This window comes from Passer montanus, unplaced genomic scaffold, assembly GCF_014805655.1.
Source record: "Passer montanus isolate IOZ18808 unplaced genomic scaffold, ASM1480565v1 scaffold123, whole genome shotgun sequence".
Lineage (NCBI taxonomy): Eukaryota > Metazoa > Chordata > Aves > Passeriformes > Passeridae > Passer > Passer montanus.
In genome coordinates this window covers 862442-931969 of record NW_024359056.1, presented here as the reverse complement: position 1 = coordinate 931969, position 69528 = coordinate 862442, and the positions used below count along the sequence as shown (strand labels likewise).

The 69528-nt window shown below is 51.4% G+C and overlaps 3 protein-coding genes across 3 annotated transcripts; all 3 read right to left on the bottom strand.

The window, feature by feature from the left end:
- Nucleotides 1-12893: 12893 nt before the first annotated feature.
- NKX3-1 (NK3 homeobox 1) lies at nucleotides 12894-18811 on the bottom strand. The gene is made up of 2 exons (XM_039698365.1): nucleotides 18523-18811; nucleotides 12894-14612 (listed from the first exon to the last, which is right to left on the bottom strand). Exons 1-2 carry the CDS (start codon nucleotides 18809-18811, stop codon nucleotides 14221-14223), a joined length of 681 nt encoding a protein of 226 aa, XP_039554299.1. The 3' UTR covers nucleotides 12894-14220.
- A 2396-nt stretch (nucleotides 18812-21207) lies between these two features.
- On the bottom strand, nucleotides 21208-23379 carry NKX2-6 (NK2 homeobox 6). Its single transcript, XM_039698384.1, has 2 exons — nucleotides 23277-23379; nucleotides 21208-22018 (listed from the first exon to the last, which is right to left on the bottom strand). Exons 1-2 carry the CDS (start codon nucleotides 23377-23379, stop codon nucleotides 21315-21317), a joined length of 807 nt encoding a protein of 268 aa, XP_039554318.1. The 3' UTR covers nucleotides 21208-21314.
- A 9087-nt stretch (nucleotides 23380-32466) lies between these two features.
- STC1 (stanniocalcin 1) lies at nucleotides 32467-44379 on the bottom strand. The gene is made up of 4 exons (XM_039698398.1): nucleotides 43837-44379; nucleotides 41162-41304; nucleotides 39555-39766; nucleotides 32467-35893 (listed from the first exon to the last, which is right to left on the bottom strand). Exons 1-4 carry the CDS (start codon nucleotides 43952-43954, stop codon nucleotides 35623-35625), a joined length of 744 nt encoding a protein of 247 aa, XP_039554332.1. The 5' UTR covers nucleotides 43955-44379; the 3' UTR covers nucleotides 32467-35622.
- Between the last annotated feature and the right edge of the window lie 25149 nt (nucleotides 44380-69528).

Below are 69528 nucleotides of genomic sequence, written 5' to 3'. Positions count from 1 at the left end.
AAAAAAATTGGGAATCTTCACCAAAATATTGAAATTATTAATTATCCACCGTGGAATGAGTGTTTCAGCTCCAAGTGGGAAATTCCTGGTTTTCCCAGGGATCTCTGGAGCCCTGAGCAGCTCGTTCTGTGCCGTGGATGTTCCTACAGCTGGTATAGGGGCAGCAGGGATCCCTCACCTCCTTTGGGGTTTTTGGGGTGGTTTTGTCCAAATTTGGGATTTTTGGTCTGTGCAAGAGCTCCCTGGGAATGGGATCCAGTCCTGGGAAAGGGACAAAATCCTGAGAATGGGATCCAGTCCTGGGAAAGGGATCCTATCCTGGAATGGAATCCTCTCCTGGGAATGGGATCCTCTCCTGGGAAAGGGATCCTGTCCTGGGAATGGGATCCTTTACTGGAAAGGGGATCCAGGCCTGGGAAAGGAACCAAACCTTGGAAAATTGATCCAGTCCAAGGAAAGGGACCAAATCCTGGGAAAAGGAAACAGTCCTGGGAATGAGATCCAATCCAGGGAAAGAGATCCTTTCCTGGGAAAGGGATCCAGTCCAGATCCCGTGGAGCCGAAGGGCTGAATCGGGCATCCGGCCCCTCTGGAAATCCTCCCGGATCCTTTCCCAGAGTCCATCCCGTGGGCAACACCGGGACCTGGGCAGGCAGAGCCAGGCGGGAGCAGCCGCTCGCTCCGGGGGCTGCCCGGGACACTGGGAAAAAGGAAAAAGCTCTGGCTGAACCCTCCCGGGAGAGCATTCTCAGCGGGAGCGGCTTTCCCATGGGGATCGGCCACGCCCGTGGGGAATTTCCAGAGAAATGCGCGACTCCAGAAGAATTTCCCCTGCAGGAAATTTCCCAAACACCATCCCCATGGAATCACCGCTGGGATGAGGGCAAAATGGAGCTCAATCCCTGTGCTGGGAGCAAGGATGGGGTTCCAAAGGTGGCAGGAAACTCCAGATGTGCCCCTGGAATAGGGCAGATGTTTTCCCAGAGCAGGGAGAACGTGGGACCCTTTGGAGCAGCCAGACCAGGTCAATCCTTCTCCAGCTTCCCTGGAGCCGGCCTGGAGTGCTGCCGTAGGTTGGAAATGGGGCTGTGCTTTCTGTTCCTGTCTCTAGGGAGGGGGTTTGCATTTTCCATCCCAGGGGAGGCTCCTGCCTTCCTCAGCAGACACCTGTCCTTTCAAACCAGGACAAGCGCTGCTGGCATTCCTGGGAGCTGGTGGCTGTGGGGTGCAAGGCAGGGAGTTTCCCAGACAAGTTCCAGAAGTTTTTCCCCAAATATTCCTGGTTTAATATGGAAATCTGCATCATTCCCCAGCGAGCAGCCGCCCCCATCCAATTTTCCCCTCAAATGTTCCTTCATTGCAGGTTGTATCCCTTAAAAAGGAGGGAATGGGGATCACCTGCACCAATCCTGCTCTGCTCCTGCAGCAAGTTCCCAGGAAATCCCAAAGTTCCATTAAAAAAAAAAGGAGGGAATGGGGATAAATTGACACCAATCATTTCCTGCTCCTGCAGCAGGTTCCCAGGAATTCCCCAAATTCCCATAAAAAGCCACCCCGGGGGCTCAGTTCCCTGATATTCCCAAAATTGGGATATCTGGGGTGAAATGAGCACCAAGAGGCCCCATATCCAGGGGTGTTCCAACCATTCCCATCCCAGCTCAGGAATTCCATGGGGAGCTGGCCACGGTCACCACAAAATCCAGCAGCAAAACCTCCAGGGATTAATCAAAGCCGCAGCACGATGGAAATATTGGGGTTTTTCCATCAATTACTGAGAAAAGGTTAGGGCCAAAATCCTGGAGCAGGAATCTGGGAATTCTTGGAGATTCCTCTCCTCAAGCCCAGGCTCAGAAGATCCTTGCCCAGAGCCTGCAACTCCCAGGATTTGGAAGGAGAATTTCTTTGGACCACCAAAATCTGAATTCCCACCCATTTCCTCATTTCCTTTGCCCCATTTTTTCCCTGCTCCCACCCAACAAATTCTCCAGGAAATGCCCAATATTTCCTTCTCCCTCCAAGATTTTTCTGGAGTTTTTTCCTGGCTCTCCGTGGCACCTCACCCTCCTCAGCCCCTTTGGAGCTGCTGAAAGAGAGATTATTCCCTATTTATCCAACATTTATCCACTATTTATCCACGGTTTCTCCGCTCCTCTCCTGGAAGCATCAATCTGCACTTTCCTCTTGCCACCTGCTCCAAACCTTGCTGAAAGCAAATAAAACCATAATAAAAATTTAAATAAAGGTGATGGATGGGTTGGATGGATCCGCTGGGCTGGGGAGCTGCAGCTCCCAGGAGTTTTTGGAAGGTTCAGCTTCCTGCAGGCGATGAGAAATTGATTTTTGTTTGGCAAACCTCAGAGCAGGTGGAAAAGAAAACAAGAGGAAATCCTGGTTTTCCTCTTCCCAGCCAAAAATGGGATTATTGAGGTGGGAAACAAAGCAGGAGCTGAGTGGGGCAAAGATGGGGATGCTCTGAGGGGGTTGGAGCTGCTGAATTCTGGGACAAAAAAGCCCAAAATTGACAATATTAAGGCTGGAATTCCACCAGGATATTTTTATTTCCTGGAGATCCAGTGACACAACTGCAGCAGCATTTCCCACCCGGATCCCACATTGGTAAGCTGTGAAGAAAACACTTAAAAAAATTATTTTATTTGGCCAAGGCAAAAAGCAAACAAGAAGCAGATTAAGAACTGCAAAATTCCCTATTCCTCCTTGAATAACTCTGTGCATTTGTGGCAGATGAAGTGGCAGAATTGGGTCAGAGACTGGGCTAAAATCAAGGATTTGGGGGCACAGACTGGGGTAAAATCCAGGATTTTGCATCACAGACCAGGCTAAAATCAAGGATTTAGGGTCACAGACTGAGGTAAAATCAAGGATTTGGTGTCACCAACCAAGATAAAATCAAGGATTTGGTGTCACAAACCAGACTAAAATCAAGGATTTGAGCTCACAGACTGGGCTGAAATCAAAGATTTGGGGTCACAAACCAGGTTAAAACCAAGGATCTGGGGTCACAGACCAGGCTAAATCAAGAATTTGGGGTCACAGACCAGACTAAAATTAAGGATTTTCCATCCAGACCAGGATAAAATCAAGGATCTGAGGTCACAGACTGAGGAAAAATGAAGGATCTGGGGTCACAGGCTGGGCCAAAATCAGGAATTTCAGCTCAGAATTTCTGGCCCCGCTCCAGAGCCGTTTTACACCTGCAGAGCCCTGCGGAAAACACTTTCCCTGCTGCCAGAGCCGTTCAAAGGAATTAAATCCCGTGGCCAAACAGAAATGTTTTTATTCCCTTTGTGGCCGAGTGTGGCAGAATCGGCCGGGCAGGGAGGGGAAGGAGTGGCCGGAAAACTCTTCCCTCCTGGAGCCCTCCAAGACAAACAGGGAGAGGGAAGAGGGGAGTGGAAAAGGTGAGATGTTTGTGTTCGTGCTCATTAGCCCTGAAAGAGCAGCAATATTTGAGCAGAAGCCGAGATTAAGATCGGATGGGGCGAACAAAAACCGACACAAACCCAGCCCAGATCCTGGATTAACCCAAGGGCAGCGCCCGGGCCTGGGATCACCCGGGAATTCGGGGCTGCTCCGGCCCTGGAGTGTCCCAGGATGGAGCGGAGCAGCCTGGGGAGGGAAAAGGGACCCTGCAAATGGCCCTGGAAGGTTCCTGCCCTCCCTGGGAGCGGGATCCTGTCCTGGGAATGGGATCATGTCATCCCAAAGTTCCATTATCATGGGAATGGGATCCTGTCCTGGGAATGGGATCCTTTACTGGGAATGGGATTCTGTCCTGGGAATGGGATCATGTCCTGAGAATGGGATCCAGTCCTGGGAATGGGGTCCTGCCATGGGAATGGATTATGTCAATGGGATCCTGTCCTGTCATAGGAGTGGGATCCTGTCCTGGGAATGGGATCCAGCTGTGGGAATGGGATCCTGTCATGGGAATGGGATCCTGTCCTGGGAATGGGATCCTTTACTGGGAATGGGATCCAGCCATGGGAATTGAACCCTCTCTGGAGAAAGCAACCCTTTCTCGGGAATGGGATCCTATTCTGGGAATGGGATCCCTTACTGGGATCCTGCACTCATGGCGCTCTGCTCCTGCTGGAGGTGCCAGCCCGGCTGTGGCACTTGGTGGCTCTTGGTGACACCGCTGTCCCCTCGGGGCCGGGTCCTGGGAGCTAATGGGACATTTGAACCACGACAAATCCATGGGTAAATATCCTTGGAAGGGTTTTTATGGGATTTGTTCATCCCAGAGACCTCAGCAGCTCCTTGGAGCCGTGGGATTCCCTGAGGGAAGGTGTGAGTGGGACAGAATTCCCAAGGGCTGCTTCTCCTGCGGGTCTGGAGGGAAACAAGAGGGGGAGAGGAGGGAAAATGAAATAATGCCTGTAAGAGCTCCAGGCTTGAGGAGTGGAAGGAGAAATCTGGGAATCTGGGAATGGTTCTACCCCTTCAGCACCATGGGCTCTGCAGGAGCGGATGCAATTCCCTGGAGAGGATCCCATTCCCAGGAAAGGATCCCATTCTCCAGAGAGGATCCCTTTCTCTAGACAGGATCCCACTAGCAGGGCAGGATCCCGTTCCTAGGACTAGATCCCTTTCCCAAGAAAAGATCCCTTTCCCAGTAAAGGATCCTTTTATGCAGAGAGGGTCCTATTTCCAGACAGGATCCGATTCCCAGGACTGGATCTCATTCCCAGGACAGGATCCCATTCCCAGGACAGGATCCCATTCTCAGGACTGGATCCCATTCCCATGGCAGGATCCCATTCCCAGGACAGGATCCCATTCCCAGGACAGGATCCCATTCCCAGGACAGGATCCCATTCCCAGGACAGGATCCCATTCCCAGGACAGGATCCCATTCCCAGGACAGGATCCCATTCCCAGGACAGGATCCCATTCCCAGGACAGGATCCCATTCCCAGGACAGGATCCCATTCCCAGGACAGGATCCCATTCCCAGGACAGGATCCCATTCCCAGGACAGGATCCCACTCCCAGGACTGGATCCCACTCCCAGGACAGGACCCCATTCCCAGGACAGGACCCCATTCCCAGGACTGGATCCCATTCCCAGGACAGGATCCCATTCCCAGGACTGGATCCCATTCCCATGGCAGGATCTCATTCCCAGGACAGAATCCCATTCCCGGAACAGGATCCCTTTCCCTTTCTCCTCCTTTGAGATCCTGCTGCAGCCTCAGGAATTCTGGGATATTCAAACTCTTCCCTGGCAAACCAAACTGTGCTGGAAAATGTGGGAATATCCCTCTGGAATCTCTGTGTGGGAAGCCAGGGCTGGAGGGCATGTTTGGACCTTGCTCTGAAGTTTTATCACTTTTTTTTCTTTTTTGAAATCTGTCTGTCCCAAAAACCCGTGCCTGTGTGGGAAGCCAGGGCTGGAGGGCATGTTTGGACCTTGCTCTGAAGTTTTATCACTTTTTTTTTTTGGAAATCTGTCTGTCCCAAAAACCCCTGGATGAGGTTTTAGGGACACCCAAAACCCAAGTGCCCACCTGCACTTTGCTGTCTGGCAGCAAAATTTGGGATGCAGCCGGATTAGGGAGCAGAGGGATTCTCAGCGGGATTATCCTGGCAGGGCTAATCCAGCAGGAAATCCCGGCTGTGGGACCAAATTCCTGGGAATTCTGCGTTGCTGGTGCCTCTTGGAAATCCTGGAATGAGCGCTGGGAAAAGCCCTCGGTGGGAACAGAAGGGGGAGGATCCTCCCGCGCTGCAGCGGCATCCAGTGGGACAATCCCGGGAGTGTCCCCCGTGTCCTTGCTGTCCCTGGCAGCTCCCGGGGCCGAGGGAGCGCCCAGCTCCCCCGGGATCATCCCAGGGATTGGCTCTGCCTGGCAAAGGGGGCCCAGGGGGGGTCCAAAGGCAAAAAATGGGAATTTCTACCGCAATGCTTGGATGGTGAAATCCCCAGCACAGAGGGAGTGTTTGGGATCCAGCTGGAAAACACTCCTGGCTCCTCAGGGGGATTTTTGGTGGGAGGCAGAGCTGGGACCTGGGTCCCATCCTTGATTCCCACCCCTTTTCCTTTATTCCCACTCCTTTTCCATCATTTCCACCCTTTCTTGATTTCTGTCCCTTTTCCTTCATTTCCACCCCCTTTCCATCATTTTCACCCTTCTTCCTTGATTTCTATGCCTTTTCCTTGATTTCCACTCTTTGTCTTTGATTTCCACACCTTTCCTTTGATTTCTGTCCCTTTCCCTTGATTTCTGTCCCTTTCCCTTGATTTCCACCTCTTTTCCTTAATTTCCATTCCTTTCCTTGCTTTCCACATATTTTCCTTCATTTCCACCCTTTTCTTTGATTTCTGTCCCTTTTCCTTCATTTCCACCCTCCCTGTCCCCATTCCCAGAGGATTCCCGGGTCCCTGCAGGGAGGGGACCCCTTTTATCCCTCCCTTTCCCATTTTGGGATAAGGGATAACAAAAATCCCAAATCCATCCCCCAGATCCTTCCCTCTGCTCCTTTTGGCTCCAAGCTCCGAGCATTCCCACACAAACCCAGCCACGCTTTGCTCCAAACTCCTTTTCCCATAAAAATCCTTTTCTTATCTCCCAACTTTCCCTCTTGGGAGCAGCCACCACAAATTCCTGCTGGCTTTGGAAGCTCTCCCAGGGATTTTTCCTGGGATTTCTCCCTGCTTTTGACTGGTTTTTGGGGTTTTTTTTTTTTTTGGGAATTGAGGTGCCCAGGCTGTGTCAGAAGAGGAGGAATTCACTTTGGATCTTTTGCAGGAATTTCCCAAGGGAATGCCAATCCCCAAAGCTGCATTTTCCACCTCTCCAAGCCTTTTTTTTTTTTTTCTTTTTTCCCTTTTTTTGGTAGAAATCTGCCTGGATGGTTGCGCCACTTGGATTTTCCCCTTCTCCCCTGAATTCCTTTGGCACTGCTGCTTCCAAGGGTGGAGGAAGCAGCAGGTGGATCCATGAGGAGTTTCCATGGATAACAGGGATAACAGGAGCACCCACGATGGGAATATTCAACACTGAAAATCCTTGAGGGATTTGAAGAGCTCAAAATCCTTGTGGAATCATGGATTGGGTTGGGTTGGAGAGACCCTAAAGCTCATCCCATTCCCATGGGACACTTTCCCCTGTCCCTGGGGGCTCCTCCAGCCTTTGGACACCTCCAGGGCTGGGGTGTCCTCACGGCTCAGCTTCCCTTTCTCCTGGGAAACATCCCCACATCCCAGAATGGGATCCATTCCCATTCCCAAATGCTTTCCTGCTCTTTTCCTGGAGGATCCCCACATCCCAAAGGATCCATTCCCATTGCTGAGAGCTTTTCTGCTGTTCCATGGGACACTTTCCCCTGTCCCTGGGGGCTCCTCCAGCCTTTGGACACCTCCAGAGCTGGGGTGTCCTCACGGCTCAGCTTCCCTTTCTCTTGGGAAACATCCCCACATCCCAGAGGATCCATCCTCACCCCTGAGAGCTTTCCTGCTCTCCTGGGAAACATCTCCACATCCCAAAGGATCCATTCTCATTCCCAAAACCTTTCCTGCTCTCCTGGGAGAACATCCCCATGTCCCAAAGGATCCATTCCCAGGAGCTTTCCCCTCTCCCCTGGAGGATCCCCAAGGATCCATTCCCATTCCCAGGAGCTTTCCCCTCTCCCCTGCAGGATCCCCAAGGATCCATTCCCATTCCCATTCCCATTCCCATTCCCATTCCCATTCCCATTCCCATTCCCAGGAGCTCTCCCCTCTCCCCTGCAGGATCCCAAGGATCCATTTCCATTCCCAGGAGCTTTCCCCTCTCCCCTGCAGGATCCCCTTGTCCCAGAGGATCCATTCCCATTCCCAGGAGCTTTCCCCTCTCCCCTGCAGGATCCCAAGGATCCATTCCCATTCCCAGGATCTTTCCCCTCTCCCCTGGAGGATCCCCACATCCCAAAGGATCCATTCCCATTCCCAAGAGCTCTCCCCTCTCCCCTGCAGGATCCCCTGCTGCAGCCCCCGGGGTGTCCTTGCCCTCCCCTCTCCAGCTCCATCCCCAACCCCGTTCCCAGCGCTCTGCAAACCCTCGGCCGAGGCTTTCCTTGGCTGCAGTCCCTGGAATTCTGCCAGGAATGTGCTTGGGGCATGCAAATGTTGCTCAGCAGTTCCATTATCCACAGGCAGCCTCCTCCCTCCCTCTTGTGTTTTCTCGGGAGTTTTTTTATCCTTTAAAGAAATGATTTGGCCCCGAGCAGGGCAGCGTTGTGTCAGCACCAGCCCCGGGATAATCCTGATGGATCACGGGGGATTTAAAGGACATTTTCCCTTCCCACTTGGGCACAAACAGGAATTCTGCTTCCTCAGGGCTGGTGGAACCCCCTGCTCTGGAGTCAGGTGTGGGATTTTCCCAGTCCCCATTCATCAAGGGGATGTTTATCCCCTGGGAATGATTGATGCCCTCACACTCCCCAAGGATTTCCTTATCAAACAGCTCAGCCCCTTTTTTGTTTGTCCTGCTGCTTTGTGCTTGGAAAAGAAAGGGAAGAGGGGCTGGAAGTGTGATTTATGTCCATAAAACCCCCTTGGGGTGGGAGGGGAGGAGGGAGGGCAGGGCTGAGGCAGCCACGGGGTTTCTCCCGGCAGAGCTGGGATGGATTTGGGGCTGCGGCCTCACCCCTGCTCCAGCCAGGCTCATCCCAGAAGTTTTTTTGCAGGATCCCACCTGCACTTTGCTGTTTGGCAGCCAAATTTGGGGTGCAGCTGGATTAGGGAGCAGGGGATGCTCAGTAGGATTTTCCAGCAGGAAATCCCAAATCCAGCCTGGCTGTGGGGCCGAGGTGTCCTGGGACAAACCATCCCCCTGGAGAGGAGCGTTCCCACCCCAGTGGTGGGATCAGGGCCTGCAGAGCTGGGCTGGGCTCCATTCCCAGCTCCATTTCCCCATTTAATTCCTGTTTGGGGCTTTTTGGGTGATTTTTTTTTCATTAGAACCTAAACTGGGAATAAGGCAGGGACTGGGGCTAATTTTCCATCTGGGAAAAGCAGCAGGAGGGAGGGAAGGAGTGTGGGGACAGCTGGGACCAAGGCCAGTCCCTCCCCACCCTCCGAGGGGGAACACCCACAGTGAAAATTCCCAGGACCAATCCCTGTATTTATGGTCCTAAAAAAACCCCAAATCTGCCCCTGATTGGGATTCCAGGACTGTGGAAAGGAGAAGCAGAAATAAGCAGGATGAGGCTTCCAAAACTGTGGATGGTGCTGAAATTGTGGGGTTTGGGGGTGATAAGGGAAGAATTTCACTTAGAAATTCCAACTTTTGGGGAATAATCATCTGGAAATGGGATCAGGAGTGCTCAGGGATGATTTTTGCCTGTCCGGAGGAGGGATGGGGCAGGATTGGGTGCTGAGCACCTAAAAATAGAGATAGACGACAATTTTGGAGTGATTCCTCACTCAAACCTCACTCCAGGGGGTTGTGTCTCAGTTTTTTGTGCTGCTGGGACACTCGGGGTCACTCACAGCAGAAACAGGCATGGAAAGAACCCCAAAGCTGGGATAAAAACCCCAAACCCAGGATAAAACCACCAACCCTGGGACAAAAACCCCCAAACCCAAGATAAAACCACCAACCCCCTGATAAAAAACCCTAAAACCAGGATAAAACCCCCAAACCCATTATAAAAACCCCAAACCAGGGACAAAACCCCCAAACCCAGGGTAAAACCCCCAAAACTGGGATAAAACCCCCAAACCTGGGATAAAACCCCCAAACCCAAGATAAAACCCCAAACCCAAGATAAAAAACCTCAATCCTGGGATAAAACCCCCAAGCACAGGATAAAAACCCTAAAGGCAGGATAAAAGCCCCAAACCCATGATAAAAAACCACCAAACCTGCGACAAAAACCCCAAACCCATGACAAAACCCCCCCAACTCCAGTATAAAACACCCAAACCCAGGATAAAAACCCCAAACCCCACATAAAACCCCCAAACTTGGGATAAAACCCCCAAACGTGGGATAAAACCCCCGAACCCAGGACAAAAACCCCAAATCCAGGACAAAAGCCCCAAAGGCAGGACAAAAACCCCAAAGGCAGGACAAAAACCCTCGGGAGCCGCTCCTTCTTGGCACAGGTCCTGCAGTTTTATTCCAGAGGATCCCAGAGCAGAGGGAACGGGACCAAAACCAGGGATAAAACCAGAACTGGGGGGTTTGGGGAGAGCTCTTGGGATCGGGAGCACCACGAGGAGATTTGGGCTTGGAAACCCCGAGCAGGAAAAAACAATCAGCTGTGACAGCGACATTCCCCAAAGAAACTCCCAAGAAATTCAGTTCAGAGCTCAGCTTCAGTTCAGAGCTCAGCTTCAGTTCAGAGCTCAGTTTCGGTTTTGATCTAATTTTTAGTTTAGGTCTCATTTTGAATTTAGATTTCATTTTCTGTTTAGATTTCATTTTAGTTCAGATCTCAATTTCATTTTAGATCTCAAGTTCAGTTTAGATCTCATTTGCAATTTAGATCTCAATTTCAGTTTAGATTTTATTTTCAGCTTAGATTTTTTTCAGTTTAGATTTAATTTTTATTTTAGATCACATTTCCCACTTAGTTCTCATTTTCAGTTTAGTTCTAATTTTCAGTTCAGATCTCATTTCTAATTTAGATTTAATTTGCAGTTTAGATTTATTTACCATTTCCAGTTTAGATCTCAATTTCAGTTTAGATCTCAATTTCAGTTTAGATTTTATTTTCAGTTTAGATCTAATTTTTTTTTTTTCGGATCTCATTTCCAGTTTAGATCTCATTTCCAGTTCAGATCTCATATCTAGTTTAGATTTAATTTCTAGTTTCGATTTCATTTCCAGTTTAGATCTCAATTTCAGTTTAGATTTTATTTTCAGTTTAGATCTAATTTTTTTTTTTTCGGATCTCATTTCCAGTTTAGATCTCATTTCCAGTTCAGATCTCATATCTAGTTTAGATTTAATTTCTAGTTTCGATTTCATTTCCAGTTTAGATTTATATTCCAGTTTAGATTTACTTCCAACTGAGATCTCAATTCCAGCTGAGCTCTCATTTCCAGCTCAGATCTCATTTCCAGCTCAAATCTCCTTTCCAGTTTAGATCTCCTTCCCAGTTTAGATTTAATTTCCATTTCCAGTTTAGATCTCATTTCCAGCTCAGATCTCATTCCCAGTTTAATCCCCTTTTCCCAGCCCAGTCCTTCCCAGTGGAACATTCCCAGCCCGTGCAGTGTGGGATGCTCCGAGCTGGTTTTAGCTTAAGCTCAGTGTCTGAGCTGGTTTTAGTTTAAGCTCAGTGTCCATGCCTGTCTGAGCTGGTCTTAATTTAAACTCGGTGTCCAAACTGGTTTTAGTTTAAGCTCAGTGTCCGAGCTGGTTTTAGCTCAAACTCGGTGTCCATGCCCGGATTCCAGCAGCGCCCCGAGGCTCTGGGAGTGAAACCTGTGGGATTTGGGCAGGAGGTGCCCTCGGGGGGTCATAAAGGGATTTTTTTGGAGGTCAATAAAGGGATTTTTGTTGTTGCCAGTGGATAAGAGCAGGGATGGGAACATTTTGCAACAGCGAGAGGAGATGTCCTTCCCTCTGGAATCCGGGATCCTCGGGGGGTGTCGGAGAAGAATGGAGCAGGAGATAGGAAAAGTTACTTTTCTAAAAAGTTACTTTTCTAAAAAGTTACTTTCCTGAAAGAGACAATCCCAAAGGCACGGCTCGGCCTCCAAGGCACAGAGGTTCTGATAGCGAGAGAAAAATTCCCAACTCCTGAGCTTGGCTGTCCCCCCTCCCTGCCCTCCCTTCCCTGCAATTCTGCCCTGGAATTTTTGCCTCCTCTGCCTGGCAGCTCAGAGGATTCACCAGACAAAAGAGAAATCCCAAAAAATCCTGTGGAAACAGGGAAAATCCTGTGGAAAAGGGGAAAATCCAGTGGAAAAGGGGAAAATCCTGTGGAATTTCTTCAGTTCCTTCTGGTTCTTTGTTAGCTGCTTTTCCCTGCTCCAGGAGGGAAGTTCATGGGAATTTTCATTTTCACGGGAAGAGCAGGAATCACAGGAACATTCCTGGAGCTTCCCAGGGAAGAAACCTCAGTGGAATTTAATCCCAGGAGATTAAATCTGCTCCAGCAGAGCTTTGCTGAGTTACTCCAGCTGAGAAAATGCATTTCCAGCTGAGAAAAATCCATAAAAATTCATTTAAGGAAGTGTTCAGGAAATATTTAAGGAAATATTCCATCTAAAAAAGGAAATAATGAAGGAAATCTCCTTTATTCTCACACTTTTCTCATGGAATTGGAAACTCAAGGTGTAATTAGTTTTTAAAAACTGAAAATTTTGCTATTCTGTAAGTGCAAGTGGGAAATTTTCCCTTAAAAATGACTTGTCAGGATCATCCTGTTGCTGCTCTGCTGCCCCAGGGCTGGGAATTGTGCTGATCCATGGAATCCTGGGGTGGCCCAGGTTGGAAAAACACAAGTGCCAGCCCCGAATTCCGCCTGCCGTGGGGATTTGCTGCTCTGCCAGCCCGGGAACGCCGGCAGGGCCAACACCCGGATATGCAAAGCTCGTCTGTCACTGCCCCATTGTCCCTCCCGGGGTGGCACCCGGCCACCTCCGGCTGGGGACGGGACCGGGGCACCTCCAGGGATGGGGAGCCACGGATTCCCTGGCAATTCCCAGAGCGTTGCAATAAAAAACTGAATAAACTGATATTTAAATTTTGGGTTGGTTTCTCTTTGGTTATTTCAGTGTTAGTGGCCACAGGGATTTGTGCTGCCACTAAAAATCCCGCACCAATCTGCTCTAGGAAGAGCAACACAGAGTTAAACCACACCAAACTTAAGTGAAAAATTCTATTTTCCACCTAAAAATGCAGTTTCTACCCGGAGGGGCTCTAAGCCACATCCAAGCCAGCTTCTGGGCACAGCCACGGATTCCCTGGCAATCCCCAGAACGTTGCAATAAAAAAATGAATAAAGTGATATTTAAATTTTGGGTTGGTTTCTCTTTGGTTATTTCAGTGTTAGTGGCCACAGGGATTTGTGCTGCCACTGAAATCCCACCCCAATCTGCTCTAGGAAGAGCGACACAGAGTTAAACCACACCAAACTTAAGGAAAAAAAGATATTTTCCACCTAAAAATGCAGTTTCTACCCGGAGGGGCTCTAAGCCACATCCAAGCCAGCTTTGGGAACTTCCAGGGATGGGGCAGCCACGATTCCCTGGCAATTCCCAGAGCATTGCAATCAAACACTGAATTAATCGTTATTAAAAATTTGGACTGTTTCTTTGGTTATTTCAGTGTTAATGAGGAGCGAACTTTGAGCTGCCACTACTGCCAATGCCTCTGCTCCGAACTGAAGGAAAAAATGGATATTTTCCTCCCAAGAAACCAGGAGGGACTCCAGGAATTCCCCAGGGCAGGTGAGGCCAGGTGGGACATCCATGGATTCCCTGGCAATCCAGAGCATTGCAATCAAACACTGAATTAATTGTTATTTAAAATTTGGGCTGGTTTTGGTTATTTCAGTGTTAGTGGCCACAGGGATTTGTGCTGCCACTGAAATCCCACCCCAATCTGCTCTAGGAAGTGCAACACAGAGTTAAACCAAACTTTGGGAAAGACCAATATTTTCCTCCAAAAAAAGCAGTTTCTACCAAGAGGGGCTCCAGGAACTCCCCAGGGCAGGTAAGGCCAGGTGCCCTCAGCTCCAGCCTGGATTTGGGCACTTCCAGGGATGATCTGCCCTGGGAATTCCCAGAGCACTGCAATGAAAGTTTTGGGCTCTTTTCAGTTATTTCAGTGTTAGTGATGAGACAATTTCACGCCGCCACTATGAAACGCTGCTTTGCAATCCCTCCCCTCTGGATTTATGGAAAAACCACCTAAAATCATTCCTCCCTTCTGGATTTAAGGAAAAACCAGAACTTTTCCACCTAAAAAAGCCATTTCTACCAGAAGTGGCTCCAGGAATAGATGTAGTAGAGGCAGAGCAGGTAGGGCCAGGTGCCCCCAGCTCCAGCCTGGATTTGGGCACTTCCAGGGATGGGGCAGCCACGGATTCCCTGGCAATTCCCAGAGCACTGCAATTAAAGATTTGAGCTCTTTTTCAGTTATTTCAGTGTTAGTGATGAGATAATTTCATGCCGCCACTACGAAACGCTGCCACTGGATTTAAGGAAACGCCTCCCTTCTGGATTTATGAAAAACCACCTAAAAAAAGCCATTTCTACCAGGAGGGGCTCCAGGAATAGATGTAGTAGAGGCAGGGCAGGTAGGGCCAGGCGCCCCGGAGCGCCAGCAGCGACATTCCCGGGAATTCTGGCGCTTCCTGGCGCGAGTCCAAGCGGCTCATCCCGGCCACAACCTGTTTCCTCTTGGTCTTGTACCTCCTGTTCTGGAACCAGATCTTCACCTGGGTCTCGGTGAGCTGCAGGTGCCGCGCCAGGTGAGCTCTCTCGGGGGCCGACAGGTATTTCTGGTGGCTGAATTTCCGCTCCAGTTCGATCACCTGGCTGTGGGAAAAGGCGGCTCGGGAGCGTTTGCCCTGCCTGGGAGGCCGCGGGGCCATGGGGTGCACGGCGCGGCCGCAGTCGGGCAGCAACGGCTCCACCGGCGCCTCTGGGAAGGGAAAATCGGGAAAAACCGCTTGGAAAAGTCCCCACGTGGACAAAAAACCCCACTTGGACAAAAATGCCCACTTGGATAAAAACTCCCACTCAGAAAATGTTCCCTCTTGGATAAAAAATTCTCACTTGAATAAAAATCCCCACTTGGACAAAAATTCCCACTTGGACAAAAATCCCCACTCAGACAGAAATCCCCATTTGGAGAGAAATCCCCATTTGGACAGAAATTCCCATTTGGACAAAAATCCTCACTCAGAAAATGTTCCCTCTTGGATAAAAATTCCCACTTGGACTGAAAGTCCCACTCGGACAAAAGTTCCCACTCAGAAAATGTTCCCATTTGGATAAAAATTCCCACGTGGACAAAAATCCCCACTTGGATAAAAATTTCCACTGGGACAAAAATCCCCACTCGGACAGAAATTCCCACTCGGACAGAAATCCTCACTCGGACAGAAATCCTCACTTGGACAAAAATTCCCACTTGGACAAAAATTTCCACTCGGACAAAAATTCCCACTCAGAAAATGTTTCCTCTTGGATGAAAATTTCCACTCAAACAAAAATCCCCACTGGGATAAAAATTCCCACTTGGAAAAAAAAATCCCGCCAAAATCACTTGATTTTCCTCCTCAGAGAGAGGAAAAAAATTCCAATTTTCTATTCCTGTTTCCCATATTTCCTATGTTTTAATTGAATCGTGTGAGAGTCACACGGGGGAATTTTGTCTTCCTAAATCACAGGTTTTATTTCACATCCTCCTGAATTCCATGGGAACGGAGATCCAAGGGTTGGATGGAAATGGGATAGGGATAAAATAAGATAGAATAAAATTCCCAAAAAGGGAAATTTCTAGTGCTGGAATAGGAACAGGGATAGGAATAGTAAATAGGAATAAGAGTAGGAGTAGGAATAGGAATAGGAATAGGAATAGGAATAGGAATAGGAATAGGAATAGGAATAGGAATAGGAAAAGGAATAGGAATAGGAATAGGAATAATATCCCCAAATAAAATAGGATGGGACAGAATGGAATAACATCCCCAGATAAAATAGGACAGGATAGGATAGGATGGGATAGGATAGGATAGGATAAAATCCCCAAACTGGGATATTTTCCAGTGCTGGAATAGGGATAGGGATAGGGATAGGGATAGGGATAGGGATAGGGAATAGGGAATAGGGAATAGGGAATAGGAATAGTAAATAGGAATAGGGATTGGAATAAGAATAGGAAAAGGAATAGGAATAGGAATAGAAATAATATCCCCAAATAAAATAGGATAAAATGGAATAATCCTCAAATAAAATAGGATAGGGTGGAATAAAATCCTCAAATAAAATAGGATAGGACAGAATGGAATAACATACCCAGATAAAATAGGATGGGATGGGATAGGATAGGATGGGATAAGATAGGATAGGATAGGATGGGATAGGAGAGGACAGGATAAAATCCCCAAACTGAGATATTTTCCAGTGCTGGTGGAGGTCTCACTAAATCCCAGGGTTCTGTTGTTATGTCCAAAATGGCATCAAAGAATTTTTATTTTTTTTTTTTTCAGGATTCATATCAAACCCTGCTTTGGAATATCCTGTGCCTGTGGGAAAACCAGAATTCCCTGGGGAAATGAATCCTCCAGCTCCCCACTCCTCAGGAATGGCTCTGCAGTGGGAAACGGGAGCGGCTCAGGGCAGACTGCAGCGGGAGAGATTCGGGAACAAATTCCTGCCTTTCCCATCCCATCACTCCAGGGAAATGCCAAGAGATTTTAGGGCAGTTTTAACCCTTTACATCCCAAGCTTCAGACCTGGCCTTGGATCTCCAGCTAATTCCCAATGGATCACCAGAGTCAGGAGCCAGGAAGGTGCTGAGCTCCCGGGAAGTCTCACCCACAACAGCCAAAACCCCTCAGTTACATTTATTTCTGGAGTCAATCCCTTTTTGAGCATTATCTGCATGAAAATCAGCCAATTTTTTTTTTGGCTTTTGGTCATTTTTCCGTTTATTTTCTTAAGGTGTGAACACAAGCTCAAGAAAAAAACCAAGGGAATAAATTCCCAACTTTGTGAGTCCTGGTTGTCCCTGGAATCCCAGGACTTTTATGTAGGAATTTCCGTTAATAGAATTGGGCTGGAAAGCCAAAATTCCCCTGGCAGGAGGCACTGGAGAATTCCAAAGGGATCTGGGGATGTTTGAGCAGGGAAAGGCTGAGTCCCATCTCCAAAAATCTTATCCCAAAATCCTGTGTCCCACTGGGATTTTGGGATGCTGCTTCTCCCTCTCCGGGCAGCCCTTCCCAAGGTGCCTTTTCTGGGATCTGCATTAAAGGGAATTTTTTTCCCAAAGTTTTGGTAAGGTGTGAACACAAGCTCAAGAAAAAAACCAAGGGAATAAATTCCCAACTTTGTGAGTCCTGGTTGTCCCTGGAATCCCAGGGCTTTTATGTAGGAATTTCCGTTAATAGAATTGGGCTGGAAAGCCAAAATTCCCCTGGCAGGAGGCACTGGAGAATTCCAAAGGGATCTGGGGATGTTTGAGCAGGGAAAGGCTGAGTCCCATCTCCAAAAATCTTATCCCAAAATCCTGTGTCCCACTGGGATTTTGGGATGCTGCTTCTCCCTCTCCGGGCAGCCCTTCCCAAGGTGCCTTTTCTGGGATCTGCATTAAAGGGATTTTTTTTTTCCCCAAGGTTTTTTAAAAATGCATCAAATTGGGTTTTTAATCAACGTTTTAGACAGATTCAGAGCTTGGAGCCCTTTGGGGCACTGGGGAAAGGTTTTCTCCAGTCTCTGAATTCCTTACTCTCCCCTGCTCCAGCTCGGACACTCCTGGAGTTTAATCCGAGAGTGGCTCCGGGTCTGGATTCTGATCCATTCCCTGATCCATTTGTGATCCATTCCTGATCAATCTGTGATCAGTTCCTGACCCATTCTTGATCAATCTCTGATCCATCCCTGATCCATCACTGGTCCATTCCTGATGCCGAGAGTGGCTCCGGGTCTGGATCCTGATCCATTCCCTGACCCAAGCTCAGACACTCCTGATCCATCCCTGATCCACTCCTGATCAATCTCTGATCCATTCCTGATCGATCACTGGTCCACTCCTGATCCATTCCCTGACCCAAGCTCAGACATTCCCGATCCTTTCCCTGATGCAAACACAGACTTTCCTGATCCCTTCCCAATCCATTGCTGATCCATTTCTTATCCCAGACTGAGACATCCCTGATCCATTCCCTCCCTTTCCCAAGCACAGCCATTCCTGATCCATCCCTGATTCCATCCATCACTGATCCACTCCTGATCAATCCCTGATCCGTTTGTGATCCATTACTGATCAATCTGTGATCCGTTCCTGATCCATCCCTGATCCATCCCTGATCCATTCCCTGTCACAAGCACTGCCATTCCTGATCCATCCCCGATCAATTCCCGGTCCATCCCCGACCGAAGCACAGACTGTCTCCGCTCCATCCCCGCTCCATCCCCACTCCATCCCGGATCCATCCCGGCTCCATCCCCGCTCCATCCCGGATCCATCCCGGCTCCATCCCCGCTCCATCCCGGATCCATCCCCGCTCCATCCCAGATCCATCCCCGCTCCATCCCGGATCCATCCCCTCTCCATCCCGGCTCCATCCCCGCTCCATCCCCATCCCAGCTCCATCCCAGCTCCATCCCAGCTCCATGCCCAGCTCCATCCCCGCTCCCTCCCCGCTCCATCCCCGCTCCATCCCCGCTCCATTCCGGATCCATCCCCGCTCCATCCCCGCTCCATCCCCGCTCCATCCCCGCTCCGTTCCCACTCCATCCCCGCTCCATCCCGCTCCATCCCGCTCCATCCCGCTCCATCCCGCCCCAGGCGCAGCCGTTCCGCTCCCCCGGCTCCCCGTTACCTGTGTCGGGTCCCCGGGCTGTCCCCGCGGCTCCCGGGGGATCGGTTCCCCCGGGGGGCAGTCCCGGGGCTGGGCTGGCCCCGCTGCTCTCCTCGCTGCCCGCCCCCAGCCCCGCATCCCCGCCGCTCCCGGCGCGCTCGGGCTCGTCCCAGAGGATGTCCTGGATGAGGAAGGAGGCGCGGGGCCGGGAGGGGCCGGCCCGGGGCTGGGGGGCTGCCCCGGGGGTGCCGCTCATGGCCGGGCTGCGGCCCGAGCTCTGCCGCCGTCCCGGCCGCTCCCCGCCGCTCATCCCCCGCCGCTCCCGCCGCCCGCCCGGCCCGGCCCGGCCCGGCCCCGCATTTATCCGGCCCGAGCCGGCCCTCCCGGGCTGATTGGAGAGCCTGGCACGGTGTACGCCCTTGGCCGTGCCCCGGCTCCGCGTCCCGCCTGCATCTGCGGGGTCACGGCCGCCCTCTGCGCCTCCCTCCCTGCTCCAAACCCCCCGGATCTGAAGGCGAGAACGTGAATTTGGGATCAAATGGGTCCCGACCGGGTGTTTTTGGGAGAGCATCCTTGGCGGATGTTCTGCATCCATCGCTCCAGTCCCAGCTCGGCTTCCCCTCGCTTATGGGAATGATTTGCACCCCTGAGCGCTTCGGGAAATCGCTGTTTTCAGGGGGAAAAGCGGAGAAATTAAAGGGTTGTGTGGTTTTTAAATTTATTTTGAGGGTTTTCCTCAGACGCCTCCGCTCTGATGCACTCCGAGCGTGTCGGAAAACGGGGAAATGTCAAAGACGTTTTTGTCAGCTTTGTAAACTGCTCAAACGAGAGCCTGGGGTGATTTAAAAGCCAGGAAGAGCAGCTCCAGAGGCAAACCTTGGCATGGAAAAGGCTGAAAGTTTAAGCCTGAATCTCAGAATAATCCCTCAATTCATTTAAGAATCCCGAACACCTTTTACAACAAAGTCTTGGTCACCCTAAAGGAGCAAAACCTTCCCAAATCCAAGAAAAACCTCGAGGGGAGTCACCTGCTAGAGCAGATTCTTTCCTGAGGTTCTGATTGATTTGTGGTTGTTCTTCCAGAGTTTCTGTTTGGAAAACAGCCCCAACAGCCTGGGGACCCCCCAGATGTGGGGAACACGGGATTAAAATTCACCTTGTGCCATCCCAAGGCAAACCCATCTCCTGGGGAAGGTCCCTGGGAGCTCTGGTGATGCTCATGAGCAGAATCCCTGGGAATTGCGGGCAATTTGTATTTAAATAAATCTCTAAATATGAATTTATCAGTGACCTCCTCCAGCTCTGCTGTCTCAAACCCCTTTTCCTGCCGAAATATCAGCACTGATCCCTTCTTTAATTCCCAAACCCAGCCCCTTCAGCCGGGCCTGTTTTCTTTTTTACCCTTAAAAAGGGAAACAAAAGATTTCCCTCAAAAAAAAGTTCCCGCGGACTTTGTTGATTTTATAGGAGGTGTTTGGTTACAGCCGGTTGTGCAAACGTGCCCCAAACCCGGCTTTTCCAGCCCTTTTTCCTTCTGCAGCCTCTGGTCTGGGAATTAACACCCCGATCTCACGGAACGCTCGGGAAAGCTCAGGAGCTCCAAAGTTTTCAGGCAGAGAAAGGGAATTTGGGCAGAGTTATGAAGGAATTGGGAATATCCTGGACTCGGAGGGATCAGCGAGTCCAAATCCCGGCCCTGCCCTGGGTGATCCCAACAATCCCACCCGCCCCTGAGGGCTTTGCCAGAGCTCCTCCAGCTCTCACGATTCCCTTTTCCAGGTTTTTTTCCTGAGGGAAGCCATTTCCTTCCTTGGTTTCTGCCTTTATTTGGGGGAGTTTCCTGGGATTTGCCTCAGTTTGTGGCTGGAAAACTCCAAGGAAAACTCGCAGCGTTGTTGGGGATTTCAGGTGAGCCCGGGCACTGCGATCCCAGGGCTGCTCCCAGCGCCAGCAGCGATTCCCAGCGCAGGAAAAAGGGAATTCCCTGGGGAACTGCAGGGAAAGGGAATTCCCCGTGGAATTGCAGGGGAAAGGGAATTCCCTGTGGAACTGCAGGGAAAGGGAATTCCTGTGGAATTGCAGGGGAAATGAATTCCCTGGGGAACTGCAGGGAAAGGGAATTCCCCGTGGAATTGCAGGGGAAAGGGAATTCCTTATGGAACTGCAGGGAAAGGGAATTCCCTGTAGAATTGAAGTGGAAAGGGAATTCCTTGTGGAACTGCAGGGAAAAGGAATTCCCTGTAGAATTGAAGTGGAAAGGGAATTCCTTGTGGAACTGCAGGGAAAAGGAATTCCCTGTGGAAATGAGGGGGAAAGGGAATTCCTTATGGAACTGCAGGGAAAAGGAGCCTGTGGAATTCCCAAACTTGGGCTACAAGGTGATTTTTGCCTGGATTATTAGGATTTGATTTGATTTTTGCTTTTCTTTGGCTTAGGTTTGGATGCTCAGGTGCAAATTGCGGATGGTAAAATTCAAAATACAAACTGAGAAATGACGCAAGAGGTCGAAAACACAATTTCACCAATTTGTTTTTACTTGCAAATAATAATAATAGCAACAATAATATTAATAATAAAGGCAGAAATCGATACCTGTGCAGGGAATTATTAAGAAAAACAAATCAGAAATAAATCTAGAAATTATAGGAACACAAAACATTAAATATTTTCCGTTAATAAAAAAGCAGAGGGATGTGCACGACCCCTGTTTTCCTTATCTTGAGGAAGGAAAAGTCCTGGTGGCATCCTGGGGGAGCAAATATCTTGAGAGCTGGAGGGTCCAGACTCCAAATTATTGTTTAATAATAAATAATTTATAATTGTTGCGTGCTAAAATTCACCGTGGGGCTGTGAGGCAGCGTCCCCTCTCTCTTTCCAGGGATTGTTCCGCTGTCCGGGCTGCCAGAAATCCTTTGGATTGTCGCGCTCGGGGCTCGGCTCTGGAGCAGCGGGAGCTTTCCCGGTGCCTCATCCCCCTCAGCTGCGGCTCCGGGCGCTGATGGCCGCGGGCAGAGCCGCGGGCAGAGCCGCGGGCAGAGCCGCGGGCAGGCGCTGGGCACCGCCGCGGTGGCACCGGGCGGCACCGCGGGGTACCCGCAGCCCGCCCCGGCAGCGCCGCCGCAGCAGGAGCGGGAGGAAAAGGGGCCTGGAGCCCCCCAGGGAGCCGGGAAGGGCCCGCAGCCCCGCGGGCAGGCTCTGCCGTCCCGCACCAGCAGCGGCACCGGCGCCGTGCGCGGCGGCAGCGCCGGGCCGCGCTCCTGCCGCTGCCGCTTGCTCTTGTAGCGCCGGTTCTGGAACCAGATCTTCACCTGCGTGGGGCTGAGCTGCAGCAGCCGCGCCAGCTGCTCCCTCTCGGGCCCCGACAGGTATTTCTGCCGCTGGAAGCGCCGCTCCAGCTCCAGCACCTGAGCCTGCGAGAACAGAACGCGCGGCTTGCGCGGCTGCCGGCGCGCCCGGCCGGGCTCCCCGCGCCGCTCCTCGGCCTCAAGGCTCGGGCCGAGCGGAGATTTCCCTGCGGCAGGGAGGAAAAGAAAGCGAAGTCAGACCCAAATCCAGCTCCGTCCCCAGCGAGAGGGAGGGATCAAACCGGGAGTGGCACCCTTGGGAATAGGATGGGGTAGGGCTGACAGTTCAGAAGGTAAAGGCTGGCACTTGACAAATTTAATACGAATTTTCCCGTGACATTTATTAAGAACTCAATAAAATTTCCCCCCTCCCTCTCTTTTTTCTCTTTTATTTTTTTTCTTTTTTTTCTTTTTTCTTTTTAATTAAGCTGTTACACGAATTCTGGATAAAATCTCCTTTCCCCCTTCCTCTGATGCTTTGGGGCTGCCACCGTTGTCTGAAGGACACAAAGAAAGGCGGACGCACAGCAGGTTTGAGTTTTCCAGACCCCAAATCCCCTTTTCCCACCATCCTGCTGTGGAACCCACACCTCCGGCAGGATCTGCCTCCAGCTCCGGGAAAGGAGAATCCCACCTTCCTCTGAATTTCGGCAAAACAAAAATCCCCGAAGGGGCTGGGAGTGGAGGAGGGAAAATCATTAAATCTGAGAGGAGTTGCGGGTTTGGGGGATTTGTGATTTGCTGGGAATTTGCGGCAGAGGAGCAGCCGGAATCAGGTCCAGCTCGGGCTGGGATACCTCGGCTGGGAATTCGGGAATTCCAGGGGGTTTTGGAAGGCTCTGGATGACGGGACAGAATCCCCCCGGGCTCCCCTCTCTCTCTCTCTCCCCCTCCCAGTCTGCCCAGCTCTGCCCCCGCTGCTTTCCCCGCTCCGCAGCCGCTGCGCGTGAGGGGAGCAGGAGCAGAGGAAATTTTGGGATTTTAGCTGCGGGGAGAAGCGGGACAGCTCCGATCCCGCCGGATCCTCCGCGCTCCCGGGCGTGTCCCGGCTCACGGAGCGCCACACGGGGGGACATCGAAGGCGGAGGGGATGGGTGACTTCGGGCAGGAAAAACCCCTCAAAATCCCAAACCCACCCCCAGCTCCATCCACCCGCGGACGGTCTCGTTCCCCGAGGGCAGCCGGAGCTGCGGGGATGCGCGGGGGATGCGCGGCGGCTCCGGGATGTCCGAAAAATGCCCCCCCAAAAAACCCCAAAACCAAATCGGGGGTAAAAAAAGAGGGAGATAAAGGGGAAAAGGGAGGAAAAAGGGGAACCACGGGGACTGGCGGGTGCGAGGAAGCAGCGCCGGGGAACGAGAGCGGCTCCGCGGGGTCCCCCCGGCGCTTCCTCCGCCCGTCTCCGCGGGTCCCGCGGGCACTTACGCGGCCGCGGCTCGTCCTGCCCGGCGGGGCTGCGGGCGGGGGCGGCGCGGAGCCCCCCGGGCCCCTCCAGGCTGAGGATGTCCCTCACCGAGAAGGGCGTGGGCAGCATCTCCGGGCGCTGCCGGCCCCGCTCCCGGCTCCGGCCCTGCACGAAGCGCCCCCGGCCCGGGGGGCCCCCGGGGGTCGGGGGGAGCGGGGGAAGGAGGGGAAGGAGAGGAAGGAGGGACAGGGCCGGGAGGGCTCTCCCTGCCGCCCGGGGGGCTCCGGCTCCCCATGCGCTGCCCCCGAGCCGCGGGGAAGGAGCAGCCCCTTCCCTGCGTGTTTCCAAAACAAGGGAAGCGGCAAGGAGCGGAGGGAGGGGGGCAGGGGGTGCCGGCTTTGGGCTGAGCCGCAATAAAACAAATCCAGTCCATTTGAGCTCCATTAAGGTCACATTAGCGAGCGGCTCCGCCAGATAAGCGCTGATAAGGAGGCAGACCACCAAGCTCCTGCGGGAGGGGAGGGGACGCTGGACGGGGACGTGGGACAGCTTCGGGCCCCAGTTCCCTCCCAGTTTGTCCCAGTTTGTCCCAGTTTGTCCTCAGCTGAGCGGGCAGAGCCTTCCCAGGGCATGGAGAGGGGTCAGGGTACCCCCATGAATTTGGGCAGCGGGGTGGGGTCCTGGTACCCCGCGGGACAGCGGGGGGGTCCTGGGGAGCCCCTCGGGCTGTGGGGTGATGTTCAGCCTTATCGGAGCCCAGGGAGCGGCGATTTCAATTAAAATTCCTGGCCGGGCTCGGGGCGGGTGTGCGCTGACAGCCCTGACAGGGCCGGGCTGGCCGGGGCCGGGCCGCTGCTCCGCCCGGCCACGGCGGCCCGGGAGGGCAGCTGCAAAAATAAACGGCCCCGAGCCGGCAAGGAAGCGAGGGGGGAAAATAAATACAGTGGCTCGGGGAGAAAAGCGCTCGGAGCCCCCACGGGTGGCTCCGAATTCCTGGGGAACCCCCGGGCTCCTTCCCAGCCCCTGGGGTTGGCTCCGGGCGCTTTCACAGCCACGGGACATCCCTGCTCGTGAGGTCTAATCTGAGCATTTCCCAGCCTTCCTGTGATGCCATGATTCCCATTTTTCAGTGTAAAGTGGGAGTTTTGGCTGGACACATCACGGGAATCACCGAGCTCACCTCCCCAGGCTTTCAGGCTCGGGGCTCAGCATCCCCTCAGCATCTCCTGAATCCCTTTGGTGGGGGCCCTGCTCGGTGATTTGTCTCTTACACTCTTCTCTGAGATGTCCTTTTAAAATCTTTTTCCTTGTTTTTTTTTTCCCTCAGTTTTTGAATATTTTTTTGCTTCTTTTTGCCTGTTTTTGCCGGTTTTTTTGCCTTTTTTAAAAACCATTTTTATGTTATTGCACTCGCATCCCACCCCTCAAATTTCCCAGTCCCACAGAAGAGCGAGGCTGCAGCTCCTTGGCCCAGCCCCGGCTCCTCAGGCTGCATCCTCGTCCCGTGCCAGCCCTCCCCGCAGTTTCCCTGCTCCAAAGGCTCCCCACAAAGCCGGGCCCGCGCCCCCAGCCCGTTCCCGGTGCCCGGGGGATCCCCGGCCCCGTCTGGCCGCCTCGTTTGGGGCTGCGAGCAAACAGGGTCATTTTACACCTCGGCCCGCGGCCGGCGCCAAGGTGAAATGCTTGGCTGGGATCGAGACGAGCAGGAAGGAATTGGGGGAAGTGGCTTTATCCGCCCCCGATGACTCCGGGATTAATGGGCGGGCGGGGTTTGGCGCTCGGGAGCCGCGGACAGACGAGGCACGGGCTGGGCTGAGGGATGGGAAATGGATTTTCACCCAGGATCGGTGTCCCGGGATGGCTTTGGGGCCCTGGGGCCGCCCCCATCCCTCGCTGTGTGCATCCCACAGGTCACATCCAGCCCTCCCTGGCTGGCAGGCGGCCTCTGCAGCTTCCAGAGGCTCGGGTGAGGCTCCTAAATCACCTCACAGGTGCTCCCCGGCCAAAACCTGCTGCTGAGCCTTCCCGGAGCCTTTTGGGGTTTTCCCAGCAGCACCCAGGAGGGATCAGACCCTTCTTAGGGGGCTCAGGCCCTTCCCAAGGGGCTCAGACCATTCCCAAGAACCATCCTGGAGGGATCAGACCCTTCCCAAGGAGCTCAGGCCCTTTCCAGGGGTCTCAGACCCTTCCCAAGTGCCATCCAGGAGGGATCAGAACATTCTCAGGGGTCTCAGGCCCTTCCCAAGTGCCATCCAGAAGGGATCAGACCCTTCTCAGGGGTCTCAGACCCTTCCCAAGTGCCATCCTGGGGGGACCAGACCCTTCTCAGGGGGACCAGACCCTTCCCAGTGGTCTCAGGCTCTTCCCAAGTGCTATTCTGGGCGGATCACACCCTTCTTAAGGAGTTCAGGCCATTCAGGGACCCTTCCCAAGGAGCTCAGACCCTTTCCAGACGGATCACACCCTTCTTAAGGAGTTCAGGCCATTCAGGGACCCTTCCCAAGGAGCTCAGGCCCTTTCCAGGGGTCTCAGGCCCTTCCCAAGTGCCATCCAGGAGGGATCAGAACATTCCCAAGGGGCTCAGGCCCTTCCCAAGTGCCATTTAGGTGGGATCAGACCCTTCTCAGGGGGACCAGACCCTTCCCAGTGGTCTCAGGCCCTTCCCAAGTGCTATTCTGGGGGGATCACAGCCTTCTTAAGGGGTTCAGGCCATTCAGGGACCCTTCCCAAGGGTACCAGACCCTTCCCAAGGGGGCCAGACCCCTCCCAAGTGCCATCCAGGAGGGCTCTGACCCTTCCCAAGGAGCTCAGGCCCTTCCCAGGGGGACCAGACCCTTCCCAAGTGCCATCCAGGAGGGATCAGAACATTCCCAGGGGTCTCAGGCCCTTCCCAGGTGCCATCCTGGGGGGACCAGACCCTTCCCAGGGGGACCAGACTCTTCCCAAGTGCCATCCAGGAGGGAACAGAACATTCCCAGGGGTCTCAGGCCCTTCCCAGGTGCCATCCTGGGGGGACCAGTCCCTTCCCAGGGGGACCAGACCCTTCCCAAGTGCTTCCCAAAGCTCTGGGCAGGGATGCTCCCGGGCATTCCTGGGCAGCAGCCTGGCGGATCCGTCCCCATCGCCGCCCATCCGCTCCCCCGGCGCGGGGTCGGTGCGGTCGCGGCTCCCCAGGGCCATCACCGCTCCTAACCAGGTTAGGTGGGACGGGCAGGAAGCGCTCCGGGGCGGGACGGGAGCGTTGCCATGGCAGCGGCACCATCCCGGTGTCGGATTTCGGGAGATATCGCCGGGATGCATCAGGAGCTGCGGCGGTGGAGGAGCATCCGAAGCCCTGGAAACTCGAACCCGCCTCTCAGGAGAGCCAACACCCCCCCAGCGCTTCGGTGCTGCCGGATTTGGGGTTTTAAGCGGTCAGGAGTGAGGGAATAATAGGAATATTGGCACTGGGAATATTAGGAATTAATGAATAAAGGGAGTAATGAGGTGGTGCACGGGGGATGTGAGCACAGAGCTGTGCATGGGCACCTCCGAGGGGTTTGGAGGTGCTCTGGAACAGCTGAAATCCAACTTGAAAGGGTTTTCTACATCCTCTGCTCCCTCCCAGCTGCTTTCTGTCCTTTTCCATCAGCAAAATGAAAGAAAAAGTGGAGAGGATGGGAGCGAGAAGGAACTGCAGGGGGACGAGGGGAGGAGATTCCCTCCCCAGGGCTTTCTAATAAACATCGCGTGGGAAAAGAAGAAAAACCCCAACATTTCAGAATCCATGGGATAAAAATATTAAACTTTAGTGCATTTTCGTGGAGAACCCTCTCTGTGCCTCTGGGGTGAAGCCACTCCCCTGCCCTGCTGGGTGTCAGGACATGAACCTGACATCTCCTGGGTCCATTTAATCTCTTTTTCCCCCAATTTTTCCATGTTCAGCTCTTCCCCAGTGCTCTCTATCACTGATCTGTTCGACTGGCTGTGATTCCCACTTTTTAACCTATTATCCCTGGATTTTTTAGGACTTGTTGGAATTGGGGGCATGAAGGGGACACAGGGGTTCTCAGCTGCTGCTCCTGCGATTTCTGCTCCCCGCAGAGATTTTTTTGGGATGGACTCAGAGCAGAGCCCTGGCTGGAATCGTGAGCCAGCAGTGCCCTCTGCTTGGCCAGCCGGGATCTGCAGCTTTGCTTCTCCTCCAAGCCCCCAGAACTGAGGGTTGGAAAGGTGGGAAAATCCCCGCTGTGCTCCTCCAGCCCCACATCGGGGCAGTGAGGGCAGCGGCGGCTGCGAGCGGGAATCGCTGATTTTTGGGGCTCTGCTGGGTCACGGGAGATAAAAACCAGCGGGGTTCAAAGCGCTCGGAGTGGGCTCGGAGTTATTTTTGAACGGGTTTTTTTCCGTGAAGCCTCGTGAACAATTCGGGTCGGGGCTGGTGGTGGGAGCGGGGTGAGGGAAGGAAGGGACGAGAGCTGCCGGAGGGGGAGCGGGGATGCTCCGGGGATGCTCCGAGGATGCTCCGGGGATGCTCCGGGGATGCTCCGGGGATACTCCGGGGATGCTCCGGGGATGCTCCGGGAATGCTCCGGGGATACTCCGGGGCTGCTCCGGGGATGCGGGGACACGGAGCCGTCGGTCAGCAGGTGGCACAAGAGGCGTGGGGAAAAAAAAACACCCAAAAACCAAAAAAACCTATCCCCAAAATGAAACAAAACAAAACAAAATAAACACCCCAAAACCCAAACAACAACAAAAAAAAACAAACCCAAAAAAACCCGGGATAAAACCCCTGCAGTGCTCCACCCCGCGGGTGGCAGGCGCGGGTCCCTTCCAGCCTCGCCCGCATCTCCTGGAAATTCCCGGTGGGATAGAAATTTGGAGCATCCCAAAGTCACTGAGGGAAAAGCACAGTTCTCCTCTTCCGAGGGTGGGGTGGGCCTGGGATGGAATGCCCAGTAAATTTCCCCATCCCTGGAAATGTCCCAGGCCAGGCTGGACAGGGCTTGGAGCCACTGGAACATTGGGGGGTGCCCCTGCCCATGGCAGGATGGCACAGGATGGACTCTCGGGTCCCTCCCAAGCCCAACCATTCCAGAATTCCACAATTCTGGGATTTCAAAGCCATGGCAAAAGTTCTGGGATTTGCATCCCGCTCTGGAACTCTGGCCACATCTGTTGGGTTTGGGTTTTGTTTTGCTTTTGGGTTTGGTTTTTTTTTTCTTTTTTTAATGGGAGATTTATTTAGATTGAGGAAAGAGCCCCTGGATTCCGGCCCGAAAATGTAACTGAAAATATCTGGATTAAATAAACTCCTAAACCCAGAATTGCTTCATTTCTGTCTCTCTGATGTCATCCCACGCTGAAATATCAGGCATGGCCCAGCTTAAATCCAACCCCAGAATTCCCAGGGCAGGGGAAATGCCTCAGGAATTGTGGGCTCTTTGAGCCTCTCCCACACTTCAAATCCATCACTGGGCTGGGAGCAACTTCCTGAGTAGGGATGAGAGACCTCGGAGAGTGCAGGAGGTCAGAAAAAAAAGGCAATTAGTGGAATTTAAATAAAAAATATGCAAGAATCCTGGTGAAAGCCACAGCTCCAAGGAAAAGCTGAGATTGGCCAAAGGCTGCCAAGAGGAAGATGCTCTTTAAAACCACAAGGTGGGGACTAGCGCATTTCTAGGGCTGGAAACTGCTTCATGAGGGCCAGAAATGAATCCCAAGGTTACGGATGCACAGAAATTTATGCCAAGATCAGGGATGGCTGGGAGAGCTGGAGCATCTCAAGACTTCCAAACCAGGACTGGGCCTACTGTCATAGGTGGAGGTGGATGACCCAAAAATTGACACTAAACTTAACCCTAACCCTAACCCTAACCCTAACCCTAACCCTAACCCTAACCCTAACCTTAACCCTAACCCTAAAACTTACCCCAACCCTAACCCTAACCCTGAACTTAACCCTAACACTAACCATAAAGCATGACCTTAAACCTAAACCTAACACTAAACCATGAACTTAACACTGACCTTAACCCTGATCCTAAACCCTAATCCTAAACCAAGAACTTAACCTGAAACTGCCCCTAAGCCTAAACCTAACCCTAGTGCATGACCTTAACTGTAAACCTAACCCTCACCCTAGACCATTACCTTAACCCTAACCCTAACCCTGACCCTAACCCTAAACCCTGACCCTAAACCATGACCCTAAGCCTAAGCCTAAACCTGAACCTAATCCATGACCCTAACCCGAACCCTTTTCCCTTTAAATACCCGTGACCACTTTGGTTTTTTAGGACATGAAGATTCCACCTGGAGCAGGAGAGGCTGGAGAGGGAAACAGGGATGCGCAGGAACCAGGGATCATCCTTTGGGGCCACAGTCCAGCTTATCCTGGACTTTCACTCAGCTTAAAAATCAAAATCAAAGAGGGAAAGTAGAAAAAAACTCCATCTGTGTGGAAATAATGCCATCCCCCCGTGAGCTCATACCGGTTTGACTGGTTTTTCCAACTGCTCCGGGAATAAAACTCCTGGGTCTCTCCCAGGTATTTTGTGCCTGAGGTTCTCCAGCCTCTCTGGCTGGATCGGGGGGGTCACAGAAAACCTCTCTGAAGTTCTTTCCAACACCGATTTTGGCTTTTTTGGGGAGGAAAAGCCTTTGGAAATCCAGCTTTGTGCACTGAGGAAGGGCTGGCTCCTTGGAAAAGGTGGAAATTTATTGGGAAAAGTGACTTTTTGGGAGTCTGGAAGCAGGGAATCCTCCCTCCGACCCACCCAGCAACACAGCAGGGATGGAGCTGGAGGATCTGGTCCTGTCCAACCCAACCCATTCCATGGCTCCGTGGTTTTCTGGGATTTCCAGCCCCATCATCCCATAGGCTGGAGGATCTGGAGGATCTGGTCCCGTCCAACCCAACCCAACCCAACCAAACCCAACCCAACCCAACCCATTCCATGGCTCTGTGGTTTTCAGGGATTCCCAACTCCATCATCCCATGGGTTGGAGGATCTGGAGGATCTGGTCCCGTCCAACCCAATCTATTCCATGGCTCCGTGGTTTTCAGAGATTCCCAACCCCATCATCCCATGGGTTGGAAGATCTGGTCCCATCCAACCCAACCCAACCCAACCCAGCCCAACCCAACCCAACCCAATCCATTCCATGGCTCCCTGGTTTTCAGGGATATCCAGCCCCACCATCCTATGGGTTGGAGCTGGAGGATCTGGTCCTTTCCATCCCAGCCCATTCCATGGCTCTGTGGTTTTCTGGGATTCCCAACTCCATCATCCCATGGGTTGAAGGATCTGAAGGATCTGGTCCTTTCCATCCCAACCCATTCCATGGCTCTGTGGTCTTCAGGGATTTCCAGCCCCATCATCCCCTCAGTCCCTCAGACTAATTTTTGGCTGCTGCTTTCTACTGAAATTGATAAAAATACGTCAAAATCTCGGGGACCCGAGAATTCCCTGACCAAATCTCCATCCCTCTGCATTTCTCCTGCCTTTTCCTCTGCTCCTCACCCATCCGAGCTCTCCTAGTGGGAATCACCTCTGGATCTGGGTGATTTGAGCTTTGATTTCTATTTTTAGCAACTCCATTTCTTTTATTTGTTTAACTCCTTCCGTATTCCCGCTCGGAATGGCTGAATCATGGCAGCAAAGACAATATCCTTCATTATTTCTGTGGGAGTTTTTGTTGTCCTTCATTATTTCTGTGGGAGTTTTTGTTGTCTTTCATTTCTGTGGGAGTGTTTTTCCCCTGCTTTTTCTTTTTCTCAGTTCCTGGGAGGCAGGAAGGGAAATCTGGTCCTGAATTTCATTCCCAGCCCTTTGGAAGTGTAGGGGATCCCACTCCTCCTTCCCTCCCCTCCCTCCCAAAGCTGGCAGGAAGGGTGAGGACTGGGAAAATCTCAGTTCGTTTTCCCTTTGTTTCGTCACAAAACTGCAAAAACCCTCACGGACAAGAAAAGAACATCCAGTCAATCCTTTGGATCCTGGCCAAATCAAATTCCCGGGGTTTTTTCCAGGGGAAAATCAAACAGGATTTTAATGCTTCCCGAGCTCTCCGTCACCACCGAGCCCAGATTTCCTTTTCCAGGACTCTTTTCTTCGTCATCAAGGTGAAATTTCCTTTTCCAGGACTTTTGTCTTAGTTAGCAAGCACAAATTTCATTTTCCAAGATGTTTTTCTTTGTCACCAAGCCAAAATGCCCTTTTCCAGGACTCTTCTTCATTATCAAGCAGAGATTTCCTTTTCTAGCACAATTTTCTTCATCACTGAGCCAGAATTTCCTTTCCCAGGATGATTTTCCTCCAGTTTTCCCACCACAGAGCCGAGGTCGATCCAACCCCTCTGCTCCTGCTCTTTTTTTGGGAATTCAGCTCCCTCCATTACCAGCACTGACCTAAATGTGTCCATTTTATTCCCAAGTATTAAAAATTTGTCAAAATTCTGGAATATTGTCAAGATTGGGAGCTCCAGGTAGAAGTGCCCAAGGGAATTTCCAGTGGTGCCAATAATGTCAATAATTATAATAATGGTATATTAGTATTCATTATCATTAATTATTTTATTGTAATACTTATTTTAGTCATCTTAATAATTTGATTAATTAATTTTATTAATAATGATGTAATGATAATAATAATAATAATTATAATGATAATAATGATAATGATTATTATAATGAAAATGTAAATGATTTTACACTACACTAATAGTGCAGAGGGTGGGGTGAGTTCAGCTTTAAGATCGTTCCAATCCAAACCTTTCCATGATTTCAGGGCAAGAAATCTTTTATTAATCCTCTTCTATTTCCAGTATTTATTCTTATACTGTCTTGTGATGAGAAAATGATTTTTTAAACTTCACATCAGCTTTTGGAGCAGAGTCGGAATTAAGATCCCACTTTGCTGATTATTAAATGTATTTTGATGTTGCAGTGGAAATCTGAGATTTCCTGACTGGATAAGATGTACATGGAAATCCAGAATCCAGGTGTTTTATTTCCCTGCAGGGTGTTGCAGCTGCGCTCATTAAAAAGTGCTTCTGCCTTAATTAGTAGGGTGAATAAAATGCAATTACCAAGCCAGGCCATAAAGAGCCAGAGAAGACAACAGGGCTCTGATGCTCAATCCAAGGAAAAAAATTATAAAATTTTATTTTATAAAAATAAAAGAAATTTATCCTGCTGCCATCAACAGCCCAGTAAAGAGTCGGACACCGAAATCCTTTAAATTTGACTTTTTTATTTCATTGCAGAAGAAAATCCAACGTAGGCCTCATTATGTTATGCATCTTTAATTATAAAAATAAGCAAAGAAAATAACTTGCCTCTCTCTCCTCGCTATGATATGTTTCAAATAACCTTTATATGAACACACGGAGCTTTACAAATGTCATGGAAACAATAAATAAGGACATATACCAGATATGCTCACTGTTTATTCCAGTACTCAGCAAAAAACCAAAACCCGAAACCCCCCCAAAACCCCCAAACTCTCTCCCTTTTCCCTTTTCTAGGTCTCTTTAAATTATAAATACAAATAATGCAAATTTATAATGGCACAAAAACGTCTAAAGTGCAAACAAACCACGAGACTCATGCAAACCTTCCCAGAGAAGCCCCTCCCCGCCCCAAGAGAAGAAAATCCTTTTGTGAGACCAAAAAAACGAAGCAGAGATGGACTCCAGGGTGAAATTGCTGGACTTGATCATGGGGGTCATTCCCCACCCTGAGGGATCTCTCACACCCAAATCCAAACATTTCCACCATCCCCAAGGGATGGGAAGAGCCCCCAAATCCCCTCTGCTGAGCAGGGAGAGCTGGGAGTGCCCAGCTGGGGTGAGGGGAGGGATGAGAGATCCCAAATTCCTCCCTGCTCCAGCACAGGGACAAAAGTGGCCTCAAAGCAGCTCAGAAATGGGGAATTGGCTCTTTGGGACACGCATGGCACGGGGAGAGTTCCCTGGGGTACCAGGGGATGATTCCCTGGGCACCACAGCAAACCCCACCAGGGGGAATCACCTCCCCGCTCCTCTTCCCACCCATATTCCGAGACAAAGTTGGAATCATTGCTGCAAAGGGAAATTTCATTACGGCACCCCAAAAAAGATGGGAATTGGGAGGCCCCAAATCTGCTTCAGGCGCCTTTTTGGGGTTGCAGAGAAGTGGGTGGGTGGAGAAGCCACTTTCCATGAGGAATGTCCCTGCCCAGGTGTCCTTGGAAAGCTCCTGGGAGCTTTGGGATCCCACAGTGGGAGCTCTGGAGCACCAGCAGAGCCTCCCAGGTGGGGTTGGACACTGCCCCGAGGCAGGGAAAGACTTTTTGTGACCAATTCCCAAATAAAAGCACGGACTGGATGCACAAACCCTGGTGGAATTCCCTGGCTCCCAACAACCGCGGGCTGGGAAGTCAGGGATGCGCTCCTGGGATCGATTCCTAAATATAATCCCAATTTTAGGGTTGGGATATTCCAGAAGCTGTTGGTTTTCACCTCTCAGAACTTCTTTGTGTCGGCCTCTCAAGCCCTGCCTGATTCAGGAAGCAGCAGCTTTGCATGTCCCTTGCCCTGCACGGCTCCATTTGGAGTATCCCAAAAAAATTACAACTTCCGACCCTCTGATGTCAGCAATAATTTTTTGCTGCTTCCAATTCTCTGCCAGCACTTCTGGGCTACATTTCATGCCACTGCATCTGGTTTCGATATTTTAGCAGCAAGTTCTGGTTTAAAGGCTTTGTGGTTTCCCAAACAACACAAAAAACCCAAAATTATATTGCTTCAGGTTTCCCTAAGAAAAAGAGATCCCTCCTTTAACAGCTCTCCAACACTCTGAGGCAGAGTCCCCCACTCTGCAGGGACTCCAAGGCATGGATTTGGGATTGGCCTGGTGGATCCCACACCACAAAGGGCATTTTTGGGCTCACCGGGGCCTGGCCGTGGTGGGGAGCAGCTTTGGGGTCTCCAGCTCTGCTCCTCTTCCCAGAGCCCGCTGAGGTGGAGGAGGAGGATGGAGGAAAGGCAGCTCCCAGAGCATTCATTGCGCCCTCAGCTTTCCTGCTGGAGCTTGAGGGAATGATGGATTTTCCCTGCCTCTCCCCAGAAATCCTGCCGGGAGTTTTGCCCTGTGAGATTCCCAAAGGATCTGACAATTCCGGAATTCCCAGCAGCTCTGCCCTGGGTCTAAGTGCTTTTCCTGGCAGCCCTGCGGGGACAGCACTGACCAGCCTGAACTTGGGTTTTTATGGATTTTGCCTCCATTTTAGCTGTTCCTGGTCCTGCGATTCCCACCCTAAACCTTTCCCCTCTGCCTTTCTGAAAAGGCCACAGAGTGGAATGCGAACTCCTGACAGAGGTGCTGCTTCCAGGGAAAAGAAAGCAATAATAATAATAATAATAATAATAATAATAATAATAATGAAAGAGCTGACTTACAAAACTCAGTTTAGGCAATAAAGTTATTGTGTTCTGCTCCTTTGAAGCAGACTCTGGTGGAGTTTATGTACAGTACAGACAGATTTTAGCACTATTTATACCACAGTTAGAGCAAGGCCTTTAATACTCTAATCTTAAGACAGGCTTTGTTTCTGTTAGGCTTGGTTTAAAGCTTCAGGCAGTTAAATACAGTACAGAGATGTGAGCTTTGAAACACAACGCACGATTATGGGACCTCCTGACCAGCTCCAGCCGCATGGTAGAACACGTCCCTCTCCTGCTTTTGGGGTTTGTGGGGTGGTTTGAACTCATTTTGCACCGTGGTGCCAGGTCCTGGTGACTAAACCATGCAGGGAGTTTTGTAAATCCCGACTTAAACGTGTTCACAGCGCTCTGCTGGAAGGAAGGATTGGGACCGAGGGTGACACTACAGGACCAGGAAGGTGACATCCATGCTCGTCCATGGCCAGCACAGATTCATGACATGAATTCCACGGATGTTTTTAGGATGTGAGAGAGTTTTTAGTGCATCTTTTGTCACCTGCAGGAGAGGACGGGCTCCTCCCCTCGGTGCCGAATCTCCAGGCCTGGGTGGTGTCAGCACAACAGTTTGGGACAAAACTCAGCCTCCAAACGTTGGGAGTTTGGTGCCTGAAGGCCTGGCCACTGTAGGGATCTACTTGTGACTAAGATTTTTAGGGATAACAGATTTTTTGTGGGGAAGAGAAGAGACAGAGCGGTCTGGCTGGCGGGAAAGCCGCGACACCGAACACAGACCCATGCAGAAGTGCCGTTGGAGAGGAACAGAAAAGATGAACTAACTAAACGAGCCCTAAGGAACTAAACCCAGCTCCTGGGGGTTGAAACACCTACAGTCCACTGGCTTTGGGTGCAGCACTCCTAGAGCAGAGCCCTCAGCTTTGGTCGTGCTCGGCCTGCCCGCCGCGGTCAGGCGCGCTCGGCGGAGCCGCGCTTGGCGTGGGCGGGCGTGGAGCCCTCACCTCGCAGGTTCCTGAGGAGCAGCTTCAGCTTCTGGGGCTCCGAGAGGCGCCGGCGCAGGAGCTCGGCGCGGGGGTGGCCCTGGGCGCAGTGGTCGCTCTGCAGCAGGTGGAACAGGCTGGCCATGTTGGGCCCCAGCTTCTCCATCAGGCTCTCCTTGATGGTGCTCACCGTGTCCTCGTCGCACTCCAGCAGGCTCCTCACCAGCTTGTTGTAATACCTGCAGCAGAGGGAGCTCGTTAGGCCATGGTGTCACTCCGCCAGGTGACAACACCGCGGGAATCAGGATTTTTAACTCAGCCAGAGCGTGTTGGGAATTGATTTCTGATGGTGTTGTGGCTGAATTTTTAAGGTTGGGAAAGGCCTCCCAAGGCCAAGTCCAACCTTGTTGTCACTGCACCCAAACCCCCTGTGTGCTGTGCGCCTGGCACAGGGAAGGAACACCATGGCCAAAATTCTGATTTAATTGCCCTAAAGCAGCAGCTGCCCCAGCTCTGGGAGGTGAGGGGTGAGCACAGGGGGTTTGGAGTGATCCTGGTGGATTGGGAAGGTAAAAACGAGGAGCTGAGAGATTAGGGATGGGTTAAAGGGTGTGATTTACTCTCTGTTAAACAACCGAGTTCCTGGAGCTTTGGGAAGGAAAATAATTGGTGTTGGCAACAACAGATCCTGCCAGGATCCCAGCCTGGCCTGGCAGAGCCATGACTGATCCATCGCTGTGGCACCATTCCCTCTTGTCCCTCTTGTCCCTCTTGTCCCTCTTTCCCTGCACAGTCCTTACAAGGCCCAGAAGGGGGAGAAGCCCAGTCCAAGCCTGGCAGATCCCTGATTCCCTGGGGACAGATCCTTAGGACACACAATCTGTGGTCACTTCCAGCCCACACAGAACCCCAAGCTTCCCCTGCCTCCTCTCCAGCTGCATCTTCCCCTCCCAGCAGCCCTGGGCACAAATTCCTTGTCCAAGGAGCAGCCAGGAGTGGTGGCAGCTCCCTGAGAGAGAGAGAAGCCAGATAAGTTTTCCCAGAGTTGGCCTGGGAAGCTCTGGGGAGCTGGAGATAAACAATGATAGCCAATTATTAAAAACAACCTGCAGGTGTTTTTCTAATATCTGTTTTCTTGTTATTCTCATAAGATTGTTTATAAATTGGTGCTTGTTAATTAGCTGATGGTGTTTTAATTAAAGGACCAATCAGGTCCACCTGCAGTGAACTGGGGTATAAAAAGCAATGGATTCTCAATAAATTGAATTAGCTTTCTGTGGATGCCTGGGAGTCCAGGTCACTTTTTGCATGCTGACAGCCAGGAAGGGGCGCTGCTCTGCATTCCCAGCCCTGCTGAGAATTCCTCCAAGGAATGCTCCTCCTCAGCCCCAGGAGCAGGGCTGGGAGAGCACCTGGCACCTCCCTGTGCCAGGGAACATCTTCCCAGGGAGACAAAGTTGGGAAAAAGGGCAGCAGTCCCACACTGGCTGGGATTTCTGCCTGAAAGGACGTCGGGGAGCTTATTTTAAGCACTTTAAGGTCACGGTGACATTTTTCCACAGGAGCAGAGAGGAGAACAACCTGCAGGTGGAGGAGGGGAAGGAAGAGGGAAATGAGAGTTCCCATTCAAAACCCTTTCCCAACTCTCAGCCGCGGCCTTTGGAGCAGCCAGGGGAGGTCAGGTGAGGTCAGAGTCTGAGCTGCACAAAAGGACCAGGCTCGCTCTGAGCCCGGCTCAGCAGGGCTGGGAGCGAGCTCTGAAGTGGAGACAAGCAAAGCCGAGCCAGCCACACACCCAGCTTAAATCAGGGCCAGACCAGCCCTGAGGATTCCACGCTGGGACACCTTCCCAGAGCTGGGCTGTGAGCAGAGATTTTCCTCCCCTGCTGCTCCTGCCTGAGATGAAATGCAGGAAGATGCAATGACCTTTAAGGACTTCCCAAGTGGCACATTCTGATCCTGTGGGCCAGGGGCTGGGAAAGCAGGATGCTCGGGGAGCCCTCGAGCTGGGAAATCCTGCTGCTTTTGTTCCTCAACGTGTCACAATATCCTCTGCCTCGGGCTGGGGGAGGACATCCCTGTGCCTCGGGAGAGGCTCCGGGGCTTGGTCCTCTCAGAGGAGCACGGCCAGCGCTGTCCAATGTCCCCATGTCCCCCTCCGAGGGCTGCTGAGCTCCACAATCCACCAGTTTCACCTGAGCCTCCACAGAGCTGCCTGCTCCTCTCCCAGGCCTCCAGAAAACCCCTTTCGAAGGCTCCAATTTCCCCCACAAATTTGCCTGGGGGAAAGACACGCAGGTTCCATTTTTACTCCACCCCAGTATCATTTTGCCTTCCCGATTTTGCCTTTTTCTGGCTAGACAAGAAAGAATATCTCCATCTACAAGAGAGTTTTCCGTAATAGGAAATGGATCTCCACGATCCTTGTGGATCCCTTGTGGGTCCCTTCCAGCTCTAGATATTCTGGGATTCTCTGAATCAATTTATGCTGGTTGATGAAACATAAAATGTATTTATCACCTGCACACCTGTCCTGGGACAGGTCTGGAGGTTTGGGATGCTCCTGGATCCAGCCAAGGCCACCCCAGAGGAGCTGAAGCCTTGGCCATGGCCAGGCCCAGACCCAGTCCTCTGGTTGCACTCCAGTCCCAGAGTTATTTACTCCAACCGCTCCAGAAGGTCCCTTTTATCCCAGTCACAAGACTCAGCACTGATTGTTCCAGGACTGGGAGCAAGAAATCCCTGCCCCTGCAGCGTGACTGCGCAGACTGCAGCAGCCCTGAAGCCTCCCTGTGTCCCCTGTCCTTGGAGGACGGGGACAGGGCAGCCCTGGCAGGGAAGGTGCCAGGAGCAGCGTGACCACCCCGTCCCTGCAGGGGCAGGAGACCAGGAGACAGCCCCGGGCTGTGCCCAGGGATGAGGAACACAGGGCTGGCACAGGGGGGTTGTGCAGGGTCAGGTGTGCTGGCTCCTTTCCTTTGTCCTGGGCTTTGCAGCAGTGTGTGACCCGGAGGACAAGGATTCATTTCCCAGGTGCCATGAGCCCCAGGAAGGGCATGGCTGCAGTCTGGAGAAGGGAATGGTGGCAATGCATGGAGAAGGCCAGGCTGGACAGGGCTTGGAGCAATCCGGGACAGGGGAAAGCGTTCCTGTCCTTGGGATGAGAGGGGGTGTAAGGTCCCTCCCCACCCAAACCATCCCACAAGTCTCTGAGCAGCTCTGAAATGCTCAATGTGCCAGACATGCCAAATTAATCAACCTGTTTGGGATCCTTGACCATTACAGTGCACTGAAACAACAAAAATTAACATTTAAACAAACTCCAGGCTTTGGAGTAAGGATAATTTTATGACTCTCCTCTGGAAATGCTTTTAAATGTATTTCCCAAAAGGAGAAATAAATATATTTCCCAAAAAGGGAAATAAATGTATTTGCCCAGAAATGGGAATATGTGTATTTCCCAAAATGGAAAACAGGTGTGTTTTCCTAAAAAGGGAAAGAAATGGTTTTGCCCAGAGAGGGAAATAAATGTATTTCCCAAAAAGGGAAATAAATGTATTTTCCCAAAAAGGGAATATGTATCTTTCCCAAAATGGAAAACAAGTGTGTTTTCCCAAAAAGGGAAATAAAGTGGTTGCCCAGAAAGGGAAATATATGTATTTCCCAAAATGAAAAACAAGTATATTTTCCCAAAAAGGGAAATAAATTAATTTCCCCAGAAAGGGAAATAACTGTATTTCCCAAAAAGAGCAGGGAGAATGCTGCTGAAGCTGGGCAGGGTCTGAGGAGGCCGCGAGCTTTCCTGGGCTGAGATGTTCCAGGAGCTGCAGGCGTTCCTCACCTCGTCCCCCTCCTTCCCGCCTCCGCCGTCCCCCTCCCGTGTCCCAGAGGGCCCCGTACCGGTTGGAGAAGTGGTTTGGGAGCTGCACCACCTCGGTGATGGCCTCGGGGTTGCGGCGGGCGATGCCGCACATGTCCAGCTTGCTGTAGCACTCCTCCTGCACCTCGGAGATCATCCTCTGGAAGGTGGAGCACCTGCGGATGGCCAGGAACACCTTGGACGTCACCCCGTTGGCGATGCACTTCAGGCTCTCCTTCACGAAGGCTTTTCCCTGCAAACGGGAGGAAAAGCTCCTTCAGCTGAACTCCAGGGAATCCAAAGGAAGGAATGGTATTTGCAGGGCCCCCACACGAAGGAAGGAATAATGAATCTGACTCCGTGTTCTCAGAAGGCTGATTTCTTATTTTATGATACTATATTATATTAAAGAATACTAAACTATACTAAAGAATACAGAAAGGTTACTTAGAGAATGCTAAAAAGATAATAATGAAACTCGTGACTCTCTCCAGAGTCTGACACAGCTTGGCCCTGACTGGCCAAAGAGTGAAAACACTCACACCAAACCCATGAAACAATCACCTGTGGGTAAACAATCCCCAACCACATTCCAAAGGAGCAAAACACGGGAGAAGCAAATGAGATAAAATTGTTTTCCTTTTTCTCTGAGGCTTCTCAGCTTCCCAGGAGAAAAATCCTCAGTGAAGGGATTTTTTAGAAAATATGAATGTGACAGAGTAGTGTTATGGATATCCACCAGGCCTGGTGTGCTAATTACCCTCCTGCAATTACAAACAGGCAGGGAATGGGACTTGAATGCTCCCAGTTACTGCAGAGCTGTCAGTCTCAGCAGCTGGGATGCTCTGAACTCCCATTCCCAAAGGATTTAGGCAGTGGCAATCTTCAGCCTGGAAGTGCCAGGACCAGAGATGGAGCAACTCTGCCCCACAGACTGATTTAACATCAATTTAATGCCAGCAGTTTAACACTTCTGGTTCAGACCCCAAGAGCCTTTACCAGATTTTAAATCTGTCCTTGGGAGGAGCACGGGGAGCAAGGGGCTGTGTGAATTTTGGGAGGAAAGCACAGAGGGGAAGGGATTTTGGCAGAGCACAGCCCTCCAATATTATCCCGTTTATTCTCCCCGCAGCCCCAGTCTGGCCGTGCATTCCCAGACCCAAACACTTCCAAGTCAAAGCCCAGCCCTGTGCCAGGTCACACAGTCAGGAGATTTATTTTGTTAGAAGAACATTTATATTTCCTCCTGGAGAGGAAACCTTGCTCTCCACCCCACAGAACCCTCCGTGCCAAGTCCTCACACGGAGCAGGGAGCTGGTGGAAAAAGAGCCCTGGAGGATGCGCTCGGAGCCAAAAATGGGGGCTGAGAGGAGCAGCAGGAAGAGCTGCAGGGAGGGGAGGGTTAATCCTGCCCAAAGCACAGCTTAAATTAAGTCAGGCATTGAGCAGAACACTCAGCACGTGCTTTAGAACCCGCAGGACTTGTCAGGGGCATGAAAAGGCGGCTCCCATTTATTCGCGGCCGGGTTTTATTTTCGGCCGGGTTTTATTCTTGGCTGGGTTTGTTTCTGGCCGGGTTTGATTCACTCTGGGCCACGTTTGATTCCCGGCTGGGTTTGTTCCCGTGCCCCTCGTGCCCGGGCCGTACCTGAGTGTCGAATTTAGCCGCGCTGTAGAGGAAGGACTTGCAGATGTCGTACATCCCGTCCGTGTCGCACGTGGAGTTCTCCAGGCAGGCGAAGGCGCCGCAGCCCACCTGGAGGGCACTGTTCAGGCACCGAACCACCTCGGCTGTGGGACAGACACACGGCAACGTCAGCACACGGAGAGAGAGCCCAGCTCACAGCCAAATCCTGCCTGGCACCGCGGCGAGGCTCAGACCCTCTCTGATGCCCCAAAATCTGCCTGGGAGAGCTGCTCCTGGAGAAGAGAAGGCTCCAGGGAGACCCCAGAGCCCCTTCTGGTGCAGAAAAGCAGATTATGAAAAAGTGGGAGTGCAGCTTTTCATATGCACACTGCTAGAACAGCTGGGGTTGGTTTTAAGCTAAAAGATGAGAGATTTAGGTCAGATACTGGGGAGAAAATCCTTACTTGGAGGGCAGTGAGACCCTGGTACAGGGTGCCCTGAGGGACTGGGGATTCCTCATCCCTGGAAGTGTCCCAGGCCGGGTTGGAGCACCCTGGGGTTGTGGAAGGTGTCCCTGCCCATGGCAGGGGATAGGATGAGCTTTAAGGTCCCTTTCCAACCCAAACCATTCCAGGATTCCATAGTTCTGTAATTCCATGATTCTACAATTCCATGACTCTGTAATTCCATTATTCTACAATTCCAGAATTCTACAATTCTCTGAAGACACAATCAGCACCCCAAGGAACAGAAATTCCAGCTACCAAACCCCTCAAGGGTCACACACGGATTAAAATGTGCAGCACCTCACGGTCCTTGCTGAGATGGGACCCAAGTGTCCATCCCAGCCCAATTCTCTCTTCAGGCATTTACATCTTTATCCCAACTCCCTCTAGAGAAGGAGCAGGGATGAGGATGGGCCCGTGGAAAGCTCTGGGGGCTGAGGTCTCTTCCTTAGGGAGCAGCCTTGGGTCACAAAACCGCTGGAAAATGAGATGGAAGTGTTGGCAAATGCCAACAAGTTGGCAGGAAATGGCTTATTGGGAGGTATTTGTGCTTTTCTAAAATGCCTGAATTACCTAGAAAGAAGATTTTAGCTCGAGAGTCAATTCTCAGCACCCAAAAGGACTCGATCCAGCAAAAAAACCTGCCCTGGGAGCTGTCAGGTGTAGCCAAAAAAGGTCATTTTTGCTGGAGACTCGGGAGGGGAAGGGAAATTTGGGCAGAGAAAGTTCAGGTAATGCAGCTGCGGGGATAATTAAACCCCGGAGGCAGCGGCGCGGCTGAGCACGAGGGTATCCATGTCATCCCGGCTTTCTCAGAGCAGATCCAGTGCATTTTAACAATGAATCAGCAGAATTGCCACATGATTGCCCTGAAATTAGCCGGGATTAACCTTTCCGGGCGAGCCGAACATCTGTCCCCTCCCGCGCCCGGGCAAGGCACGTTCACTGCCTTTGCAGCTCATGTTACCAGACATTCTTGGGGAAGAAATGCGAAGCCAGGGTCCCCCACAGCCCTGAGGTGTGGGAAAAGTGAGTTTTTACCGGGAGAGAGCGCACCTTATTAAATCTAAGTTGCATCCTAAAGAGAATCTTTATAACCGGGATTTTTCCCGAAAAAAAAAAAAAAGAAGAAATAATATAAAAAATTTTCCAATTAACCCCCGGTCGTTCCGCGCTCTTGCTGACGTGCCTGAAGGGAGGAATATTTGGTAATTCATCCCCTCCCCGGTTCATAACCTCCCGCAGCACGAGCCAGCCCCATAATTAGCTTTCCACAGGTTCCAATTAGAACTTCGCTCGCAGCAGACTCCGGGTGCGCGGAGCTCGGGCTGTTTTAGGCACGGTGCGAGAGGGAGACCCCACGTTTCTATAGCAACCAAATACAAAAGCAAATGGAGCAAACACCCCGCTCCAACGCCGCAGAGCCTTGCGGATCTAAAATAAGGCAGCTGTTAATGAGCTCCGAAGCGGAGCGTTAATATCTTTGCAGCACAGTAGAAGGCGGATTTTTAATTCCCATTGTTCCAGACAATGTCTCCAAGTTATCTAAGCAGCAAAGTCCGCACATCCAGGGCTCACTCGCCAAAGCAAAATTATTATTTTTTTTTTCTCCATTGTGGAAGCAAGTTTGGAAAATGTCACCAATGTATTTTTACAGTGGCAGCTGCCCGATAGCGATCAGTTGGGGACAATCGCAGCGAGCAGGGGACAGTTTCTAGGTTACTGCATTCTTCCAAGTGGCGGCTGCCCCTCTTTGAACAGACAGATGTTCCCAGAACAATGGGGCAGTCCCAGCGCCGCGGATTTCATCAACTTCCTAAAAAGCAAGGGTTTAACACCAGAGCAGCGCTGCGTCGGGGAAGGGAGAGGGAAACATGCAAGCAGGGAAATCAAAATGATGAAAAGTGCACGGAACTCCTTGGGGAGCTGCGGGAGGAGGGGAGAGCCTGGATCGCATCCTCGCAGCGCTTCCCTGCCCCGGCTCCTACAGGAGATTCCTGCTCCAGCTCTGCACCAGCAGCTCCTGCCAGCCCTGCAAGGAACATTTGTGCTGCCAGCCGGTAAGTTTGTAAGGGAAAAAAAAAATAAAAGGAAAAAAATGAAAAAGAAGAAGAAAAATCAGCAGCAGAGAAATCTGAGACAGTTTAAGGCACCGGGGCTGCGGCTCCGAGCCCTGCTCGCTGGCGTTACCTGAGTTCTGGGCTGCCACCCGCGCTTTCCTGGGGCTCACAGAGTCATTCTGCTCAGCTTCGTAGGATGCGGATGCACTGATCAGCAGCAGCAGGAGAAAACCAGACTTTAGGAGCATTCTTTGACAAGTTTCCGCTAAGTGTGGGGTTGGGTAGGGTTTCTTTTTTTTTTTTTTTTTTTTTTGGGTGGTTTATTTTTTTTTTTTTTTTTTTTTGGATGTGTGCGCCTCTCCTCTTCCACTCCGGCTTGAGCAAAGACGTGGAGCTGGATACGCGCTCGCAGGAGGGAGGGAAGGAAGGAAGGAGGGAGGGAGGATCCTGGCGAGCCCGGGATGAGCGCAGGGATGTGCGGAGGATCCGGGTGGCCCCTCTGGCTGCTGCTCGCTGGGGGACCGGGAGCTGCGAGGGTTTTATAGCCGCCCTTATCGGTCCCCCCCGGGCTGCGGAGCCAATCGGTGGCGCTGGGCAGAGCCAGGGGAGGACTGGACTCATTCAAGCCCCGCAAAACTGCAACTTCACAGGAAGAATATTTTCCAGCCCATTAAAAGTACCTGCCAAAGAACAATGAGCGAAAAGTTCATCCTTGGAGGAGCGGTGGGAAAGGGAGGGGATGGGGGAGGCGGGGAGGGTTCCTATGGATCGTGGAGCTCGAGGAAATAACAGCGCCATCCTAAAGCGCCCCCACCCCAAAAGAAAATCACCTGCCCTGTAGGGAAAGCTGCTCCCATCCGTCCGGGAGCGACCCCGGGCTGGGGGCGGCTGGGGAGGGGGAAGGGGCGGCTTTGAGGGCTCGGGGATGGGGGTGGGGAGGGGCTGGCAGGGATCCCTCGCTCCTGCCCCGGCTCTCACCTTTCCCTGCGCTGCCTCCCGCCCCAGCACGTGCGAGCCCCGCGCTCGCCCCTGCGCTCACGTAGGCACATGCAAATAAATCCCTCCCTGCCCCAGACCTGCCTGCCGCTCCTCAGCTCCCCCACCTGCGCCATTCCCCCCGGAAAATCACCTCGCCAAACCCCTTCTTGCGCCCCAAACCCCAATTTTTATGGGCTTTTTTCGCGGTTTTCGTCGCCCCCCTCCTCCCCCCTCCCTGCTCCAAACTCAATCCTGTTTTTCAGATTTCATAACGGGAGGAGGCACCCTAATGCCTGATTCAATCTCGGTTCTAATGGGCACGTAATGAGGCTTAACACGCTGCAGGATTGATTATCCCCGATCCCAGAGACAATTTAAAGCTCTGCGTGTTTCAGGGATGAAAGTGCAGCAGGGCTCTTAAACCTTAGAGCCGAAAGGAAATTGGGAAAGGTGAGTGCAAAAAGATTTCCAGATAAAAAGTTACAAGTTCCTGCAGCTTAGAATAAACCCAAGGATTTAGAGATCGGCTCTGGCTGATCTGAGCTGAGATTAATTGGATCATGAGCACGTTTGGGGCTCACTCAGCCACCCCCAGGACCTTTTCTGGGAGGGGAAGGACTCTGAACTGTGTGGTGCCAGGCAAGGAAATCCAGCTTGGATAGACCCATGGATCCATCCAGGTACAGATTCCCATTTGACGAGCCAATCCCACCAATCCCATTCAATGGAGGTGCAAAATTCTCCATTTTGGGGCAGTTATTCGGGTTTATGGCAGCTGAATTGAAAATAAGGAAGAATTTAAAGAGAAGCAGGAGGAGGCTCTTTCCGTGGGGCTCCAGAAGCTGTGCCCGCTGCTTTACCCCATCCCTGCCTTTTTGTCCCTGGGAAAACGGGATCCCTCTGGCTCCTGCCCATCCCTGTCTCCCAGCTCTCCAGGAAGGCTCTGCCAGCCCAGCTCGGGCAGCGCTGCCCCATTCCCGGTGCTGTCGGCTCCCTTTGGAACGGGAACAGCGGCGAGGCTGTGCTGCTGCCCGGGGGTCACAGGAACAGCTGTGCCAGATGTTCCGAGCACGCGCCAAAAGCCCTGAAACAGGAGGGTTTCGGGTTTCGGCTCCGGTTTGGGACACCGAGCCAAATTCATTAAATAAAGAAAAAAAAAATATCAAGAAAAAGAAGCAGCAGCCCCACAAAGCGTTGTGGTTTCTCCACTTCAGAGCCCCGGTCCAGTTTGGAAGCGAGAATAATCCCAGAGGGATTGATCCTGATTAAATCAAAAGTAACTCTGGCAGCCACTTCAACGGGGCTGACTCACAGTGGGACTTATCCTTAAGAAGTCTGAGCAAATCCTGTTCAGATTTATGTTTTGTTTTTGTTTTTTGGTTTTTTTTTACCCAGATTTCAATAAAATCTCAAAGCTCCTGAACATCCACTCCTCTCACCACCATCCCCAGGCTCTCTTTCATTTTCCACACGATTGGGTTGCAAACTCCCAGCTCGATCCCTCCACCCCAAGGTGAACATCCCCACGTGGCTTTTTTGGGCTTTTTTTGCTTTTTGAGGCTGCAGACCCTGCAGGTTGGCCTGGCCCTCCACAGGAGCACGTCTGCATCCAGGGGAGCCCAAGTGTGGGGAGGAATGAAGCCAAGAGGACCCTGAGATTATTCCAGCACATCTTCTGTCCTTTCTCCTACTATTTTCCCAGGGATTTGCTCCTTTAGGGCCGTGTTTGATATTTGTACCTGCTGCCTGTTTAATTACCAGCAGCAGGAGCAGAAGGGAGTGAGGCTCAGCTTGGTGTCACGGGCATGGTGACCCCGTGAGCGGTGCTGGATCAGGACACGAACATTAAAACACCAGGGGACAAATAGTAAAACACAAATATTAAAATCCCACACTATGGAGGCTGCAAAAAGACCCTGTGGAGGCAGAACTTTGATTATTTTGCTTTAAAAAGTGGGGGGATGATTTCAGGAGTGAGGGACCCGCACTGAGCCACTGCCAAATTTGGCAGGGGACTTGTAAAAGCAAATTTCCACCTAAGACCTCGGAGTCCTGCACTACCAGAGCACATTTGCATTTTTTATTTTGCATATTGAAGGCAACAAGGGCTCAAAATTCCCTGGAAACTTCCACTCTGCCCTCGCTGTGGGATTTCCGAGGAGTTTGGTGGCAGAGGAGCTTGGCTTCAATCCTGTACCAGGTTTTGAAGGAAAAAAGGAACAGCCAGCGATGGAACCACTGCCCCAAAATCAGTGGTTGGCTCATTCAAGGGCCATGCTCTTCAAATTGTTCTTAGAAAGTTTCAGGATACAAGAACACCCATTATGGGATAAGGTTTTCCCTAAAAACCTTCCTTCCTCCCTATCTCAGGTGACAGCTGCTTTGCAGCCTAGGGATCTCATTAAAAAAACCAAAAACCAAAATAAAAAGTTTCCCTATTTGTTCCTAAGAGCTTGGCACAACCCGCTGGAAGATTTTCCCCGTGGCTTCCCTTCGAGGTGAAACGCTGGAGGGTTTCTTTTCCTGGCTGATGCGTGGAAAGAGAAAAAAGAAAGGCACTGTTAGCCCTGGGAGAATCACCCCCTTCTTTCCATTCCCATTCAGCAGACCCTATTAAATTTCACAGCCCGGCCTTTTGTGCCACTGTTCCTCTATTCCCAAGGTGTTAAGATTTTTATCCAACCTCCTTAAAAAAAAAAAAAAAAAAAAAAAAAAAAAAAAAAAAAAAAAAAAATCGAGGGGGACTAGAAAAGAAACGAGGAAAAAGAGAAAGGGGGACATAAAGTCAGTGACCCCCCCTCCCCCGGCTTTCTGCTCAGCTGCTCCCGGCTGGGAACCGCTGCGAGGGCGGCCCCCCTTCCCTCCCATTGTGTAACTGGATCCCTTCCCACCTTCATCCCCCTTTTCCCAGCCGGGACCCCTCCGCTCCCCGCGCTCCGGAGGGACGTGAGCAACTGCACCGCGCCGGGAGCGAGAGCGCTGCGCTGCGCGCCCGGCACGTCCTGCCCGCGCCCGCCCTGCTCCTTCCCAACAAACCAGCGCTCCCTAATCCTTCCCTTCCCAACAAATCAGCCTTCCCTGCTCCTTCCCAATAAACCAGTGTGCCCTGATCCTTCCCTTCCCAACAAACCAGCATTCTCTGATCCTTCCCAAGAACCAGCATTCCCTGATCCTCTGGATGCTGCTGCGTTCTCAGGAGCTCCCGGCAGGATGGAGCCTGGCTGCAGCATTCCCTTCCCTTCCCTTCCCTTCCCTTCCCTTCCCTTCCCTTCCCTTCCCTTCCCTTCCCTTCCCAGACCCTCGCTGGGGACACCGCGAGGATCCGGGCTGTCACGGGGTGCTTCTGCCGGGAGGATCACCCCATTCCACCCCTTTCCACCCGCCCGGGTTGCTCCAAGTCCCCTCCAGGCTTCCAAGGGATGGGGAATCCACAACTCCTCCGGGCTGGCGTGAAGCGGGACCCGTGTCCAGCGGGGCGAGCCCATTCCTGCTCGTTGTGATTTTGAGGTGTTCCCAGTCCCCCGGGAAGCACTCCAGGATTTTCAGGGATCAAACCCGGCTGTGTGGCGGCCTTGGCCCCCGGCCAGCCGCCCTCGCAGCCCGCCGGACCAGCTCCCCGGCAGGTGCACATTAAGCCCGACCGCAGGATTCCATCCCCTCCTCCCTCCCCGCCATGGCTCCGGCGCGTCCCCGCACGCTGCCGGGATGCGATTCCCCATCCCGGGGCTGGGAGCCGGCAGCAGCTGCAATTACCCCGGCAGGAGAACAGCAAAGTAAGGGAGAGGCCGAGCAGAACCTTTTAATTTGCTTAGCCCAGGTGAACAACCCCGGCTGCGCCGGGGCAGGGGTGTCAGAACTTGTTCCAAAAGGCAGGATGCAATTTTGGAGTTACCTGGGAGTCTGCCCCGACAGAGCCACTTGGATCTGGCTACAGGCTCCATAAACCTGGCAAAAAAACCGCTGCAAATCTGATTATTACAGGGATTTAATATCTCAGCTTTGTGTGCAGGAAGTCAGGCTGGGTTTGGCTGTGTCACAGAGAAACTGTGATTGTTTAATGCCCGATATAAGGGGGCAATTATTGACAGGACGAGGGGAAACAGCCTCGGGGTCTGCCAGAGGAGGGTCAGGCTGGACATCAGCGGGAATTTCCTCCTGGAAAGGGTTGTTAAATATAGGAAAGAGGTGCCCAGGGAAGTTTGGAGTCCCCATCCCTGGAGGTGTCCAACTGCACTCAGAGTTCTGGGCTGGGGCAGTCACAGCTTGGACTCATGATCCTGGAGGGCTTTTCCAACTTTAATGATCCTGTGAACTTTTGTCTTCCACTGAGCTTGAACTGGCAACATAAATGAAGGCAAAGTAAGGGATTTCTCATACTATCGTGATTGATTTGCATTGCACAATTTGATTTTTTTAAATAACAGCAATCCCATATTTCAGTCTCTTTCTGCTGGGCTTGTTCTGCATCTTGTAGCTGCAGTGTCTGATGAAAAGTGATTGCTAATAATAACCTGGAATTACTCGTAATCCCGGGCTGGAAATCCCACTGCCTGGTGTGATGGGACTTTGATTCAAACCAAATGTGCCTCGTGGATGAGACACATCGAGAACTCAGCTCAGAACTTCCAGCACTCAGCTCCGGCCACGCCAGGCACCGAAAATGCTCTGAAAAGGGGAAGAGTCCTGCGAAGGCACTGCTGGAAGCTTTGCTCCCACCGAGAGCACGTGGGGATCGCTGCCTTGGCCTGGGTTTGTCCCTGGAAAACGGAGACAGAGGGGTTTTCATCCTTCCTTGCAGCAGGTGGAGGGGCCAGCCCTATTCCCATTCCCATTCCCATTCCCAATCCCGTTCTGTGCCCCATTCACATTTCCATTTCCTTTCCCAGCCCTATTCCCAGCCCCATTCCCATTCCCATCCCCATTCCCAATCCAAGCCCCATTCCCTCATTCCCTACCCCATGTCCTGCCCCATTTCCATCCCCATTCCCTGCCCTATTCCCATTCCCATCCTCATTCCCATTCTCAGCTCCATTCCTCTCCCCAAGGCAGTGTCCAAGGGGTGGAACAGGACCAGGATGTGCCCCGTGGAGGTGGGGAAGTGGCTTTTCCAGGGGGGAAGAGGATTTGGGGGTCACCCCACACCCAGCTGAGGACTTTGGGGACAGAACTCCAGGATTTTCATGCAGGGACAGATCTGCTCACCAGAGGAAAAGCAGGAAAAAGGATTAAGAGGAAGGAAGCCCCCCAAAAACCTCAGAGTGGTGGGATGGGAGTCCCAGCAGCTCCAAAATCTCCAGCAGGGAGATCCCAACCCCAAATGTGAGGGGCTCTGGGTGAGCCCCTGGGCTGGGAATGGGGATGGGGATGGGGATGGGGATGGGAATGGGGATGGGGATGGGAATGGGGATGGGAATGGGGATGGGACAGGGAATGGGAATGGGAATGGGGCAGGGAAATGGGGCAGGAAATGTGACTTGGAATGGGGATGGGGCTGGGAATGAGTCCCTTTCCAGGGACTCCCCCATGCACAGGGGACTCCCCCAGAGGAGTTTTCAGCCCGGAGAAGCCCCTGAAATCCCGGTATTCCCCTCCCTGCTCCCGAGCCTGATGACTCCGGCAAATTATCTGCAGAGCTTCTTGCAAAGGCTTGCCTGGAGCAGAGAGAGGATCTCTGTCGGGAGAAAAGGAACCCTCCAGAACAAAGCTCTCCATGAACGTGGAGATCCTGCCTCCCCCTCTCCCGCGGCAGTGGATCCGCACGGGAGCCGGAGCAGCGCCAGCAGCTGTGGAATTGGAGTCATTCCCAAGGGTTAAAATAAACCCAGCCCTCCCCTCCAGCTGCCCAGCACTTCTCTGCAGGATCCACCACGGCCTCGGGAGCACGAATTCCCTGCCCCACGCGCTGCTGGATGGGGCTGGGAGTGGGAATGGGTATGGGAATGGGGCAGGGAAAAGGAAGGGGAATGGGGCTGGGAATGGGGATGGGAATGGGAATGGGGATGGGGCTGGGAATGGGCCTGGGAATTGGAATGGTAATGGGAAAGGGGCTTGGAATGGGGCTGGGAATGGGGATGGGGCTGGGAATGGAGTTGGAAATGGGGCTGGGAATGAGGCTGGGAATAGGGTAGGGAATGGGGCTGGGAATGGGGATGGGGCTGGGAATGGAGTTGGGAATGGGGCAGGGAATGAGGCTGGGAATAGGGCAGGGAATGGGGCTGGGAATGGGGCAGGGAATGGCTTTGGGACTGGGACTTGGAATGGGAAAGGGGATGGGGCTGGGAATGGGAATGGAGATGGGAATGGGGCAGGGAATGGGAATGGGGCTGGAAATGGGAATGGTTATGAGGCAGGGAATGGGAATGATAATGGGAATGGGGCTGGGAATGGGAACGTGGCTGGCTCCTCCACCTGCTGCAGGGAAGCATTAAACACATTCGCTGTGTTTCCAGCTCTGGGAGCTGTGGAAGGATCCTCAGGAGGAGCTGGCTCCTCTCCACAGGCAGGGAAGAGCCTTCCCAGGCAGGGAATGAGGCAGGGATCAGGCAGGATTCGGGATTTCAATCGGCAGAGCAGCTCTTTAAAAATAAATTTTAAAAAAGACAGAATAAAATTTTAAAAAAAAGAAGGAAAGAAATTTAAAAAAAAAAGAGGGAATGACACAGCAGCCTCCTCACTCCACTCCTGAGAAAGTCCCTTCAAACTTTTCCAGCCTTGCTGGGATTTGTTTGCCAAGGGGCTCAATTTGTGGTTTTTAATTTTATTGAAGTAACAACTCGCAGATCCTAAGGTTGGTATATTAAATATTCTGGTTGCTGTACTGACAAAAAGCTGTTTAAGATGAGAACCCTTCTCTCCCTGTGATTTTGCAGAAGATGGAAAGATAATTCTCAGGGAATATTAATTGCCAAGGCCTAAATAACAGTGAGGTAAGAGGGGCTGAGTGAGTAGGGCATAATTAAAATATATCAGAGGAAATGGGAAAACTGCCCTGGGGATTGTGGCCTGTGCCAGAGGGGGATGAAATCCCAGAACTGCACAGGCTGAAGATCCCTGGAATTCATTTGATCTCCTGGATTTTGGGATAATCTGGGAGCTTCTTGTCCCAGATCCCACCCTTAAATATCCCCATGTGCAACCTGCAGGAACACAGACTGGGGATTTTTAGAGGAGAATCAGGGAAGTTTTTTGTAATTCCCTGAGTTTCCACATCAGCAATTCAGCCATTCTCCTCCTTTTAGGGCTCTGAAAAATCACAGAATTATAAAATCCTGGAATAGTTTGGGTGGGAAAAGCCCATCCAGGCCCCCTCTGTCATGGCAGGGACACCTTCCACTGTCCCAGGTTTCACAGAGCTGCTCTCAGAAGAAAAAATGTCAGATTATGTTTTTTTCTGACTTAGAGATGGGGTAACTGAGAGGCATTTAAAAAACTTTCATTTCAGTTTTATGTGAAGGGTGAGATAATACAACATCCCCTGTACTCTCCCCCAGGTGAACTTAGCCACCACAATTCCAATTTCCCGGAAAAATGTCAGGATTTGCCATTTGTTGCTCTCCCTGGAGGCAGAGGCAGCAGCACCCACCTATTCCCTGCCTGGGCTGGTGCAGGTGCTGCTGTCCCTGCCCGTGCCACCCCAGTGTCCTGTTTGTCACTTTGTCACACAGCCCTGCAGGGCCCAGAGCTGGGGCTGAGCACGGAGCTCCTCCCGTTCCAGCTGAGGTGAAATCCCAGCGATGCTTTGGGATTTTAACTTTTCTGTTTCCCATCTGTTTGTAGTCCTGCAGTTCCTGAGTGTGTAACTGTGACAGGTGAGCAATGCCACGGCTGACTCTCACAATTAAAAGGCAAATATCCTGTAGATGTGTTAGGAGAAGTTTTATGGATTTACAGTCATGCTTTACCCCCCCTTGTGTTGTTATTATGGGGTGGCCTGGGTTTGGGACATTTAGGAGGGTCAGCTCGTTACCATGGCAACAGCTGACCTCCAGGCAAGGTGTCAGGAAGTGAACTCCACCACTGGCCAGCCTCATTCCCATTCCCAGTCCCATTCCCTGCCCCATTCCCTTTCCCAGAAGAAGGAGTCAATGGACAGAATTTTGGGAGGGGCTAAAGGTTTAAAACGCAAAACCTCCATGTGTGGATGGAGGGAAAAAAAATCCTCGACTTCCAGCGCTGTAATATTTTCTCTATTCAGACTTCTGTTGTGTTTTTGATAAGGTTTTAATAAACCTTTTTAAATTTTTTGAAAGTGTTATGGTTTGAAAGCGAAACCAGTGAGAGACTCCAAGAGTCAGAAATACAATTTATTAGGAAAAGAGAAAAAAACCCCAAAATACAAGTAATAATACAAAAGAAAAACCACTGACAGAGTCAGACTACAACCTGACACCCTGCTGGTAAGGGTGGTGGTAGCAGCCCAGGTGAAATGGTCTTGTTGAAGTGGTGATCCTGTAGAAACGATGTGGTAGCTCTTGTCCTCTGGAAACCAGTGGGTAAAAGCCACAGTTCTTCTGGGAATCCAGTGGAAAGACTGCTTGTTGTGTCCCAAATCCCAGATTATATCCAGGTGGGGATGCTTAGCTCCTCCCCCCTGGGCGGAGCATCTCACAGTGGGCTGACATCGTTCTGAGCCATGATTGGTCCTTCATTGCCCATTAAACAGAAATGGCTCTGGGAGGGAGTTATCTCTGGGTCATGGGCAAGGCATTGATGGGCCCATTAACAGGAGATGAAGAGAAAAAGATGCCCCTCCTGGTTTCAGCAGCTCTTGAGGACGGAATAGAATACATCTTTATATTGTAACCTAGGACAGAAAGTGAGGATCATTTCTCTCAGCTCTAAACTCCATACCCAGTGTGAGCTGCTGCTCTCCCATTTTGGGCAGACACAACAATTCCTGTCCAGGATTTCAGCTTTTCTATTTCCCATCTGTCTGTAATCCTGCAGTTCTTTAGTCCATAACTCTGAGCTCCACACCCAGTGTGAGCTGCTGCTCTCCCATTTGGGGCAGACACAACAATTCCTGTCCAGGCCTGGGAGCCAAGGACACCTCACTGCCCCAGGGCCAGAGATGGAAACAAAAGGGAGCTGGGGGCAGCAAACTTGGGGTCAGTGACTTCATGAGCTGAAGCTGTAATTGGGAGATTAACCCCAATATGCAAATGTACCAAAGTTACAAAAGTGTGAAAACCCGTGACCCATCATCCATTTTGGGTGTAGCCCCTGGAGGGCTTTGTCTGCTCTAAATGTACCTGAAGGCCCTTCAGTAAATAGAAATGCTTTAATTAATGAATTATGCTTTAATTGATGAATTAATTCCCTTCATTTTGTCTGGCCTCTTCATTTTTGTCTTTCTCTGGCCAGGAACAGCCGGGAACTGCTCGTTCCCAACCCTGCTCTGCTCCCATCTGCTTCTCTGGGTGCTGCACCCTGAGCACAGGGCCCCTCTGTGTTTTCTGGCTGAAATTCCACAGGTTCCAAGTTGATTTATGTCCTTTCTATTCCCCCTTTTTCTCCCTGCTCCCTCTTTTTGATCCAAACTGAACTTAAAATAGAGGAGGAAAAGGTGTGCAGGAATATCTGACAGCTGCTTGTGCAGGGACCAGTTCAGGGAAAAGCTGATTTTGAGCTTAGTCAGAAGAGCTGTTCCCATTCACTGATTAGGAAAAAAAGCAGGAAAAGGTGCTCCCAAAGCAGCCACAGGAGAGGTCTGGGGATGGGAGTGAAGGAAAGAACCTGAAATCCTGGGAGGGGATCAAACCAAAGGGAAAAGGATAAAGGACACTGGGAGTGACAAAGAATCTGAGCTGTCCTCTCCCTCCAAGGACATTTTCTGTGCTTCCCAAGGGAATTTTGGACATTTTCTGTACTTTCTAAGGGAATTTTCCCCTCCAGCTGTTTTCTGATAGCTCCAGGTTCACATGTTTTAAAGCCGGTTTTTCCTTTTCCGTGCCATTCCCCAAAAGCAGCAGCAGGGAAGATTTTCCAGAGCAGAGTTTCAAACACTCCAATGGTATTGAGGAAAATGGGTGAAGTTTCAGGAGCCTGGAAAGGGAAAGGGGGAAGAGGTCGGATAAGAGCAGCATTCACAGGATCCAGGAATGGTTTGAGTGGGAAGGTGGCGAGTCTCAACTTCTTTTTGCCAGGGTCAGGATTCAATTCCAGGACAGAATTTCTTGTTTGGACTCAGAAGTTTATCAGTTCTTATCTCTGTCACAACCTCACAAACCCTGAGTTCTGCAGCACTTCTTTGTAACAAACTAAAAATGGAGCTTCATCTCTCTCCACAAGGCCTTTTGGGGATAAACTGTCCAATTAAGAAATGACACCTCAATTATTTTTACTTTTAACCCAATAACCAACCACCCATGCCTGCAATGGGGGCTTTTTTATCCAATCACACAAAACCACCCAAACCTGTGGAGAAGGAGAAGTCAGCCAGACACTGATTGTTCAATTGTCACTGCTCTGGTGACCTCAGGAATCAGCCTCTGCCAGACCTCACTCAAACTGGGAACTTGGCCCAGCCCGAGCCTCTGCTTTCGGAGGTTTGGCTGGGATTTGTGGTTTAGGACAGGAGGGGTTTGAATCTTTCCCTTTAATCCCATTCCCTGCTCCATTCCCGTTCCCATTCCCATTCCCATACCCATTCCCTGCTCCATTCCCAGCCCCATTCCCATTCCCAGCCCTGTCCCCATTCCCTGCTCCAGCCCCATTCCTATTCTCAGCCCCAATCCCAGCCCCAATCCCATTCCCAGCTCCATTCCCATCCTCAGCCCTATTCCCAAACCCTTTCTATGTCCATCACAAACTCCTGAACATTAGGGTTTTTTGTGGTTTTTGTTGTTGTTGTTTTGGTTGTTTGTTTTTTTTTTTTCCCCTTTGAAACTCCACTGGTTTAACTCAGAGTTTTAATTTTAAATAGAAGGAAATTTTGGAGATCTTATATCCCCATGGAACACTTGGGAACACCTTTGGGCTGTCAGATTGGTAGAAAACAACCCCCAAATCACTCAGTTTAAGCCCTACAGCACCTGCCCTGGATAGCAGAGACTCCGTGGAGGAAGAAGTGGGAAGGAGGACAGCCAATATCCCAGTTGTGGGAACAGCTTCCCCCGGGATTCCCAGGTGCCCAGCAGACACAGATCTGTGGGAATCCAGGCTTTGTGCTCAAGGAAATTCCCATTCCTGCCCCAGGAAGGAGCCGTTTCCTGCCAGCTGCCTTCCCACAGGGACCGGGGGTGTCTCGGGGTCCTTGGCCACCCCACAGAGCCTCAGAGCTCCTTGACTGCTCCCTTCAGCTCTAAATATTCCAGAGCTGCCTGGACAAATAACTTGTGTTTCTGGTGATGTTTACAACAGGCTGGACAATGCCTGAGGAAGCTGGGAACCCACCTGTGCCAGAAGGGATGGGCTGATGGATTTTAGCATCACTTTGTCCTCACTCTTCCCACCCCACCTCCCCTTCTGGTGAACTGATTTGGAAATTCCTACTCTCCCCCCAGTTAAACCCAGCCCTTCACTGCAGAAACCCCTGGCAAGGCTTGGAGATCTCAGCTGCTGCAGCAGGGAATTATCAAAGGGACCATGGGACAATTTGGCTGTCGAATCCAAACAACCAAATCCACCTCAAATCCAGGGAATTTCTCCCCAGTGGCCACTGGAGTAGCTACTGACCCAGAGAATTGACTCTGGAAAGCTTCTGGCAATCCTACACCAGGAAATTCCTGATTTCCCAGCTCTTCCTATGGAGAATTCCTCATGGTTGGGTATTTCCAGGTGTTATTTCCAGGGATTTCAGAGCTGGGAAGCTCCTGCTCACCAGAGAGAGAAAAGGGCCTGGAATAATCACTGAAAATCACTCACATCTTTTTCAAAGAAAAATTTCCACTCGGAAATGCTTGCCAAGGTCTGGATTGGGGGTAGCAAATATCTCCTGGAGCTGCAGGATGAAGGCTGGCTAATTAACAGCACTTAATTGCTGGCTGGAAGAATTGTGGGTACAAAAATGTAATTAAAGAGTCCAGTTCACAGAAATGGTGGATTTTCCCCTCTGGGGCAGTAGGATTTTGGGATCACTCGTGGAATAGCAGTGAGCAGTGAACAATCCGTGGGGGGAGGCAGGGAAATCAAGGCAGGAAGCTTTGGAGAATGCTCTGCTTCCAAAAATAGCCCCGAGTTTTGGTTATTTTAGGGTACAGAGCCACCAGGCAGCAAAATCTGCACAATCATCCCCTCCAGCCAGTGCCGGAGTCAGCGGCTTCCCGGGAATTAAAGTGCAAATTTGGGCAAGGATGCGAGGAATGCCGAGCTGGGAAGCAGGGAAAGGCCCTGATCCAGGGACAGAATCCCATCTAAATATCCCGAGGGAGAGCGGGAACAGCCTGGGGCAGCTCCAAACCCCCGGGAATATCCTTGGGCAGCTCCAAACCCCCAGGAATATCCTGGGGCAGCTCTGATCCCCCCGGAATATCCTGGGGCAGCTCTGATCCCTGGGAGTCCTCCCTGCCTGGAGTGTTGGTCCTGCCCCATCCGTGCCCAAAGGGATTTGAGTAAAATTGGGGTTAAATCAGCCCTTTTTATCCAAGCTGCCAAACACCTCCTGGAGCCCTTTGGTTTTCCAGAGGCTCCAGGAATAAAAATAAAATAACAAAATTCAGGCCTGAAATCAGCTGTGATGGAGCCCCGGGATTTTTAGGGATGAGATTCACACAGGGATTTTCAGGAGCACCAGGGGGAATCAGCAGCCTGAGAGCCTGGGATAACTGGGAATGGGCTGGAGGACACAGCTCAGAGTTCCATGGATCATGGACAAACACATTCCAGTGGCTGCTCCAAAGGATTTGTCCTGTTCCTGCCCTCCCATTTCCCCTTTTAGGCTCAGCTCCCTCATTAGAGCTGTGAGCAGGAATGCTTGGCTCCTGCCCTGGGCAGAGCATCTCCCCATGGGATGATGGAATTTGATCAGCCATGCAGGGACACTCACTGGCCATGGACAGCAGATAATTAATAATTAATGGCCCAGGAATGGCAGAGATCTCCTGGAGGGAGGATTGGCTGTGGGAGAGATAAAGAAAAAACTGCCCAATGAACAGAGAGAACTGCCCCAGCTCTGACAGATGGGGATTGAACACACCCCAGCTAAACCTTTCAACCTAAGCCAGCAGAGCAGCATTTGGCTGGTGTCCCTTGTCCAGTGTCTGGTGTTCCCCGTTCCTTGTCCCTTGCCCAATGTCCCTTGTTTCTTGTCACGTGTTTCTTGTCCCTTGTCTCATGTCCCCTGTCCCATCCTGTGTCCCATGTCCCATGCTCCTTATCCCATGTCCTCTGTCCTATGTCCCATGTCCCGTGTCCCCTGTCCCCTGTTCCTGTCACACACCTCTGTCCCCAAAGGCAGCCTCAGCTCCAGGCAGCCCCGATCCCTTCCCAATTCACCTGCCCAGGAAAAGGCTCCTGGGTTGGGATTTTGGGAAGGTGGAACCCAGCAGTTCACACCTGAAAACACCTGAAACCATGGCACAGGTGTGCCCAGCACCATGGAATGCTACAAAATCTGTGGAATTGCATCCCCTGGCTGCCCACCCCCTGTTTTTTATGGGATCACCCCCACATGGCCAGAGGATTGCCAGGAATCCCTTTGGTTATCCCTCAGAAAACACCTCACACCCTCCCTTTCCTGAGTCATTAAACACAAATTTGTAATTAAATGAAATCAAATAGGAGTTTCCCCAGCACGGTTATGGTGGGAAACAAGAAGCTCTGGACCAGGCTGGGAATTTCTGGGTGAGAAAAGCCCCAAATCCAATTTTTCCTGCACTTTCTGATGGAGATGCCTCGAAGCCTCTTTGGGATGTGTTAGAGTCCAGACATTTGTCTGACAAATTCCTGGTGAACAAAGCACACAAAGCTGGAACTCGAGCTATGTGCAAGGCTATTTATGTCTGTCCCTCTGCAAGCTGTTTCTTTCAGGTAAAGTTTCTCTTTAAGAAACTTGGATTTTTAGGTGCCTGCAAGAAAATTCCCAGCTTCCCAAAAGCCACTCAATTCCCAGGTTCTGCTGGATAAATCCAGCCCTTCTCACAGATTAACCTGAAAATACATCTTCAATGGATTTCACCTCCAAGAGCTCTTTTTTTTTTTTTTTTTACCAAGAAAGGCCTGAGCAGGAGGTGCTGCTTTGAGATTTCCAGGAAATCGAGGCATTCAGAACCGCAAAATTAATCTCCGAAGCACAAACCCCTTCTAATTAAGAGATTACAGAAATGCACACGAAGCAGCTGCTGACACACACCTCAGCTATGGGATATGGGCAGCACAAGTTCCTGCTGAACACGCAGGAAAATGGGATTTTCCCTGACTTTCAGGGGGAAAAGTTTCAGTTTCAGTTCAGTTTTCCCTTCAGTTTTCCCTTTTTAGTTCTGAAGAGGATAAACCCAAGACAAGTTAATCTCAACCAAGTGGAAAATTGGGGTGAACACAGGGGATTTTTACCCTCCATCCCTCAATTTATTCCATTCATGACATCTGCCAAACTTTTTCCAAGGGGAAGTGTCTGTCCTTGTTGAAAACTGATGGACAGATCCAATGGGAACAGGATGAGGATCCAGGACAGGGAGCCTGAAGCCAGCAAGTGGATCCAAATCCATTCCAGAGGGATCACCACAACCCCAGAGCCTCATTCCTGGTCCTTTCCATTGAATTGCTGCATCCCAGCCCTTCCAGAGCAGGAACAGCTCTTTGGGATCCCAATTCCTGCTCTGCTTCCCCCCACGTCCTCGTGGTGATCCCTTAGGATTTGAGCTTTTCTATTTCCCACCTGTCTGCAATCCTGCAGTTCTTTAGTCCATAACTCTGAGCTCCATACCCAGTGTGAGCTGCTGCTCTCCCATTTGGGGCAGACACAACAATTCCTGTCCAGGCCTGGGAGCCAAGGACACCTCACTGCCCCAGGGCCAGAGATGGAAACAAAAGGGAGTTGGGGCAGCAAACTTGGGGTCAATGACTTCATGACTTGAAGCTGTAATTGGAACATTAACCCCCAATATGCAAATGAACCAAACAATGAAATTGTGAAAAGGGAGTTGGGGCAGCAAACTTGGGGTCAGTAACTTCATGACCTGAAGCTGTAATTGGAACATTAACCCCAATATGCAAATGAACCAAACTCATGAAATTGTGAAACTCGTGAGTCCATTTTGGGTGTAGCCCCGGTGGGCTTTGTCTGCTCTAAATGTACCTGAAGGCCCTTCAGTGAATAGAAATGCTTTTTATTCCTTTAATTTTGTTTGGCCTCTGTTTTCAGGCAGCCCAGAAAGCCATCAGTGGTAGCTGAGGAGCTCCAGCTGCCTCAGCCTTATCAACCCTGAAGGTGATGGGATAACAACCTGGGGGTCTTTGCAGCCTCATTTTCCTCTTGGAGCAGCTTTCCCAGAGGAGCTGTGCGTGCCCGTGTGATGCCCTGGGAAGGCTGGTCTAGAGCAGAGGCTGGGCAGAGCTAAAGAATAAAGCAGGGATTTATTAAAAAGCCTCAATGGATCCACCTTGGACAACACAAGAACCCAGCCAGGGCTACACCAAAAATGAACCAAAATGGTCCCAAAATGAACCAAAATGGTCCCAAAATGCACAACCAGTCACGGGGTCTCTCAGTTTGATAAGTTCTGCTCCATTTGCATATTGGATTTAATTGTCCAATTCCAGCTGCAGCCCCTGCAGTCCCATCCTGCTTGTTTATCTCTCTTCAGCCCACGGTATTTGTGCTCTTGGGCCTGAGATTTGGATCATTTGGGAGACAAAACAATTGTCTTCTCCTTGGTCCCCAGCTAGAAAAAGAATTATTTTGTCTCCCTGCTCTATGCAGACAGCTCACCATCCCCTCATGTGAAGCTCAGTCCCACACAGTAAAACAGCACAGAATCTGAAAAATAGAAAAACTCAAACCTGAGGCATGACCTGGATCCCTGGAAATGTTGGACAGAGCTTGGAGCACCCTGGGATAGTGGAAAGTATCCCTGCCCATGGCATGGGTGGCACTGGATGGGGTTTAAAATCCCTTCCAACCCAACCCATTCCAGGATCCTGTGGTAGGACCAACCCCTCCCAGCAGCACTTTTGTCCCAAAGCAGCCAAAATCCTGTCCTGTGTCAGCAGAGCCATGGGGAGCCACAGGCCACTGCTCCAGTTCAAAGCCTTTCCCGGGAGCAGGGCCAGGAACATCCCAAATTGAAAGCACACACTTGATATGAGCACCCTGATCAGCTCCAGCTCCAACTCTGCACATCTCGGCTGGTTAAAAAAATAAAATCTGTCCAGAGAGTCCGTGGGGCTCCTTCCTGAGGGCCCAGTTCAGCAGGTCACTCACCCCGGGTGTGCTCAGCTCCGGTGTCATTGGAAAAACAGAACCCTGGAATGGTTTGTGTTGGAAGGGACTTTAAAACTCATCCAGTCCCACCCCTGCCATGGCAGGGACACCTCCCACTATCCCAGGGTGCTCCAAGCTGGCCTTGGACACTTCCAGGGATGGAGCAGCCACAGCTCCTCTGGGAATTCCATCGCAGCCCCTCCCCACCCTCACAAGGAGGAATTCCTTCCCAATATTGCACCTCACCCTGACCTCTTACACCACAAAACTGAGTTTATCAGTCAGGGCCTCAGTCCAGACTGTGCCACCAGCACCTGGGAGTCCGGGAGGGCAAGGGGGGCCACCACAGAATTCCTAAAAATACCTGGAAAGACACAAGGAGCTGTGGCTGCCCCATCCCTGGCTGTGCCCAAGGCCAGGTTGGACGGGGCTTGGAGCCACCTGGGATGGTGGGAGGTGTCCCTGCCATGGCTGGGGCGCGGTGGGACGAGCTTTAAGGTCCCTTCCATCCCAAACCGTTCCAGGATTTTCTGGAAGCTCCGTGTGCCCAGCCCGGGGTGAAGATCCCCCCAAGCCCGCGGGGCGCAGCAGCACCTCCAGCGGGGCTGGAAGCGCCCTCCCCTTCCCAAAGCCCGGCTCCGGGCAGGGATCGGGACGGCAGCGAGCCCATTCCTCCCAATAGATGGCAGCAATGCCTGGAGGAGACCGGCACGGCTCCAGCCCCGCTCCCGCCCGGCGCAGGTGAGCCCGGCCCCTGGAGCATCCCTGGGATGCAGCGAGGGCCGGGATGCGCTGCCTGGAGCCTTTGGAGCATCCCTGGGATGCCCTGCCTGCCCTCGGAACATGCCTGGGATGTGCTCCCCGCCTTTGGAACATCCCCGTGATGCTCTGCCCGCCTTTGGAACACCCCTGGGATGCTCTGCCTGTCCTCAGAACATCCCTGGGATGCTCTGCTCACATTTGGAACATCCCTGGGATGCAGTGAGGGCCAGGATGCGCTGCCTGGAGCCTTTGGAACATCCCTGGGATGCTCTGCCTGCCCTCGGAGCATCCCTGGGATGCTCTGCCCACCTTTGGAACATCCCTGGGATGCAGTGAGGGCTGGGATGTGCTGCCTGGAGCCTTTGGAGCATCCCTGGGATGTGCTCCCCGCCTTTGGAACACCCCTGGGATGCTCTGCCTGCCCTGGGAGCATCCCCGGGCTGCAGCAGCTGCTCCTGGAGCCTGCCCTCCTCCCTGCCCGGATCCCGTGCCCCGAAGCCGCAGCTCCCTCCCCGAGCGGGAGCGGCGCTGGGTGTTCTCTGGGAATCGCCCCAGCCCAGGAGAGGTTTGGTTTTGTTTGGTTTTGTTCCCCCGTGTCCCGAATCGAACCCTTCAGGGCTTCATCACGCTTTTGGCAGCGGCCTCAGGAAGCAGGGATGAATCAAGTTATTGTATTTCCTGGATTTTCCCCCTGCTATTGGGGGTGCCAGCCCGGTGAAATCCCAACCCCGTGTCTTCCACTCCTCCAGCTCTCCAAAAGCACTTTTTCTTTTGGAAAAGGCAGTTTTGCTAATGGTTTAGAACGGTTTAAAGCCCAGAATGGTTAAATCCCTGCAGAAGGAGCAGGAGAAAGGGGAGATGGGAGGAGTTCAGACATGTTGGGAGCTGGGAAAAGAAAAAAAAACCAGCCAGAAGTGCCCTTGCAAATCCAGGCCTCCTACTTTGTGAACACATTTAAGTAATGTTAATTGCAGTGCACCGCGGGATAAAGAGGCATTTGTAATTGATTCATCTATGTTTGCCATTTCCTAATTAAAGAGAAAAGAAACCCTAATTATCCCGCTCTGTGGCAGTCATTACGGAATGAGCAATTTTCCCTCCTGGCACATTGGGCTCCCCTTTTCCCCTCGTTACATAAAACCCTCGGCACACACAGGGCCGGGCTCAGCTGCCCTCGGTGGGAGCAGAGCTCAGCCCCAGCCCCAAACCCTGCCCAGAGTCACTGGGGGAGCCTTCCCAGCACCCCCTGGCAAATAGGATTGGTGAAAATGGTGAATTTTGGGGTTTGAGGAGGGTCTGTGAGCACCCCTCATTGATCAGGACAGGGCTGCAGAGCTCAGCCCCAGCCCCAAACCCTGCCCAGGGTCACTGGGGGAACCTTCCCAGCACCCCCTGGCAAATAGGATTGGTGAAAATGGTGAATTTTGGGGTTTGAGGATGTCCCTGGGTCTGTGAGCCCCCCTCATTGAGCAGGACAGGGCTGCAGAACCCCAGACCCAAGCCCTGCCCAGAATCACTGGGGAAGCCTTCCCAGCACTCCCTGGCAAATAGGATTAAAGAAAAAGGTGAATTTTGGGGTTTGAGGATGTTACTGTGTAACGGGGCTGGTTGGTTGAAAAGGAAAGAAGGAGGAGAAGGAAAATAAAAAAACCCTAAGAGGTAAAAGAGACAACACCTGAGCTGTGCTGGTTCCTTCAGCCCCAGCTGAAGGTCAGAGGAGGCAGAGGAGAATTCCTGTCCCCGGCTGTGCTCCTGGTGCTGGACTCAGCCCTGGCTGTGCTGCAGCTCCAGATCCTCTGAAGAAGGACAAAGATCCACGCTGACCCTCGGGACTGTCGGTTTCTCTGGGCTGGGATTGAAGGCCCTTGAGACTCCAGTTCATGTTTAGCTCAGGCGTTTGTTATTTCTTATCAGTAAAACAGTCCCACAACCACGAGTTCAGCAGCTTTTCATTAGAAGGCACAAAATGGCTAAGAGTCTCTTGTTACAAGGTCTTTTAAGAATAAACTATCTAGTTAAGAACTGACACCTACATTATTTTCCCTTTTAACCCAATATCTCATCCCTGGAAGCAGGCAATGTGGATTTTTCTGCCCAATTACAAATGCCACCCAAACCCATGAAGAAGAAGCATGAAGAAGTGTCCTGCTCACACCCCCAGAGCTGCTCTGGGTTTGGAACTTCTCAATTTCCCTTTTTTAAATTTTTTTTTTTTAATAAAAGCTTTGAGAGGAAAAAAAAAATCATAATTAGACTCTTTATTGAGAGATATTGTTGAAGACACGTAGGAGGATTTTGAAGGAGATCTTAGACATGAATAAAGATTAAAAAAAGGCAGTTTTAAGCCAGGCAAGGGTTTAAAAAAGAACATTAAATTCTCCTGCTTCAAACTGAGAGTTGTTTTTAATAACTGGGGGTTGGGGTGAGCATTATTTTCCACCAGGTGCCAACATCCTCCTCCTTCCCAGCACATCTGAGCTGGGAGAGGAAAGCTGTTCTCAATTCCACCTGGAATTGTTATTCCAGCCTCAAACCTGACCCAAAGCTGTCACTGGCACCCCACAAACCCAACAGGACTGGCAGAATGGGAGGGTTGGAAGGAAAACCTTCTCAGGGGAAATGAATAAAATGTGGTGAAATTTTGGTTCTGCCCCTTGGCTGAGGCAAATCCCCAAAAAATGAGACTTGAGAGAGCCCAGGGCGCAGGGAGGTGAGGGTGGAAGCAGCAGTTTAATGCTGATTTCCCCTCATTTTTAGCAGATAACCCGGGGTAACCCAGGCACCTGGCAGGTGTGGGTGCTCTCCAAGGCCTGGCATTGCTGGGAAGATTCTTTTGGTGTTTATCACCAGATAAAGTCCAAAGTGCCCAGTTCATACCCAGAACCTGCAAGGTGCAGCTCTGCAGATCCAGACACGTGGCTTTCATTTTAAACACGAGTAATCCCTAAATCCCAGACTTTTAGGAACCACTCGTGCTTAGGATCAAGCACTCATGGGGAGTTTGCAGGCTCAGATAATTACCCTGAGTTTCTGCTGGATTTTGCCCTTCTCTGACCCACAGATGGGGCAACTGAGAGGCGTTTTAAAAGCTTTTATTCCATTTTCAGTCTCATGAGAAGGGTGAGACAATACAGATGTTCTAATTCATGCTATTTCAATCAGAAGTTAACTATTTCCTAATTACAATACATTATAAGCATTTCTTAGTTTATTAGCTTTAGCTACACCATGTTATAAATGCCTTAAAGTCAATTTAAAATCACCCCTCATGAATCTTACTAGAATACATCTTTCATAGTTTCATTTCTCCAAAGTATCAAGTCTTATTTATAAAACCATCCTTTAAAACTTGTTTCTAGCTCCATTTCTCTCTCAACAATGTCTGTCCATACCATGGCATTTCTAAATCAACATTTCTTATCTCAAAGTTTACATACAGATGCAAACTATGTGAGCCTTCTCTCAAGCTTTGAAAATTCTCTGCAAATTCATTTCTCACATTATTTGTTGGATTTTGCCCTTCTCTGACCCAGAGATGGGGCAACTGAGAGGCATTTAAAAACCTTTTATTCCATTTCAGCCTCATGAGAAGGGTGAGACAATACAGATGTTACAATTCACACCGTCACAATCAGAAGCCAAATATTTCCTAATTACAATACATTATAAGCATTTCTTAGATTTAAGAATTCTCTACAAATTCATTTCCCACAAGTTTCCAGCTGTCAGGGGAGAGATTATTTTTCTTCCCCCCCCCTTTTCCCCCTTTTTTCCTCCACTTCTTCCACCTGGGCCTGTGTTTGGAGCAGCAGTTTAGAAACATTCTGTTCCTTCCACTTTTATTTTTCCCCTTTTTCCTCACTTCTTCCACCTGGGCCTGTGTTTAGAGCAGCAGTTTGGAAACATTTTGGTCCTTCCACTGAGAGTTTTCCTTCATCCAAGTCATGAAATGAATCTGTCCTCAGAAATGTCCCAAGGAAGCAAAAAATGAGATTATACAGGCAGAAAGTGAACTAAATCTCTGCCCTTCATCCCCAATGCTGAGGAGCTTGGAGGTGGGAGAGTGGTTTTCAATCTCTTGAAAAAATGGATTTTTCAAACTAAAACTGATTTCCTTCATCCCAGGCTTTTGCCAGAGCTGGAAGTGTTGGGATCTGCCAGGGTTTGTTCCTGCTCCCAACAGGGGAATCTCTGCCTGCTAAAGATGAGAGGATGCAGAAAAGAGGAGGGAAAATAATGGAATTATTGCAGTGTTGATGGCTTGGAGGGAGATCTGAGCTGTTGAAACCCTCCCGTTGCTCACCAGTTGATTCATCCCTTATCCAACACCACTGGAAATTCAGGGGGATCCTCCACCACTGGAAATTCAGGAGGATCCTCCACCACTTGGAATTCAGGAGGATTTTCTCCTGCTGGGCCCTCCTGTTCCAACCCAGGGCCTGACATCCCTCCTGAGCAGGTGCAGTCCCAGCAGGACCTGCTGTGATTCCCCTTCCAGGACCCCTGGAATGCCACCAGGACCCAAACTAGGGGAACCCCCACAGGTTCCCAAACGCCAGATCGCTGTGAATGATCCACTTTTTTTAAAAAAAGGAGCAAAGAATGAGTGGAAATTCACCCAAACCCCTGAATCTGCACCCACTTTAGGCACAATAAACCCCAGTTATGTCTTTCTGGTTATTTTTATGGATTGGAGGCCATAAAAGCTTTGGGTTCCCCATCCAGCTCAGCCCCAGCACAATCCCAGCTCAGCCCAGCTAAACCCAGCTCAGTCCAGCTCAGTCCCAGCTCAGCCCCAGCACAATCCCAGTTTAGCCTAGTTTAGGCCCAGCTCAGCCCAGCTCAGCTGGAGTATTTGCATTTACAGCAGGATGCAGCAGCTGGGTGAAGGAAAGGGCTGGAGGTGCTTGGGATTATTGGATATTTAGGTTTTGTATTTAAAAAAAAGGGTTGAATCATCCTGTGTTTCTTCAAAGTGAAGTCACCAGCAGGGCAGGTGCTGAGGAGCTCAGCCCCGAGCCAGGCCTGGTTCCACCCCTGGGATTATTTGTGTTGGATAGTTAATCCCTGGGATTAATTGTCCTGGATAATTAACACTGGAAACACTGGCACAATAAACCCCAGTTATGTCTTTCTGGTTATTTTTATGGATTGGAGGCCATAAAAGCTTTGGGTTCCCCATCCAGCTCAGCCCCAGCACAATCCCAGCTCAGCCCAGCTAAACCCAGCTCAGTCCAGCTCAGTCCCAGCTCAGCCCCAGCACAATCCCAGTTTAGCCTAGTTTAGGCCCAGCTCAGCCCAGCTCAGCTGGAGTATTTGCATTTACAGCAGGATGCAGCAGCTGGGTGAAGGAAAGGGCTGGAGGTGCTTGGGATTATTGGATATTTAGGGTTTGTATTTAAAAAAAAGGGTTGAATCATCCTGTGTTTCTTCAAAGTGAAGTCACCAGCAGGGCAGGTGCTGAGGAGCTCAGCCCCGAGCCAGGCCTGGTTCCACCCCTGGGATTATTTGTGTTGGATAGTTAATCCCTGGGATTAATTGTGCTGGATAATTAACGGAGCACTCTGGAAATGGGGCCCCTGTGTGTAAACAGCCATGGTGCCCCCAGGAGCCTCACCTTTCCCTGGACAATGGGACACACAATGGGCAATCAGCCCGGCCCAGCGGGCAGGGACAGCCAGGCCCAGCCTGACTTCCCACGCCCCAGCACAAACTGTTCTCCTCCTGAGCCCCAGAGAGCTCCAAACCTCACTCCAGGGTCCTTTATCTGCCTCCAGACTGCTCCAAACCCTCACTCCAGGATCCTTTATCTGCCTCCCTCAGTGCTCCAAACCCTCACTCCAGGATCCTTTATCTGCCTCCCTGAGTGCTCCAAACCCTCACTCCAGGGTCCTTTATCCTGCTCCCTGACTGCTCCAAACCCTCACTCCAGGATCCTTTATCTGCCTCCAGACTGCTCCAAACCCTCACTCCAGGGTCCTTTATCTGCCTCCCTGACTGCTCCAAACCCTCACTTCAGAATTCCCAGTCTCCTTCACAGTGCTCCAAACCCTCACTTTAGGATTCCCAATCTCTGCCAGGGTGATCCAAACCCTCATGTCAGAATTCCTTATCTCCCTCCCAGAGCGCTCCAAACCCTCACTTCAGGATCCTTTATCTGCCTCCCAGACTGCCCCAAACCCTCACTCCAGGGTCCTTTATCTGCCTCCCTGAGTGATCCAAACCCTCACTCCAGGATCCTTTATCTGCCTCCCTGAGTGATCCAAACCCTCACTCCAGGGTCCTTTATCTGCCTCCAGACTGCTCCAAACCCTCACTCCAGGGTCCTTTATCTGCCTCCCTGAGTGATCCAAAACCTCACTTCAGAATTCCCAGTCACCTTTCCAGTGCTCCAAACCCTCACTTCAGGATTCCCAATCTCTGCCAGTGCTCCAAACCCTCACTTCATGATTCCCAATCCCTCCCTGAGTGCTCCAAACCCTCACTTCAGGATTCCCAATCTCTGCCAGGGTGATCCAAACCCTCACTTCAGAATTCCCAATTTCCTTTTCAGACTGCTCCAAACCCTCACTTCATGATTCCCAATCCCTCCCTGAGTGCTCCAAACCCTCACTTCAGGATTCCCAATCCCTCCCAGTGCTCCAAACCCTCACTTCATGATTCCCAATCCCTCCCAGTGCTGGCAGTGGCTGTCCCCAAGGCAGAGGGACACAGGGACAGGCAGAGGGTGCTCTGTGTTCCCGGGTTTCATTCCCCTGCTGTGCCCCCAACCTCCTGCACATCCCAAACCCTCGGGCCTTGCCGTGTGTGGGAGGGGGAGTCTCCTCCAAGGCTCCCATTTGGGGGTAAATGTGGTGCTGCTGTTAATTGCTTGTTCCTAATTAATCACTGGCTCCAGCAGGAGGAGGGACTGCAGGCACCCAAAAATGAACTCCTGAAGGGATTGTGGGCACCCTAAAAATGCACCTCTGGAGGGACTGTGGACACCCTAAAAAGGGACTTCTAAAGGGACTGCAGGCATCCAAAAAGGCACTCCTGAATGGACTGCAGGCACTCTAAAAATTTTAGTCATTTCTGGAGGGACTGTGGGCACCCCAAAAAGGGACTTTTAAAGGGACTGCAGGCACTCTAAAAAGGCACCTCTGGAGGGACTGTGGACACCCTAAAAAGGCACTCCTGAAGGGACTGCAGACATCCCAACAGGACCCTTCTGGAGATGCTGCCCTTGTGTGAACGGAGGTTTGGGATGGAAGGACTCGAGTCCACACAGGAAAGGCCCTGGATTAGGATTTGGTTGCCCTCAGCATCCCCTTGGTGGGAGAGAACCGCACCCAGCACACCCCAACCCCACACAGATGTCCCCAAACGCAGAGTTTAAAAGGGTTTTCCATTTTCTTCACCTGTCCCCGATGCGTTTTGCCCGCTGAGCTCACCGGGATGAACTCACCCGGGGAGCTGCAAAGGTTCCCGAACAAAGGCTCCTTCCCATTCCGGCTGACACAAAGAGCGCTCCCGTCACTCTGAGTCACTCCCGGCCCCACCCAGCCCGGCAGCCTGGGGAGGGTCTCCCTGCTTTGATGTCCCTGGCCGAGAACGGCGTCAGCCTCCCCTGCACCTGAGAAAACATCCAGCAATCCTCCCTCCCTCCCCTCTTTCCTTCCTTCCCTTCATCCCTTTTCTCAGGGAGAAGGAGGCTCAGTGACCCTGAGGATCTCGGAATCT

Bases quoted from the DNA above. Each gene is read 5' to 3' on its own strand.
- NKX3-1 (XM_039698365.1), bottom strand. From the start codon at position 18,811: ATGAGCGGCGGGGAGCGGCCGGGACGGCGGCAGAGCTCGGGCCGCAGC. The intron at 14,613-18,522 runs GTAACGGGGAGC...TTCCCTTCCCAG, and splicing joins AGCCCGGGGACCCGACACAG to AGGCGCCGGTGGAGCCGTTG.
- NKX2-6 (XM_039698384.1), bottom strand. From the start codon at position 23,379: ATGCTGCCCACGCCCTTCTCGGTGAGGGACATCCTCAGCCTGGAGGGG. The intron at 22,019-23,276 runs GGCCGCGTAAGT...TTTTCCTCCCTG, and splicing joins CGCCGGGCAGGACGAGCCGC to CCGCAGGGAAATCTCCGCTC.
- STC1 (XM_039698398.1), bottom strand. From the start codon at position 43,954: ATGCTCCTAAAGTCTGGTTTTCTCCTGCTGCTGCTGATCAGTGCATCC. The intron at 41,305-43,836 runs GTAACGCCAGCG...TCTGTCCCACAG, and splicing joins GGTGGCAGCCCAGAACTCAG to CCGAGGTGGTTCGGTGCCTG. The intron at 39,767-41,161 runs GTACGGCCCGGG...TCCCGTTTGCAG, and splicing joins CGGCTAAATTCGACACTCAG to GGAAAAGCCTTCGTGAAGGA.